The sequence below is a fragment of the Gorilla gorilla genome, chromosome 1 (genome assembly GCF_029281585.2).
Source record: "Gorilla gorilla gorilla isolate KB3781 chromosome 1, NHGRI_mGorGor1-v2.1_pri, whole genome shotgun sequence".
NCBI classification, from domain to species: domain Eukaryota; kingdom Metazoa; phylum Chordata; class Mammalia; order Primates; family Hominidae; genus Gorilla; species Gorilla gorilla.
In genome coordinates this window covers 207456540-207528300 of record NC_073224.2, presented here as the reverse complement: position 1 = coordinate 207528300, position 71761 = coordinate 207456540, and the positions used below count along the sequence as shown (strand labels likewise).

General features: G+C 45.8%; 1 protein-coding gene across 1 annotated transcript; it reads left to right on the top strand.

Annotated features, from left to right (window-relative positions):
* The first annotated feature begins 38157 nt into the window (after positions 1-38157).
* Positions 38158-67677, top strand: ZBTB8B (zinc finger and BTB domain containing 8B). Its single transcript, XM_004025381.5, has 4 exons — positions 38158-38252; positions 43723-44754; positions 53880-54058; positions 58087-67677. The coding sequence occupies exons 1-4, from the start codon at positions 38210-38212 to the stop codon at positions 58402-58404; spliced, it is 1572 nt and encodes a 523-aa protein (XP_004025430.4). The 5' UTR covers positions 38158-38209; the 3' UTR covers positions 58405-67677.
* The last annotated feature ends 4084 nt before the right edge of the window (positions 67678-71761 follow it).

Here is a 71761-nt window from a genome sequence, read left to right as displayed (position 1 = left end):
CTCAGCTCACTACAACCTCCGCCTCCCAGGTTCAAGTGATTCTTATGCCTCAGCCTCCTGAGTAGCTGGGACTACAGGTGTGTGCCACCACGCCCGGCTAATTTTTGTAATTTTAGTAGAGTCAGGGTTTCACCATGTTGGCCAGGCTGGTGTCGAACTCCTGACCTCAAGTGATCTGCTGGCCTCAGCCTCCCAAAGTGCTGGGATTACAGGTGTAAGCCACTGTGCCCGGCCCTTCAAATCATTTTCTAACAAAGAGCAGCCTGCAAGCTGGGAGCTTGCATGGGTGAATGCTGGCAGGAAGGAACTAAGGACTAGACATGTTTAAGATGGCAGCTCCATCTTCCCTTCTTTGCCAGCCACGTGTATTGTAAAGGAGCAGACATGATGGTGCCAATCAACTGGAAAGCCCATTTGCATAATAAGATTAAGATGAGGCAACCAGTCTTCCCTGTACACTATGTAAATGTCATAGCTGATTGAACCAATTAAGCACTACATAAATCAGACACCACCTCCTCAAACTGGACTATAAAACTCAGTGCATTCACCGACAGCCAGTCCTTTTCCACTCGGTCCTTTCCGCTTGGAGACCCCTTCCTCCATGGAGGAAGCTGTTTCTCTTTCTCTTCTCTTCTACCTATTAAACCTCCACTCCTAAACTTGTGTGTGTCCGTGTCCTAAATTTTCCTGGCACACAACAATGAACCCCAGCATATATACACCAGACGATGTAGCTGCTTCACTGTCACCACATGGCCTCTAACAACTCAGAATCCTCCCATCCTCCTTGAGGTCAGAACCATTTCAATGGTGAACCCATCCACAACTATTCTGGGCTTAGAGAGGATGGTCAGGAAAGTGCTTTTTAATGATTTTGGCACTTCCTTCATCAATTGTCCTCTAGCTTTGGTAATGAAGGTGAATTCTGGGCCTTTTCAAGGAATATAATTATTGAGTTGCTCAGCAAGATACATATATAGATTCAGTAAATCATTCTTGCCTCCTGAGGTCTTTAAATTTCTTCCTCTAATTTATGTCAAGAGACTTCCACTGTTGTACAAATTAATGATGGGCCAGAATCATATCCAGGTTTGCATAAACTAACACTTCGAATTTCTACAATAATGGTTGGCAGCTGTCAGTGGGAGAGCATCGGATGCAGAATCGCCAGTAAGTACACTCGAATCGATAAATTCATTTTGATCTAAAATTATATTCAGATTTGCCTTAGTTGAGAACCTTCCAAATCCACCTCCATAAATAGTCCCCTGCCCTCTCATTAAATAAAGTAGTAAATTCCTGTAATTTTTTTATTTGGGAAGACCTATTCTGCCCTATATTTGTCTACTTTTCAAACTCTAGGACATGCTAAGTGTGGACTTTAGTTCTGGCTAAGGGGCAAAAACAGACCTGTTTTCTCCAGCAATTAGGATAATTTTCCCAATTAGAGGAGGATCAAATTCTTCAGCAAATTCTTCAGGCAAAGGAGAAGGGAACACTTTCTTTCTTTCTTTCTTTTATTTTTTATTTTTGAGATGGAGTCTTTCTCTGTTGCACAGGCTGGAGTGCAGTGGCACCATCTCAGCTCACTGCAAGCTCTGCCTCCCAGGTTCATGCCATTCTCCTGCCTCAGCCTCCCAAGTAGCTGGGACTATAGGTGCCTGCCACCACACTCTACTAATTTTTTGTATTTTTAGTAGAGACGGGGTTTCACTGTGTTAGCCAGGATGGTCTCGATCTCCTGACCTCAGGTGATCCACCTGCCTCGGCCTCCCAAAGTGCTGGGATTACAGGCATGAACCACCACACCCGGCTGGGAACACTTTCTTAGGGCTCAGTAGACAACTCTCAGTAGACAATTTTCTCATTGCATCTCTACTCTCAGTAGACAATTCTCACTAAGAAATCTAACCTAGTCTTGGCTGGGCACAGTGGCTCACATCTGTAATCCCAGGACTTTGAGAGGCTGAGGTGGGTAGATTACTTGAGCTCAGGAGTACAAGACAAGCCTGGGCAACATGGCAAAACCTTGTCTCTACAAGAAATATAAAAATTAGCCAGATGTGGTGGTACACACCTGAAGCCCCAGCTACTGGGGAGGCTGAAGTAGGAGAATCGCTTGAGCCCAGGAGGTCCAGGCTGCACTGAGCCATGATTGGGCCACTGCACTCCAGCCTGGGCAACAGAGTAAGACCCTGTCTAAATAAATAAAAATAAAATAAAATAAATAAATAAACAAATTCCATGTGCCAGAACATTGTGGCTGAGGGCAATTTTCAGCATCTTGTAAAGCAGTATTGATGTCCACAACTCCTGCAGCAATGCCTTCCTCGGCCGTGGTGGTGGGTTACAGGTGAAGCCAAATCTTGAATGCACGCAAGCTTCTGCCTCTGCGTCACTACACAGCAGCAGAGAAAGAGTTTCCTATGCTTTTTTAAAAAATTGAAGTAAAAGTCATGCAACATACAATTAACTATTTTAAAGTGTACAATTCAGTGGCATTTAGTGTATTCACAATGTTGTACACCAGCAACTCTCGTTAGTTTCAACTTTTTTTTTTTTTGAGTCAGAGTCTTGCTCTGTCACCCAGGCTGGAGTGCAGTGGTGAAATCTCAGCTTACTCCAACATCCACTTCCCAGGTTCAAGCAGTTCTCCTGCCTTGGCCTCCCAGGTAATGGGGATTACAGGTGCCTGCCACCATGCCCAGCTAATTTTTTGTATTTTTAGTAGAGATGGGGTTTTACCATGTTATTCAGGCTGATCTCAAACTCTTGACCTCAGGTGATCTGCCCTCCTCAGTCCCCCTAAGGGCTGGCATTACAGGTGTGAGCCACTGTGCCTGGCCCATTTCAACATTTTTTACTACTCTAGAAAAACATCCCATCCCCATTAAGTAATTATTGCTCATTTCCCCCTCCCCCATGCCTTGTTAACTGCTAATCATCTTTCTGTCTCTATGGATTTGCCTATTCGGGATATATCATGTGTGACGTTAATTTTATGTGTCAACTTGACTGGATCAGGGGATTCCCAGACATCTGGTTAGACATTATTTCTGGGTGTGTCTTTAAGGGTATTTCCAGATGAGATTAGCATTTGAATCTCTGGACTCAGTCAAGCAGCTTGCCTTCCCCAGTGTGGGTAGGCATAATCTAATTTGTTGAGGGCCTAAATAGAACAAAACTCAGAGCATGGAAGAAGTCAGTGTCAGGCCTCTGAGCCCAAGCTAAGCCATCATATCCCCTGTGACCTGCACGTACATATCCAGATGGCTGGTTCCTTGCCTTAACTGGTGATATTCCACCACAAAAGAAGTGAAAATGGCCAGTCCTTGCCTTAAGTGATGACATTACCTTGTGAAAGTCCTTTTCCTGGCTCATCCTGGCTCAAAAAGCTCCCCCACTGAGCACCTTGCGACCCCTACTCCTGCCTGCCAGAGAACAAACCCCGTTTGACTGTAATTTTCCTTTATCTACCCAAATCCTATAAAACGGCCCCACCCTTATCTCCCTTCACTGACTCTTTTCGGACTCAGCCCACCTGCACCCAGGTGAAATAAACAGCCATGTTGCACACACAAAGCCTGTTTGGTGGTCTCTTCGCATGGACGCACATGAAATTTGGTGCCGTGACTCGGATCGGGGGACCTCCCTTGGGAGATCAATCCCCTGTCCTCCTGCTCTTTGCTCCATGAGAAAGGTCCACTTACGACCTCAAGTCCTCAGACCAACCAGCCCAAGAAATATCTCACCAATTTCAAATCTGGTAAGCAGCCTCTTTTTACTCTCTTCTCCAACCTCCCTCACTATCCCTCAACCTCTTTCTCCTTTCAAACTTGGAGCCACACTTCAATCTCTCCCTTCTCTTAATTTCAATTCCTTTCATTTTCTGGTAGAGACAAAGGAGACACGTTTTATCCATGGACCTAAAACTCCGGTGCCGGTCACGGACTAGGTAAGGCAGGCTTCCCTTGGTGTATAATCACTGCAGGGATGCTCTCTGATTATTCACCCAGGTTTCAGAGGTGTCAGACCACGGAGGGATGCCTGCCTTGGTCCTTCACCCTTAACTGCAAATCCCGCTTTTCTGGGGGAGGGGCAAGTACCCCAACCCCTTCTCTCCATGTCTCTACCCCTTCTCTGCCTTTCTGGGGGGCAAGAAACCCCCAACCCCTTCTCCTTCACCCTTAGCAGCAAGTCCCACTTTTCTAGGGGAGGGGCAAGTACCCCAGCCTCCTATCTCTGCGCCCTGATCCCTTATTTCCGCACTCCAACCTCTTACATCTCTGTGCCCTGATCCCTTATTTCCATGCCCCGACCTCCTATCTCTGCGCCCCAACCCCTTTCCCACTTTTCTGGAAGGTAAGAACCCCCAAACCACTTCCCTCCATGTCTCTACTCTCCCTTTTCTTTAAACTTGCCTCCTTCACTATAGGCAATCTTCTACCCTCCATTCCTCCTTCTTCTCCCTTAGAGCCTGTGTTCTTAAGAACATAAAACCTCTTCGACTCTCACCTGACCTAAAACCTAAATGCCTTATTTTCTTCTACAATGCTGCTTGACCCCAATACAAATTCGACAGTGGTTCCAAATAGCCAGAAAATGGCACTTTCAATTTTTCCACACTGCAAGATCTAAATAATTCTTGTCGTAAAATGGGCAAACGGTCTGAGGTGCCTGACGTCCAGGCATTCTTTTACACATCCGTTCCTCCCTAGTCTCTGTGTCCAGTGCAAGTCGTCCCAAATCTTCCTTCTTTCCCTCCCACCTGTCCCCTCAGTCCCAACCCCAAGCATCGCTGAGTCTTTCTAATCTTCCTTTTCTACAGACCCATCTGACCTCTCCCCTCCTCCCCAGGCTGCTTCTCGCCAGGCTGAGCTAGGTCCCAATTCTTCCTCAGCCTCCGCTCCTCCACCCTATAATCTTTTTATCACCTCCCCTCTTCACACCTGGTCCGGTTTACAGTTTCATTCCGTGAGTAGCCCTCCCCCACCTGCCCAGCAATTTCCTCTTAAAAAGGTGCCTGAAGCTAAAGGCATAGTCAAGGTTAATGCTCCTTTTTCTTTATCAGACCTCTCCCAAATCAGTGAGCATTTAGGCTCTTTCATCAAATATGAAAAACCCAGCCCAGCTCATGGCTCATTCAGCAGCAACCCTGAGACGCTTTACAGTCCTAGACCCTAAAAGGTCAAAAGGCCGTCTTATTCTCAATATACATTTTATTACCCAATCCGCTCCTGACATTAAATAAAACTCCAAAAATTAAATTTCAGCCCTCAAACCCCACAACAAGACTTAATTAACCTCGCCTTCAAGGTGTACAATAATAGAGTAGAGGCAGCCAAGTAGCAATGTATTTCTGAGTTGCAATTACTTGCCTCCACTGTGAGACAAACCCCAGCCACATCTCCAGCACACAAGAACTTCCAAACACCTGAACTGCAGCAGCCAGGCGTTCCTCCAGAACCTCCTCTCCCAGGAGCTTGCTACACGTGCTGGAAATCTGGCCTCTGGGCCAAGGAATGTCTGCAACCCGGGATTCCTCCTAAGCCATGTCCCATCTCTGTGGGACCCCATTGAAAATCGGACTGTTCAACTCACCTGGCAGCCACTCCCAGAGCCCCTGGAACTCTGGCCCAAGGCTCTCTGACTGACTCCTTCCCAGATCTTCTCGGCTTAGCAGCTGAAGACTGACACTGCCCGATCGCCTCAGAAGCCTACAGTACCATCACAGATGCTCTAGGTAACTCTCACAGTGGAAGGTAAGTCCGTCCCCTTCTTAATACGGAGGCAACTCACTCCACATTACCTTCTTTTCAAGGGCCTGTTTCCCTTGCTTCCATAACTGTTGTGCATATTGACGGCCAGGCTTCTAAACCTCTTAAAACTCCCCAACTCTGGTGCCAACTTAGACAATACTCTTTTAAGCACTCCTTTTTAGTTATCCCCACCTGCCCAGTTCCCTTATTAGGCCGAGACACTTTAACTAAATTATCTGCTTCCCTGACTGTTCCTAGGCTACAGCCACACCTCACTGCTGCCTTTTCCCCCAGTTCAAGCCTCCTTCACATCCTCCCCTTGTATCTCTCCACCTTAACCCACAAGTATAAGACACCTCTGCTCCCTCCTTAGCGACTGATCATGCACCCCTTACCATCCCATTAAAACCTAATCACTCTTACCCCGCTCAATGCCAATATCCCATCCCACAGCATGCTTTGAAAGGATTAAAGCCTGTTATCACTTGCCTGTTACAGCATGGCCTTTTAAACCCTATAAACTCTTCTTACCATTCCCCCATTTTACCTGTCCTAAAACCAGACAAGGCTTACAGGTGAGTTCAGAATCTGCCCCTTATCAACCAAATTGTTTTGCCTATCCACCCCTTGGTGCCAAACCCATATACTCTCCAATCCTCAATACCTCCCTCTACAACCCATTATTCTGTTCTGGATCTCAAACATGCTTTCTTTACTATTCCTTTGCACCTTCATCCCAGCCTCTCTTCACTTTCAGTTAGACTAACCCTGACACCCATTAGGCTCAGCAAATTACCTGGGCTGTACTGCAGCAAGGCTTCACAGATAGCCCCCATTACTTCAGTCAAGCCCAAATTTCATCCTCATCTGTTACCTATCTCAGCATAATTCTCATAAAAACACACATGCTCTCCCTGCTGATTGTGTCTGATTCATCTCCCGAATCTCAATCCCTTACAAAACAACAACTCCTTTCCTTCCTAGGCATGGTTAGTGGGGTCAGAATTCTTACACAAGAGCCAGGACCTCACCCTGTAGCCTTTCTGTCCAAACAACTTGACCTTACTGTTTTAGCCTAGCCCTCATGTCTGTGTGCAGCGGCTGCCACTGCTTTAATACTTTTAGAGGCCCTAAAAATCACAAACTATGCTCAACTCACTGTCTACATTTCTCATAACTTCCAAAATCTATTTTCTTCCTCATACCTGATGCATATATTTTCCGCTCCCCGGCTCCTTCAGCTGTACTCACTCTTTGTTAAGTCCCACAATTACCATTGTTCCTGGCCCAGACTTCAATTCGGCCTCCCACATTATTCTGGATACCACACCTGACCCTCATGACTGTATCTCTCCGATCCACCTGACATTCACCCCATTTCCCCATATTTCCTTCTTTCCTGTTCCTCACCCTGATCACGCTTGATTTATTGATGGCAGTTCCACCAGGCCTAATCGCCACACACCAGCAAAGGCAGGCTATGCTATAGTATAAGCCACTAGCCCGCCTCTTAGAACCTCTCATTTTCTTTCCATCATGGAAATCTATCCTCAAGAAAATAACTTCTCAGTGTTCCATCTGCTGTTCTACTACTCCTCAGGGATTATTCCGGCCCCCTCCCTTCCCTACACATCAAGCGCAAGGATTTGCCCCCACCCAGGACTGGCAAATTAGCTTTACTCAACATGCCCCGAGTCAGATAACTAAAATACCTCTTAGTCTAGGTAGACACTTTCACTGGATAGGTACAGGCCTTTCCTACAGGGTTTGAGAAGGCCACCGCAGTCATTTCTTCCCTTCTGTCAGACATAATTCCTCAGTTTAGCCTTCCCACCTCTATACAGTCTGACAACAGACCAGCCTTTATTACTCAAATCAGCCAAGCAGTTTTTCATGCTCTTAGTATTCAGTGAAAACTTTATATTCCTTACGGTCCTCCATCTTCAGGAAAAGTAGAACAGACTAAAGGTCTTTTAAAAACACACCTCACCAAGCTCAGCCACCAACTTAAAAAGGACTGGACAATGCTTTTACCACTTTCCCTTCTCAGAAGTCAGACCTGTCCTCAGAATGCTACAGGGTACAGCCCATTTGAGCTCCTGTATAGATGCTCCTTTTTATTAGGCTCCAGTCTCATTCCAGACACCAGACCAACTTAGACTGTGCCCCCCAAAAAAACTTGTCATCCCTACTATCTTCTGTCTAGTCATACTCCTATTCTCCATTCTCAACTACTTATAAATGCCCTACTCTTGTTTACACTGCTGGTTTACACTGTTTCTCCAAGCCATCACAGCTGATATCTCCTGTTGCTATCCTCAAACTGCCACTCTTAACTCTTGAAGTAAATAAATAATCTTTGCTGGCAGGACTATGCCGAATCTCCTTAGGCACTCTCTAATCAGACGTCCTGGGTTCTCCCAATTCTTAGACCTTTAATACCTGTTTTTCTCCTTCTCTTATTCCGTTTAGTTTTTCAATTCATACAAAACCGTATCCAGGCCATCACCAATAATTCTAAATGACAAGTGTTTCTTCTAACAGTCCCACAATATCACCCCTTACCACAAAATCTTCCTTCAGCTTAATCTCTCCCACTCTAGGTTCCCACGCCGCCCCTAATCCCGCTCGAAGCAGCCCTGAGAAACATTGCCCATTATCTCTCCATACTACCCCCGAAAATTTTCACCGTCCCAACACTTTACCACTATTTCATTTTATTTTTCTTATTAATATAAGAAGACAGGAATGTCAGGCCTCTGAGCCCAAGCAAAGCCATCATATCACCTGTGACCTGCATGTACACACCCAGATGGCTGGTTCGTGATATTCCACCACAAAAGAAGTGAAAATGGCCAGTCCTTGCCTTAAGTGATGACATTACCTTGTGAAAGTCCTTTTCCCGGCTCAAAAAGCTCCCCCACTGAGCACCTTGCGACCCCTACTCCTGCCTGCCAGAGAACAAACCCCCTTTGACTGTAATTTTCCTTTATCTACCCAAATCCTATAAAACGGCCCCACCCTTATCTCCCTTCACTGACTCTCTTTTCAGACTCAGCCCACCTGCACCCAGGTGAAATAAACAGCCGTGTTGCTCACACAAAGCTTGGTTGGTGGTCTCTTCACACAGACACGCATGAAAGTCAGGGCTTCTTTTCTTTCTTTTTTTCTTTTCTTTTGTTTTTTTTGAGACAGACAGGGTCTTGCTCTGTTACCCATGCTGGAGTGCAGCAGCACAATGATAGTGTAAACCAAAAATAAAATTCTAAACCCACAACCAACAGGTGAGCCCTCTTCTTGGCCAAGGGCATTCCAAAGTTAACCTGAAAAACTAGTTCAGGCCATGATGAGAAGTGGGTGTCCGACAAGCTTCAGTATATCCTCCTCCCTTTTGGAATTCAGGCACAGCTGGCCAGATTAACATCAATGCAGAGACCTTAAGACTGGCAGAACAGGCTAGTTAAATCTGATGAGAAACTCACAATCTATTCTCTCTGAAGCCTGCTACCTGGAGGCTTCATCTGCATGATAAAACTCTGGTCTTCACAACCCCTTATCTTGACCCAGACGTTCCTTTCCATTGATTCCAGGTCTTTAGGTAAACTCTTTCAACCAATTGCTAATTCGAATATTTTTGGAGCCTCAGGACCAACAGAATAGGATTAAAAAAAAAAAGAAAATTTTTGAATCCACCTATGACCTAGAAGTCCTTTTACCACCCCACCTCCAGTTGTCCCATCTTTCTGGACCAAACCAGAAAGTTTACATCTTACATGTATTGATTGGTGTCTTACGTCTTCCTAAGATGTATAAAACCAAGCTGTAGCCCAACCACATTGGGCACAGGTTTTCAGGATCTCCTGGGGGTGTCTCATGGGCACAGGCCATTAGTCACTCATATTTGGCTCAGAATAAATCTCTTCAAATATTTTACAGAGTTCAACTCTTTTCATTGACAAGAGTTCACTGCAACCTTGAACTCACTGCCTGAGCCTTCCAAGTAGCTGAGACTACAGGTGTGCACCACCTTGCTGAGCTAATTTTTAAATTTTTTGTAGAGAAGGGATCTTGCTATATTGCCCAGGCTAGTCTCCAACTCTTGGCCTCAAACAATCCTTCCACCTTGGCCCCCTGAAGTCCTGGTACTACAGGCATGAACCACTGTTCGCAGCCCACAGCTTCTTTTCTGTCTTACTGCTTGAGCTGGGACATCTTTTTTTTTTTTTTTTTTGAGACAGAGTTTCGCTCTTGTTGCCCAGGCTGGAGTGCAATGGCGCCATCTCGGCTCAACACAACCCTTGCCTCCTAGGTTCAAGCAATTCTCCTGCCTCAGCCTCCCAAGTAGCTGGGATTACAGGCATGCACCACCACACCTGGCTAATTTTGTATTTTTAGGAGAGATGGGATTTCTCCATGTTGGTCAGGCTGGTCTCGAACTCCCGACCTCAGGTGATCCACCTGCCTCAGCCTCCCAAAGTGCTGGGATTACAGGCGTGTGCCACCACACCCGGTGAGCTGGGACATCTTATTTTATGCTACACTTAAATTGGGATTTATACCTTCATCTCCTCTGGTTCTACTGCCTTTGACTTGAATTACACCACTGATTTTCTGTGTCTCCAGCTTACAGATGGTAGATCATGGATTTCTAAGCCTTTATTATTCCATTATAACAACCTGACGGGTTCTTCCTGCCTGCTGCACAAATGAAGACTACACCATTGCAGTAGAGAAAGAATTTAATTAATGCCAGGCTGGTCATGTCGTGCAAGAGATGGAGTTATTACTCAAATCAATATCATCTAAAATTGGGATTTTTCAAAGGCAGTTTGGGGGAAGGTGTAGGGGTGGCTAGGAAGTGGGTGCTTGCTGCTGATTGTTTGGGGGTGTAATTATAGGGGTGTGGGAAATCATTCTCCTGCATGCCAAATTGCTTCTGGGTAGGGCTACAGGAGCCATCAGCAGATGGGTCCAGGTGGAACTAGGTGTCAGACATGCAAAAAACCTGAAAAGATATCTCACAATGCCAATCTTGGGTTCTACAATAGTGATGTTATTTGTAGGAGTAACTGGGAAAGTTGTGTATCTTGTGACTCCTGAAATAATGGCTAGCAATCATTTATGTCTACACCTTAGCAGAATTCAGGCTCCTCTCTTCCTCCTAACCTGGTGGTCTCTCATTAGATTTACAAAGGTGGCTGAGTTTTGGGGAAAGGCTATTATCATTTACATTATAACCTAAATGTCTCCCAAAGCAAGGCTAAAGGTAAGAGGGGGATTGGCTAGGCTAAATCAGGTCTTCCCCACTATCATCATTTTCTCACTGACATAATTTTTGCAAAGGTGGTTTCACCATGAGGAATTTCTCATAATAAATCAATTTCTCTCTCTCCTTTTGGTTCTGTTTTTTGGAGAATCTCAACTAATAAATTACATAAAAGAAATCATACAAAATGTGAACTTTTGGCTGGGCATGGTGGCTTACACCTATAATACCAGCACTTTCAGAGGCTGAGGCAGGAGGCTCACTTGAGCTCAAGAGTTTGAGACCAGCCTGGGCAATACAGCGAGACCTCAACACTAATTAATTAATTAATTAATTAATTAATTATTTTTGAGACAAGGTCTCACTCTGTCACCCAGGCTTGAGTGCAGTGGTGTGACCATGGCTCACTGCAGTCTCGACCTCCCAGGCTCAAATGATCTTTCCACCTCTGTCTCCCAAGTAACTGGAACTACAGGTGCATGCTACTGCACCTGGCTACTTTTTGTATTTCTTATAGAGACAGGGTTTTACCATGTTGCCCATGCTGGTCTTGAACTCCTCAGCTCAAGCAATCCACCCACCTTGGCCTCCTAAAGTGGTGGGATTACAGGCATGAGCCACTGTGCCCAGCCTATTTTAATTTTTTCTTTGAAGACAAAAAATATGGGCTGGGCATGGTAGCTCACGCCTGTAATCCCAGCACTTTGGGAGGCTGAGGTGGGTGGATCACCTGAGGTCAAGAGTTCGAGACCAGCCTGGCCAACATGGTGAAACCCCGTCTCTACTAAAAATACAAAAATTAGCTGCACGTGGTGGTAGGTGCCTGTAATCTCAGTTACTCGGGAGGCTGAGACAGGAGAATCGCTTGAACCTGGGAGGCAGAGGTTGCAGTGAGTCAAGATGGCGCCACTGCACTCCAGCTGGGGCAACAGAGTGAAACTCCATCTCAAAAAAAAAAAAAAAGACATTTAATAGGGACTTACGAACAGAAGCCAAGTCTGTGTCTTGGGCAGCAGTGAGATGAGATAATGGTTACCTGTGCCATTACCCCCCAAACCCAGGGCTTATTTACCATAGGGAAAGGGCATATGTGATTCAGAAGGCATGTGTAGGACAATTGCTTATAGGCAGATCTCATGGAAAGTACAAGAACATGAAGGTTATTTTGACCTAAGGGCAGGATTTGTGGGAAGAATGTAATCTTACACAAGGAACGAGAAACTAAAAATCTTAGAGGCTTTCCTGGAACTGAGGTTAATCAGAAGTCAACATGGTAGACTAACATCCAGAATAGAATTGCTTTGTCCTCTTCCCTTGCCAATACTTGTTATTATCTGTTTGTTTTTGTTTTTGTTTTTGTTTGAGACAGACTCTCACTCTGTCACCCAGGATGGAGTGCACTGGAGCGATCTCGGTTCTCTGCAACCTCCGCCTCCTAGGCTCAAGTGATCCTCCCACCTCAGCCTCTTGAGTAGCTGGGATCACAGGCACGTGCCACCACACTCGGCTAATTTTTGTATTTTTTGTAGAGACAGGGTTTCGCCATGTTGCCCAGGCTGGTCTTGAACTGCGCTCAAGCAATCCGCCTGCCTCGGCCTCCCAAAGTGTTGGGATTACAGGCGTGAATCATCACGCCCGATCTGTTTTTCTGATGAAGGTCATCCTGTTGGGTGTGAAGGTGTGAAGTGATATCTCATTATAGTTTTGATTTACATTTTCTTTCTTTTTTTTTTTTTTGGAGACGGAGTCTTGCTCTGTTGCCAGGCTGGAGTGCAGTGGCACGATCTCGGCTCACTGCAACCTCTGCCTCCTGGATTCAAGCGATTTTCCCTCAGCTTCCTGAGTAGCTGGGACCACAGACATGCACCACCATGCCCAGCTAATGTTTGTATTTTTAGTGGAGGCAAGGTTTCACTATGTTGGTCAGTATGGTCTCGATCTCTTGACCTCGTGATCTGCCCGCCTTGTCCTCCCAAAGTGCTGGGATTACAGACATGAGCCACCAAGCCCAGCCTACATTTTCTCAGTTACCAATGATATTGAGCATTGTTTCATGTGTGTATTGGACGTTTATACTTCTTCTTTTGAGAAATGTCTATCAAGTCTTTTGCCCATTTTAAAACGAGATTTTTCATCTTTTTGTTTGTTATAAATAAAGTTTCGGTGCCACAAAATAAATAGCACTCGAGTATAAAATGTTCTTTTTAATTCTCAGCAAGGCAAGTTACTTCTATAGAAGGGTGCACCCTTACAGATAAAGCAATGGTGAGCACACACTTGGACAAGGAAGGGGAAGGAGTTTTTATCCCTGATGCACATGGCCCCTGCTGCTGTGTCGTTCCCCTATTGACTAGGGTTAGAGTGCACAGGCTAAATTAATTCCAATTGGCTAATTTAAAGCGAGTGACCGGTGAGTGGCTTGGCGGGAAAATGGTTTTGCAGGGTGGCTAATGAGTCAGGGTGGAGCAGGTAGCAGGTAATTGGAATGAGTCAGGCTGGAGCAGGTAATCGGAATGAGTCAGGGTGGAGCAGGTAATCGAAAAAGGTTGCTCTATGAGGAAATTAAGTTTAAAAGTAGAAGGTGGCTGGGTGCGGTGGCTCACACCTGTAATCCCAGCCTTTTGGGAGGCCCAGGCGGGCGGATCACGAGGTCAGGAGATCGAGACCATCCTGGCTAACATGGTGAAACCCTGTCTCTACTAAAAATACAAAAAAGTTAGTTGGGCATGGTGGCGGGCGCCTGCAGTCCCAGCTACTTGGGAGGCTCAGGCAGGAGAATCGCTTGATCCCGGGAGGCGGAGGTTGCAGTGAGCCAAGATCCGCCACTGCACTCCAGCCTGGGTGACAGAGCGAGACTCTGTCTCAAAAAAAAAAAAAAAAAAAAGTAGAAAGCAAAGAATTGAACATACTGACATATTGATTCTTTGAAAAGAAATTTAGAACTCATATCTAACAACCCCTTCTTTTGCATTTCCTTACAGCTCTTTCTTTTAGAACTCTTTTTACCATGTCTTGGTTTAGTTGCTTTGCTTGATTTTCCAAAAGAAGAAGCTTCTCTGGTTAAGGTGGAGGATAGCTAAGGGAGGTTTTAGTAAGTGCCATTTTTATGAACTCTGCACCAACCCATGCATGGTGTGACACAGCACCTGACAAGAATAAGTACACCCATTACGGCTGTGAGGGAAGTAAGAATTGAGGCTATTATTCTTTTCCATTTACTGAGCCACTTTTCTAGCCATCCTGTAAAGGGGTCATTTACCCCTGAGTTGTTGGCTAACTCATTGGATAGAGGAGTCAGACCTTGCAATGCCTTTGTTATGCTTCCATCAGGGGTGGTGTTGTTTGGGATGAAGGTACAACACTGAGTTTTAATCATGACACAAACTCCTCCTCTTTCTGTTAATATCATGTCTAAGTCTATCCTATTTTCCCAAGCCATCTGGCTAGTAGCCCCTAATTGCTCAGCTATTCCTTTAACAGCATCTCCAGTGTAGTTAATAAATCGCTATTGGTTGTAGTAGATGTAGTTTCTCCAATCTACATTTTTATTAATTGCCGCCCACCAAAATATTGACTCAAATCCTGCAGCTATTTGATTTCAGGCTTTAAACTGATTTGGTATTCCCTGTTGGACTCCAGTTGCATTTAAATAGATGTGAGAGTCGAAAGACCCATAAGGAGATTCTCTCGCTTTATGATGTCTTATTTTACCTTCCTCTGGTTGATGAAATGCCAGGGTGAAGGGATAGCCAATTGGACTAAAGCACTCCAGTTATTTGGCAGAGTGTCCAGTAAAGGTCCACCACAATACCACCACACATCTGCTTGGGGATGAACAAGGGCTGACTGATAAGCTCTTGAAAATTCTTAATTTCACTGCATCCCTTCAGGTCTCCAAGGAATGCTAAGTTTCCTTCCTGTTGTGAGAGACACGAAGTGAACTTAGTGTTGGGAGACGAAAGCTGGATGGCACTCAGGGGCTGACCTGCAAGGTGCTGGACTTTGGGATATAGCAGAGAGAGAGTGTGGCACAACTTATTACTTACTCCAAGCTGTAGAATCCTGGAAAAGAGCCACCATGAAGCCCACGCCCAGTCGACTGGAGGACCTAGTGGAAAGGGGACAATCTGGGCCTCTGGCCTGCCGCGTGCACAAGTATAACAATTGCTTTTCTTTAACATATGGACGGAATATTTGATCCATTCCAACCAGGCATTTGCATCTTGGTATCCTGTCTTAATTGCCAAAGTTTAAGTCTTTAACTTCTACAATAGCTATCTTGGTCTTGTCATTAGATGGAGGAGGAGGAATTGTTCCGTTTGTGAGAGGTTTTGGAAGAAGGCTTAGAGGAAGGTGCAGGTGACGGGGGATCAAAGAAATGCATTTCAAAGAATCCAATAGGGTCTGTCCCTGAAACCTTAGCCCCCATATACCGTAAAACCGGCTTAAAGAAGAGTACTGGCTTATAAAAGGGGAAGAACTTTGAGGGTTTGAAATAATAACCTGTATAGGATTGCACTGGTTTAGCTGACATTTGGGGGTGGGGGGTGGGGGCTGTCCCTCTAGTAAAATGAAGGTATGGTTTTAGGAAATTACAAAAACCAGTTGGAGCAGTCCATCCTTGCTCTTTAGTGGTCCACAGAATGTTTGACCAATTACGGCATAAAAGCTCTACATCAAGGAGCAAGACTCATGATTGACACTGGGGTCTTTATTGAAATCTCCCCAGATTAAATGGTCCCAATTCACTAATGCCCAGTCTGAGAAGAGTCAGGAGGGACAGAGGTACTTTTCTGAAGTAGAGAGCTTTCTTTGACTTGGCAAGTCCCCAAAGGGTATGACAAGGCAAGCATTAAATGCAATAGTTTGAGGCGAAATTGACTTGATTATGTTAATAACTAGATGGTCAGCAATAGAGCGAGGAAAGAAGAAAGAGTAATAGAATAGATGAAAGAGAGTTAAATTTTTCTTAGCTTTAGTTTGGTAGGGTTTTCCCTTGGGACTATGGCCCATGACTCTGGAGGGGGCGGCGCTTTCTTGACTTGGGTGTAATGAGTCCATCCCCTTTTCACTGAAGGAACAGCAGTCTGGGTGGTTAGCAGCCTAAGGTAGAGTCCTTCCCAGGCTGGCTTGAGTTTTCCTTCTTTTCACCCTTTGATGAGAACATGATTCTCAGGCTGGTGCTGGTTTACCAGAAATTTTAGGGGTGGTACCTGTGCTAAAAGACTTTTAGTTTTGAGGGAAAGGAAAATGGAAGATAAACCAAGTATATAATTTCTAAGAAATTGATCTTTTGTTTTAAATGTGGGGACATCAGCAGTGGACTTTATCATCCTTGGTGCCTTCTTACTGAGAAATTTCTTTTAGCACCTATTTTTATTAGTTTTTAGACCGAAGAAAGCCAAACACCATTTTATATTTGACAGTGCTTCCTGTATGATTTTTATACTAGATAAGCTAAATTTCACCTTTAGATTAGTGTGTTATTTATGTTAAACTCAATGTTAATAAAACGTTATAGACATATTTATTAAATTTTAATGTCTGACCATAAGGTAAGATTTTTATAGGCTCTTTTAAACCTTTTATAATTTTTGTTAAAGAACAGGTTAGTGCTTTAAGCAAAACCTGTTGTGCTTTTATTTTAATGTCCAGTTCACAGAAAAACTGGATGACACTCCCTTAACTTTAGCCAATATGTTTACACACAGAATTTCCTTTACAATTAACATTTTAAAACTTGCTTAAACCTGTAAAACAATTTTTTAACCTTTTAAAGTAGGTAAAAATTCACATTTTTATGCCTCCTTATAATCCTTTTACCAAAAGTATATTTTAGTTTACTTGTACACCTTGCACATAAACGGTTTCTTCAATAGTTTTACATTCAGGAGGCTTAATTACTTCTAAATTATACAACATTTCTTGCATAAATTCCCTTTTATAACTTTTTTCTTTTATGACTTTCACAATCTTCGACATGCCTCAACCTTCTGACTTGTTACAAACATTCCTTTTTTTAAAACAGCCAATTAATTTATTTTAGGATAAGAATTTACCATATAACATTCTTTTTATATAAATTCTTCCTTCCTTTTTTTTTTTTTTTTTAATTTTCTCCAAAGCAAACTTCCTTCATGTCTGTGGACTAGACTGCCTAAGGCCACAAGATTAGAAGTTAGGATAATACATGTTATACTGTTAACTTTTAGCAAATTTTACTTTTGTTGAAAACCTTGTAAGTTTGGGATTTCAATTATCCTTTGCTATTAATAAGACCTTATTTAGTCCAAATTAACTTAGAATTGGTATAGATGGTTCCTTCCTTGGTTCTGTAAATACTTTAAGGCTTGGCTGAGTGCAATCATTTCCCAGGTTTGAGCAGACCAATTATTAGGCAATTTTCCCAACTCTGCTTCTGCAAGAGTTTCCCTATCAATTACTGAATACCCATTGTGGTTTTTTTCCCTCAATCACCTGGGAGGAACCATCTATCATCCCGTCCTGACGGGAGTTCTCCTAGGTCTGGTAGGGCCTTTGTATGGTAATTAATTAAGATTTAGATCCCCGGTTAGGAAACCTGCTGGGTTAAGGGAATTATCAGTGGTTAATGTTAAATCATCTTTTTCTAACAGAATAGCCCCATACTTTAAGATTTTTGAGTTAGTAAGCTACCTTTTTGCTATTTTTTTTTTTTTTCACTTAGGATAGTTCTGAACTGGTGAGGTGTGCTCACAATGAGGTTTCCTCTAAAAGTTATTTTTGTACTTCTGCTAGCACAGCACTTGCCTCTACAGATTGAATGCACTGGGTTAAGGATTTTTATATTTATTTATTTATTATTAGTTTTTGAGACAGTCTTGCTCTGTTGCCCAGGCTGGAGTGCAGTGGCGCGATCTCGGCTCACTGCAAACTCCGCCTCCCGGGTTCATGCCATTCTCCTGCCTCAGCCTCCCAAGTAGCTGGGACTACAGGCGCCCGTCACCATGCCCAGCTAATTTTTGTATATATTTTTTGAGATGGAGTCTCGCTCTGTTGCCAGGCTGTGGTGCAGTGGCACGATCTTGGCTCACTGCAACTTCCGCCTCCCGGGTTCAAGCGATTCTCCTGCCTCAGCCTCCCAAGCAGCTGGGACTACAGGCGCCTGCCACCATGCCCAGATAATTTTAGTAGATATGGGGTTTCACCGTGTTAGCCAGGATCTAATGATCTCTTGACCTGGTGATCCGCCCGCCTCAGCCTCCCAAAGTGCTGGGATTACAGGCTTGAGCCACCAAGCCCAGCCAAGGATTTTTGATAGGAAGGCTAAAGGTTGTCAGTGGCCTTAGTGCTTTCCCGCTACACCTTTGTTATCACTGAAAACAAGGTTATATTGGAGTGTTACAAGGTCATGGAGAAGACCTTTGATTATCAATTATAGGTTTTAAACTTAGCCTGGCTTTTAAAGGAATAGGGTACACTGTTTTCTCTTTACTACTTTTATCTCTTTTTTTCTCTCTTTCTCTCTTTGGCTTTCTGTCTCTTTCTCTCTCTCTCTTTGACTCCCTCTTTGTCTCTTTATCTCTCCCTCTCTCTGCCCCTCTCTTTTTCTCTCTTTCCTCTCTGCTGGTCTTTCCCTGCCTCTGCCAGCCACTTATGCTGCTGTTCTCCCCCCTCCTTCCCCTTCCCCTAGGGGAGGGACCAGTGGGAGTGGAGCTACTTTTTCTTCCCCCGAGAAGAAAGAAAAGGGGTGGGGGTTGTGTGAGGTTCAACACCCCCCCGCCCCGCCATGGGGATTTCTCACCTCTTTTTTGAGGTTCAACCCCCTCCATGGGGATTTCTCACCTCTTTCTGGGGTTCAATCCCCACTCATGGGGATTTCTAACCTCTTTTTAACCTCCAAGACATCCTGACTAAGGCATACTTCACCGCCCCCCACGGCTTTCTTTCCCTAGTCCTGACTAAGGCATGCTTTACCGCCCCTGCAGTTTCTCTCTCCTTGGTATGTCCTAACCAAGGAATGCTTTACCGCCCCTCGGCTTTTTCCTTAGTCCCGACCACCAAGGAAATACTTTACTGGCTCCTGCGGCTTCTCCTTCCTTGGTCTGTGTGGGCGGCAAGTCACCCAGGTGCCAAGGCAAGAGACTGAAGGCACGAACTGTTCCAGTATAATAAAATAAATAATTAGAATAAGAATAGTTATATTAGAAATAGAATATAGACATGATTATATATGAATATTATTAATCATTAGTTTGTAACATTACTGTTTTATTAATAACTTCTGTTCTACAATTATAATTTAGGAAAACCAGGCCATACAGAGTTAGGAGCTGAAGGGACACCGTGAGAAGTGACCGGAAGGCAGGAGTGTGAGCCCTCTGTCATGCCTGGACACGGCCACTAGAGGGCTCCTTGGTCTAGTGGTAACGCCAGTGCCTGGGAAGGCACCCATTACTTAGCAGACTGGGAAAGGGAGTCTCCCTTTCTCTGGGGGAGTTAGAGAAGACTCTTTTCCACCACCTCTTGTGGAAAGCCTGACATCAGTTAGGCCCGCCCGCAGCCATTCGGAGGCCTAAACGTCTCCCTGTGATGCTGTGCTTCAGCGGTCACTCTCCTGGTCCACTTTCATGTTCCACTCTGTACACCTGGCTCGCCTTCTAGACAGCAGTAGCAGAATTAGTGAAAGTATTAAAGTCTTTGATCTTTCTGATAAATGCATAGAAGAAATGATGACGTAAGCTGTCCCCTCTCTCTGTCCGCCTCAGCTACCAAATAGGGAAGGGCCCCCTGTCCGGTGGACATGTGACTTGCATGACCTTACCTATCTTTGGAGATGACTCACACTCCTAACCCTGCCCCCTTGCCTTGTATACAATAAATAGCAGTGCGGCCAGGCATTCGAGGCCACTACCAGTCTCTGCGTCTTGGTGGTAGTGGCCCCCAGGCCCAGCTGTCTTTCTCTCTCTCTCTTTGTCTTGTGTCTTTATTTCTATGATCTCTTGTCTCTGCACACAAAGAGAAAACCCAAAGGCCCTCCAGGGCTGGACCCTACAGAGTCATCGCTGCAGTATTTGAGGCTCCTTTAAGCTAGATTGCTGGCCATTTTGTTTTTCCATGTTGCTGAGAGCTCGGGTTATTCCTTGCACTGGGTGGGTCTTGATTGCTCACCCCTGAGGCCACCACTAGGGGGCGGGGCATGCCTCCTCAGGAGAGAGAACCAGAGACCATCCCTGGAGGGGAATGTAATCCCGGAGGAGCCCCCAAATTGTTGTAAATAAAGTTTTGGTGCCACAAAAGATATAGCACTCAAATATAAAATTTTCTTTTTAATTCTCAGCAAGGCAAGGTACTTCTATAGAAGGGTGCACCCTTACAGATGGAGCAATGGTGAGTGCACACTTGGACAAGGGAGGGGAAAGGGTTTTTATCCCTGAAGCATGTGGCCCCTGCTGCTGTGTTGTTCCCCTATTGGCTAGGGTTAGACAGCACAGGCTAAACTAATTCCGATTGGCTAATTTAAAGAGAGTTACCGGGTGAGTGGTTTGGCGGGAAAAATGGTTATGCAGGGTGGCAAATGAGTCAGGAAGGAGCAGGTAGCAGGTAATCGGAATGAGTCAGGGTAGAGCAGGTAATTGGAATGAGTCAGGGTGGAGCAGGTAATCGAAAAACTTTCCTTTATGAGGAAGTTAAGTTTAAAAGTAGAAGGCAAAGAATTGAACATACTGACATATTGATTCTTCAAAAATAAATTTAGAACTCATATCTAACATGTTGTTGAGTTTAAGAGTCTTTTTGTTTGTTTTTTTGTTTGTTTGTTTTTGAGACAGGATCTTGCTCTGTCACCCAGGCTGGAGTGGAGTGGTGCAATCATAGCTCACTGCAGCCTCCAATTCCTGGGCTCAAGTGATTCTCCCCCCTCAGCCTCCCGAGTAGGTGGGACTATGGGGATGTGTCATCACGCTCAGCTAATTTTTAAATTTTTTGTAGAGATGGGGTCTTGCTATGTGTCCCAGGCTGGTCTTGAAATCTTCGCCTGGCCGGGCATGGTGGCTCACGTCTGTAATCCCAGCACTTTGGGAGGCCAAGGTGGGCAGATCATGAGGTCAGGAGTTTGAGACCAGCCTGGCTAACATGGTGAAACCCCACTACTAAAAATACAAAAATTAGCCAGGTGTGGTGGCGGGCACCTGTAATCCCAGCTACTCAGGAGGCTGAGGCAGGAGAATTGCTTGAACCTGGGAGGTGAAGGTTGCAGTGAGTGGAGATCATGCCATTGCACTCCAGCCTGGGCGACAAGAGCATGACTCTGCCTCAAAAAAAAAAAAAAAAAGAAAGAAAGAAAGAAAAGAAAAAAAGAAATCTTGGCCTTAAGCCATCCTCCTGCCTCAGCCTCCCAAAGTGTTGGGATTATAGGCATGAGCCACCATGCCTGGCCAGTTGTAAGAGTTCTTTATATATTCTGCAACCTTATCAGATATATGATTTGCAAATATTTTCTCCCTTTCTGTGGGTTATCTTTTCTCATTCTTGATAAAACAAAATTTTAAGTTGTTAAAGTACAATTACCAATTATCAATTGATAATTACCAATTTTTATTTTGTTGCTTGTGCTTTTGGTGTCAAATCTAAGAATTCATTGCTAAATCCAAAGTAATTAAGATTTACCCCTATGTTTTCTTCTTTTTCTTTTTTCTTCTTTCTTCCCCCCTTCCTCCTCCTCCTCCTCCTCTTCTTTCTCTGACTCCTTCTTCTCTTTCTTCTTCTTCTTTCAATTAGAGACATAGTCTCACCATGTTGCCCAGGCTGGTCTTGAACTCCTGGGCTCAAGTCATCCTCTCACCTAGGCCCCCCAAAATCCTGGGATTACATGAGTGGTGTTGTAAACTGCTATAAACATTCATGTGCCAGTTACTCTGTGGATATATAATTTGTTTTAATATATGGAGTCTTACTCTGTCACCCAGGCTGGAGTGCAGTGGAGCATTCTCGGCTCACTGCAACCTCCCTCCCCGGTTCAAGCAATTCTCCTGCCTCAGCCTCCCCAGTAGCTGGGATTACAGGCACACGCCACCCCACCTGGCTATTTTTTGTTTGTTTGTTTGTTTGTTTTTTGAGACAAGGTCTCACTCTGTAGCCCAGGCTGGAATGCAGTGGTGTGAACTTGATCACTGCAGCCTTGGACTCTTGGGTTCAAGTGATTCTCCTGCTTCAGCCTCTCAAGTACCTGGAATTACAGGTTCCCACCACTGTGCCCAAATAATTTTTGTTTTTTTACTAGAGATGGGGTTTCACCATGTTGGTCAGGCTGGTCTCAAACTCCTGACCTCAGGTGATCCACCCACCTCAGCCTCCCAAAGTGCTGGGATTACAGACATGAACCACCAAACCTGGCCATAGATTTTCATTTCTCTCGGGTATATACCTATAAGAGTGGAATTGCTGGCTGATATGCTAATCCTATGTTTAAGTTTTTGAGGGATCCACCAAACTTCAATAACGTGAAGGTTATTTTGACCTAAGGGAAGGATTTATGGGAAGAATGTAATTGTACACAAGGAACAATAAACTAAAAATGTTAGAGGCTTTCCTGGAATGGAGGTTTTTCACAGTGGCCACCTATGTTTTCTTCTAAGAGTTTATGGTTTTAGCTCTTATATTTAGGCTAGTGATCCATTCTGAGTAAATTTTTTGCATATGGAATGAGGTAGGGATCCAGCTTCATTCTTCTGCATGTGGTTGCCAGTTGTGCCAGGACCATTTGTTGAAGAAACTGTTCTTTCCCTGTTGGTCTTGACTCTTTTATTGGAATTCATTGGTCATAGATGTTTGGATTTGTTTCTGGACGCTAAATTCGATTCTATTAATCTCTATGTCTATCCTTATATCAGTTACACACTGTTTTGTTTGTCTCTAATTGGATAGGTATTTATTTATTTATTTATTTATTTATTTTGTGAGATGGAGTTTCACTCTTGTTGCCCAGGCTGGAGTGCAGTGGCGTGATCTCGGCTCACCACAACTTCCGCCTCCTGGGTTCAAGCGATTCTCCTGCCTCAGCCTCCTGTGTAGCATGTCCATGTCCTGCCACGCCCGGCTAATTTTTGTATGTTTAGTAGAGACAGGATTTCACCAAGTTGGCCAGACTTGTCTTGAACTTCTGACCTCAGATGATCTGTCCGCCTCAGCCTCCCAGAGTGTTGGGATTACAGGCGTGAGCCACTACACCCGCTGGATAGGTTGTTAGTGATGGCAGCAAAGGAGCACCCTTGAAGGAGTTAAAACTTGGCACCTATAAAGAAAGCACCCTTCACTTGGCAGCACTCGGGCATGAGCTCTCCTGTTGTTTCAAGGAGACTTAAGGAGGTGGCCATGGAGAGGGGTTGATGGGCAGAGCTTAGAGATCAGCAATACCGGCAACAATTCTCAGGCTTTAAAACTATGTCTAGGCCGGGCGCGGTGGCTCACGCCTGTAATCCCAGCACTTTGGGAGGCCGAGGCGGGCAGATCACGAGGTCAGGAGATCGAGACCATACTGGCTAACACAGTGAAACCCCGTCTCAACTAAAAATACAAAAAATTAGCTGAGCGAGGTGGCGGTTGCCTGTAGTCCCAGCTACTCGGGAGGCTGAGGCAAGAGAATGGCGTGAATCCCAGGGGGCGGAGCCTGCAGTGAGCCGAGATCGTGCCACTGCACTCCAGCCTGGGCGACAGCGAGACTCCATCTCAAAAAAAAAAAAAACTATGTCTAGAGGAGAGTTTGGGCTGTAGCTTCTTTGATATGGAAGCATCTTTATTAGAAGCAAAGAGGCTAGAAGCCTACTGAGTTTTTTTGTTTGTTTGTTTTTTAGAGAGGAATCTCACCATGTTGCTCAGGCTAGCCTCTAACTCCTGGCTTTAGGTGATCCTCTGGCCTCAGCCTCCCAAGTATCTGGGTCTACAGGTGCATGCCACTGTGCCCGACTTCAAAACCTACTAAACTTCTGAGCGAACATATTGCAACACAACACTGTGAGCCTGGCTGGTAAAAGTCTGTGAACTTTCAACCTTTAAGGTCATTCCTGTGTCCCCGGAATCCACATCAGCAAGAAGTGGGCTGTGATTGATGGTCTATCAGTTAGGATCCAATATGACTTCAATTATTTTAAGAAAGAATTTAATATACATTTTATTTTATTATTATTATTTTTGAGACAGAGTCTTGCCCTGTCGCCCAGGCTGGAGTGCAGTGGCGCAATCTCTGCTCACTGCAACCTCTGTCTCCTGGGTGCAAGTGAGTATCATGTCTCAGCCTCCCAAGTAGCTGGGATTACAGGTGTGGGCCACTATGCTTGGCTAATTTTTGTATGTTTAGTAAAGATGGGGTTTCACCATGCTGGCCAGGCTGGTCTCAAACTCCTGACCTCAGGTGATCCACCTGCCTCGGCTTCTGAAAGTGCTGGGATTACAGGCGTGAGCCACTGTGCCCGACTAACATAAATATATATATATATGTGTGTGTGTATTTTTTTTTTGAGACAGAGTCTCACTCTGTCGCCCAGGCTGGAGTGCAATGGCACAGTGGAGCGATCTCGGCTCACTGCAACCTCCGCCTCCCTGGTTCAAGTGATTCCCCTGCCTAAGCCTCCCGAGTAGCTGGGATTACAGGTGCCTGCCACCATGCCCGGCTAATTTTTTGTATTTTTAGTAGACACGGGGTTTCATCATATTAGCCAGGATGGTCTCAATCTCCTGACCTTGTGATCTGCCCACCTCAGCCTCTCAAAGTGCTGGGATTACAGGCATGAGCCACCGCGCCCGGCCCTATAAATATTTTTAAAGCACGTATTAGAGAACCAAAGGCAAAAAGGGAAATTAAAGTATCATAAAGAGAATCATAAAAAAGAAGTAGCTGCCACCCTTATATCTGGGAATCATAGGGAAGAGGGTGAAATTATTCCAATTTAGAAGTTAGAACTAAAATTGCCAGGTAAAATACAGGACACTCCTTTAAGTTAGAATTTCAGAAAAACTATGAATACTTTATTTTTATTTTTTATTTTTTTATTTTTTGAAATGGAGTTTTGCTCTTGTTGCTCAGGCTGGAATGCAATGGCACAATCTTGGCTTACTGCAACCTCCGCCTCCTGGGTTTAAGCGATTCTCCTGCCTCCCGAGTAGCTGTGATCACAGGCATGCGCCACCATGCCTGGCTAATTTTGTATTTTTAGTAGAGATGAGTTTCACCATGTTGGTCAGTCTAGTCTTAAACTCCTAACCTAAGGTGATCCACCTGCCTCAGCCTCCCAAAGTACTGGGATTACAGGCGTGAGCCACCGTGCCCAGCCAACTATGAATAATTTTAGTCTATACACCATGTGAGATTTGGAACATATTTATACTTTAAAATTATTTATTGTTTATCTACAAGCAAATTTAACTGATGCTCTGTGTTTTTCTTTGCTAAGTCTGGCAACCCTAGCTGAAACCCTGACATCTGAGGCGAGGAGGCTGCTTGGCAGTGGCAGGTGTCTTTGAGGGGACCACAGTGAAGCTGATGATTCTGTGAATGGTAGAAAAGTACAAACAAATCAACTGCTTATACTGGAATAAACTGCAGCTACCAGGTGAAAAATCATTGCTGAGGGGATGCTGACGGGTATAAGAAGTTGACAGGAGCTTCTAGCTTTGCAGTTTCCCTCTGGTGTACTCCACTTGCAGATGGAAAAAAAGAATGGAGGTTTTCAGTTTCAGTTCTGGCATTAGAAAGCAGAGCATAGACAGTGGGTTTAAAGCCAAGAGTCAACAGATTAGTAATCAGCACAGCTGGGCAGCTGCCAAGAACATTTTCTCCAATGCCCCCCCGAAAGGTGGACATAGAGAACAATGGACTAGGAAGATCCTTCCAGAGAATCCATCCAGGGGCTGGCTAATTGGTTGATCAAGAACTAACAACTGGCAGGGCATGATGGTTCATGCCTGTAATCACAACACTTTGGGAGGCCAAAGTGGGAGGACTGCTTTAGCCCAGGAGCTTGAGACCAGCCTAGGCAATATAGCAAGACCTCATCTCTACAAAAAATTTAAAAATTAGCTGAACCCAGTGATGCACACCTGTAGTCCCACCTACTTGGGAGGCTGAGGAGGGAGGATCCCTTTAGCCAGGCAGGTGGAGGCTGTGGTGAGCCTTGATGCTCACTGCACTCCAGCCTTGGTGACAGAGCAAGACCCTGTCTCAAACAAACAAACAAAAATATTATCTGCTTTTTGAATGATAGGTGTTTTTTTTTGAGACTGAGTCTCGCTCTGTTGCCCAGGCTGGAGTGCAGTGGCACTATCTCGGCTCACTGCAAGCTCTGCCTCCCGGGTTCACGCCATTCTCCTGCCTCAGCCTCCTGAGTAGCTGAGACTACAGGCACCCGCCACCACGCCCGGCTAATTTTTTGTGTTTTTAGTAGAGACAGGGTTTCACCATGTTAGCCAAGATGGTCTCGATCTCCTGACCTTGTGATCCACCTGCCTTGGCCTCCCAAAGTGCTGGGATTACAGTCGTGAGCCACCGTGCCCAGCCTTTGAATGATAGGTTTTTAAAAAGTTGTAGTCATCCTTTCTTCTCTCTCATTGTATATTGGGAGTGTTGAATGATAGATAACGTCTTTATACATGTGAATTTGATGGAGAAGACCACATGTCATAATGAGACTTTAAGTATGATGCAGTAACTTTGGATGGGACTTTAGATTACCTCTCAGGGAGAAGATCAATGTGTTTTATATTTTGCAAGAAGAACGAGTGTGGATGTTGAGTAGTCAAAAAGTGGACTGTGGCAGAGACTGAGCAATTACCATCCTATACAAATTCTTCCAGAGAAGAGAAAAAGTGAGAACTCTCCAGTGCATTGCATGAAGTTGGCATAACTGACGTAGGAGGCAGGACTGGACTCCAGAGCTGGGGCTCAGACTCTGGACCAAATTGAGGACTAACTAAAACAGGTCTGGGGTGGAAACAGCTTTCCATAAAACCTGCCTACCAGTATGCCATGTCAGTTTACCATTGCCATGGCAACACCCAGAATTTACCACCCCTTTCCATGGCAATGACTCTGATAACCAGGAAGTTGCCACCTTTTTCCTAGAAATTTCTGCACAAATTGCCCCTTATTATATTATATGCAAAGATCATATTTACATATAATTAAAAGTAAAAATATGAGTGCAGGCCTGCCTCTGAGCTGCAATTCTGGGCACACTGCCTATGGGGTAGCCCTGCTCTGCAAGGAGTGGTACCTCTGCTGCCGCTGTGTACTGCTGCTTCAATAAAAGTGCTCCAAGACTTTTTAAAAGCACCTTTTGGTTTCATGGTTATGATACAGGACAGGGCTCACCTGTGCTGCATCATAACCATGAAACCAAACCTGGTAAGAATATGACAAGAATAAAAATGAAGGGTCAATCTCAATCATGGATTTCAATACAAAAATCCTAAACAAAATATTATCAAATTGCATCTTCTATGAGAAAACACCAAATGGCGGATGACCCTGGTGCAGCGGGTGGGCCCAGAAGCCACAGGAGCCCTGGAATGGGAAACAGCAGCAACTTTCGGGAGAGGCTTCGCTAGTGACATCGAGGGTGGCCAGGGTGGGGCCCAGCTGTGGAGCATGCTGAAGCAAGGCCAAGGCCAAGGAATGGATGCCATTACTTATAGAAAGGGAAACATTTTGGTTATGGAACATCTCCATCTTATATCCAGTTAATTACACAGTTTATTATATGACTATCCTCCATTTTCTGGCTAGCCAAGTTCCTCATAAATCTGTAAATTCCAGGATTATGTATAGTAAGCAACCTAGGCAGGCCAGGTATATTCGGTTAAGAATGTTTCATAAATAAGGATTTTCTGTTATTTTTTGGCCAGTAAATTCTATTCATGTGTTTACCAAGGGTATGAGTTAGTAGCATGTTTATAAGATTTGACCAGGATCATTTCTTTTTCCCCAGACCCCAGGAAAGAGAGGGAATGGGTTGCAGCCCTGCTGTTAAGTCTTTCTGTCCCATAATGGAACTTTCTTTATCTCATAAAGGATATTTACAATAAATGTACTTTGTATATGAAAAGTTTTCTGTAACAAAAAGTACTATCAAACAACAACAACCAAATTGAGGCAATCACACCAGAGGACCATTCCTGTGCCTGCCATCCTGTCCAAACGTCCATCTATAACATTTTCTATAAAGTCAGGGCTTCAATTGGGAGTAAAATACAGATTGAGAGGGTGTTTGGAATTGACTCAAGAGGCAGTGGCCACTGTACCTAATCCAGGGGAAAATGCATACACCTAAGAATAAATGTGAGTGCCCTACATTGGCAGGGACAACCCAGAGTTGCCCTTGGGTTAAATGGAATTTTTTCTTTGAGACAGGCCTCACTCTGTCACCCAGGCTGGAGTTCAGTGGCACAATCAGAGCTCACCGCAGTCTCAACCCCCCATGCTCAAGCAATCCTCCCACCTCAGCCTCCTAAGTAGCTGGGACAACAGGCATGTGCCACCATGCCTGGCTAATTTTTTATTTTTTGTAGAGACAGGGTCTCACTATGTTGCCCAGGCTAGTGTTGAATTCCTGGGTTAAAGTGATCCTCCCACCTCAGCCTCCTGAGTAGCTGGGACTACAGACACATGCCACCATGCCCAGCCTAAACTAATATTAATAAGAAACCCTGTCTGGGTGCGGTGGCACATGCCTTATAGTCCCGGATACTCAAGAGGCTGAGACAGGAGGATCACTTGAGCCCAGGAGTTCTGGGCTGTAATGTACTATGCTGATTGGGTGTCTGCATTAAGTTCAGTATCAATATGGTGATCTTCTGGGAGCAGGGGGCCACCAGGTTGCCTAAGGAGCGGTGAATTGGCCCAGGTTGGAAACAGAGCAGGTCAGAACTCCTGTGCTGATCGGTAGTGGGATCACACCTGTGAATAGCTACTGTGCTCTCACCTGGGCAACATAGTGAGACCTCTATCTCCAAAAGCAAACAAACAAACAAACACTGACTTCCATTGAGGTGCAACATATTTTGTGGTGACCACTTCATGATTCCTCCCAGGAGAGGAGAGATGGTGGCCCAGAACCTGGAGATGCAGAGGGGATGGTTTTGCCTTTGGTATCAGTTACAGGCAAGGACATTATAGCACCTTGTTGGATGAAGGCAGGTGGAGCCCACATCTGTTGCAACACAAGTTATCCACACTCTACTATATTGCTCCTGACAAACCAGATGCCTCCTGACCAGGTGGGCAGCTTCTATTCTTGCATCTTTTTGGGAAGTGCCCAGCTGCTCCTGACTCTGTTATTCAAGTATCACACACATCCACTCTCAGTGGAAACTTAGGGAACCCCTGAGAAGAGGTGAATTGTGTGTAGTTCCTCAAGTGGCTCTCTATTGTTCTGAGTACTCCTCACTAGGAGTAAATTGTGAAGATCTCATGGACATTTATCACTTCCCTAGTAGTACTCTTATAATTTCTTATGCCTGTCTTTACTTTAATCTCTTAATCCCGTTATCTTCATAAGCTGAGAATGTATGTCACCTCAGGACCACTATTGTACAATTTGATTGTAAAACGTGTGTTTGAACAATATGAAATCAGTGCACCATGAAAAAGAACAGAATAACAGCAATTTTCAGGGAACAAGGGAAGATAACCATAAGGTCTGACTGCCTGTGGCGTTGGGCAGAATAAAGCCATATTTTTCTTCTTGCAGAGAGCCTATAAATGGACATGCAAGTAGGAGAGGTATCGCTGAATTCTTTTCCCAGCAAGGAATACCCTGGGGAAGGAACGCATTCCTGGGGGGAGGTCTATAAATGGCCGCTCTGGGAGTGTCTGTCTTATGTGGTTGAGGTAAGGACTGAAATGCGCCCTGGTCTCCTGAGTACCCTGAGGCTTACTAGGACTAGGAAATTCCAGCATGGTAAATTTTGCTCAGACTGGTTCTCTGCTCTCGAACCCTGTTTTCTGTTAAGATGTTTATCAAGACAATACATGCACAGTGGGACATAGACCCTTATCAGTAATTCTAATTTTGCCTTTGCCTTGTGATCTTTATTGCCCTTTGAAGCATGTGATCTTTGTGACCTACTCCCTGTTCTTACACCCCCCTCCCTTTTTAAATCCCTAATAAAAACTTGCTGGTTTTGTGGCTCAGGGAACATCACAGACCTACTGATAGGTGATGTTACCCCCGGAGGCCCAGCTGTAAAATTCCTCTCTTTGTACTCTTTCTCTTTATTTCTCAGACCGGCCAACACTTAGGGAAAATAGAAAGAACCTACGTTGAAATATTGGGGGCGGGTTCCCCCAATACTCATTTCTCTCTGTATTAGTCTGTTCTCACGCTGCTAATAAAGACATACCCAAGACTGGGTAATTTTAAAGAAGAAGAGGTTTAATGAACTTACAGTTCCACATGACTGGGGAGGCCTCATAATCATGGTGGAAGGTGAAGGATGAGCAAAGGCATGTCTTACATGGTGGGAGACAAGAGGGTCTGTGCAGGGGAACTGCCCTTTATAAAATCATCAGATCTCTTGAGACTTATTCACTATCATGAGAACAGCACCCTGCTCCCATGATTCAATTACCTCCCACTGGGTTCCTCTCACAACACATGGGGGTTATGGGAGCTACAATTCAACACGAAATTTGGGTGAGGACACACAGCCAAATCATATCACTCTCCTGCTATGTTTTCATACAAAGCATTGCCATGAACGAGAGCATGCTCCCCATCCTACTCAAGCACAGCTCTTGGCTCTGTGCATATATTAGTGGGAGGACTGTTGTGGTTTGGTGAGAAATAAGTCAATAGTATCCTATCCTGGGTCAAGTACTTGCACCATTAGGAACTTGGAGCCTGCTGGCATCATAACACTGCCCCTTTACCTAGTTAGAGCAAGTGCTTCTACAGGGCACTGTCAGGCCAGAACATGTCCTGGAGTTAGGGGTAGGGAGCTTGGTTTTTGCTTTTTAATTTTTATTTATTTATTTATTTTTGAGACAGAATCTCACTCTGTCACCAAGGCTGGAGTGCAGTGGCATGATCCCGGCTTACTGCAACCTCCGTCTCCCAGGTTCAAGCAATTCTCCTGCCTCAGCCTCCTGAGTAGCTGGGATTACAGACACGCACCACCACATCTGGCTTTTTTTTTTTTTTTGTATTTTTAGTAGAGATGGGGTTTCACTCTTGGCCAGGGTGGCCTCGAACTCCCAACCTCAAGTGAACTGCCCGCCTCAGCCTCTCAAAGTACTAGAATTACAGGTGTGAGCCATTGCACCCAGCCTGTTTTTTGCTTTCTTATAGTGCAAAAGTCACCCCGTGGGTATTCACAATTTGTCCCTAACCACTAGAGGTTTTCATGAACGTATCCTTTGTAGCACTCCAGAAGGTCAACTTCTTGACAGAAGCTGTCTCCCAACGTCAGTCAGTACTCAAAAATGTGTCAGTTACCAGAGAAGGGGTTATACCCTGATACTTCAATCAATTACTCTGGCATTGTAGAAACTAATAAACAGCTCCAAATATTCTATGATATCTTAAATCAAAACAATTAAGGAAGAGGCAAGGGAAACAAATAGTGCCTGCTGCAATGCTTTCTCATTTCCCTTTGGGAAGATAGGGTTGCTTGTTTTCCAGGAAGTCATCCCTTAGGAATTTTTTTTTTTTTTTTTTTGACAGAGTCTTGCTTTGTCACCCAGGCTGGAGTGCAGTGGTGCCATCTCAGCTCACTGTAACCTCCACCTCCCAGGCTCAAGTGACTCTCATGCTTCAGCCTCCCAAGTAGCTGGGATTACAGTCGTATGCTACCACACCCAGCTAATTTTTGTATTTTTATTTTTATTATTATTTTGAGATGGAGTCTTGCTCTGTTGCCCAGGGTGGAGTGCAGTGGCACCATCTCTGCTCACTGTAACCTCTGTCTCCTGGGTTCAAGCGATTCTCGTGCCTCAGCCTCCCGAGTAGCTGGGACTACAAGTGTGTGCTACCATGCCTGGCTAATTTTTTTGTATTTTTATTAGAGAGGTGTTTCGTGTTGGCCAGACTGGTCTCAAACTCCTGACCTCAGGTGATCCGCTTTCCTTGGTCTCCCAAAGTGCTGGGATTGCAAGTGTGAGCCACTGCGCCTAGCCTAATTTTCGTATTTTTAGTGGGGGGTGGTTTTGCGATGTTGGTCAGGCTAGTCTCGAACTACTGACCTCAGGTGATCCACCTGCCTTGTTCTCCCAGTGTTGGGATTATAGGCATAAGTCACTGCACCCAGCCAGCAATTTTTAATTCTCTATTTTTTGCTCTGGAGGTCCCAAGTTTTAGATTCAGTGACATGTTGCTGTGCCATTCATGCTGCTGGGTACTGTCGATTAGCAGTCAGCATCCATTCCATCTCCTTCTAGTGTCCCTTCCTGTGCTGCAGAATCTGGAGAGTTAAAATGTCATGGCCAGGATTTGGAAATGAAGTGGAGGCCACCCGCCTGCTGCTTGCTGCTGAAGTGTGGCAGCAGAGGTATGAGGTGTGTCTGCAGTAGGGTTGCAGGGTCCAGTCACTAGCCATGTAGGGGTCGAGAGGCTGTTTCAGGGGCAGCAATGGTGATGGTGACTTCCAATCCCTTAATCACAGCCACAGCAGTGTGTTGTTGAGCTTAACAGGTACAGTGGTGATGTCCTGATTTCTTACCTTCCTCATTGCAGCAAAAATGGGTAGCTACCCTGGTGGGACAGTTTGGAGTCATCCCTGCAGAGTCATTCTCTAGCCTCCCTGATAATTTGTATTACTTAATTCCTTATATGAATTATTTTCTGTTTAAACTAGCCAGGTTGCTTTTTGCTTAAACTAGCCAGGTTGGTTTTAACTGAACCTTGAAAAATATACTGAAGCTCTCCCTCTCCCTCTCCCTCTCCCTCTCCCTCTCCCTCTCCCTCTCCCTCTCCCTCTCCCTCTCCCTCTCCCTCTCCCCTCTTTCCACGGTCTCCCTCTGATGCCGAGCCGAAGCTGGACGGTACTGCTGCCATCTCAGCTCACTGCAACCTCCCTGCCTGATTCTCCTGCCTCAGCCTGCCGAGTGCCTGCGATTGCAGGCGCGCACCGCCCCGCCTGACTGGTTTTCGTATATTTTTGGTGGAGACGGGGTTTCGCTGTGTTGGCTGGGCTGGTCTCCAGCTCCTAACCGCGAGTGATCTGCCAGCCTCGGCCTCCCGAGGTGCCGGGATTGCAGACAGAGTCTGGTTAACTCAGTGCTCAATGGTGCCCAGGCTGGAGTGCAGTGGCGTGATCTCGGCCCGCTACAACCACCTCCCAGCCGCCTGCCTTGGCCTCCCAAAGTGCCGAGATTGCAGCCTCTGCCCGGCTGCCGCCCCGTCTGGGAAGTGAGGAGCGTCTCCGCCTGGCCGCCCATCGTCCGGGATGTGAGGAGCCCCTCTGCCTGGCTGCCCAGTCTGGAAAGTGAGGAGCGTCTCTGCCCGGCCGCCATCCCATCTAGGAAACAAGGAGCGCCTCTTCCCAGCCGCCATCACATCTGGGAAGTGAGGAGCCTCTCTGCCCAGCCGCCCATCGTCTGAGATGTGGGGAGCACCTCTGCCCTGCCGCCCAGTCCGGGATGTGAGGAGCGTCTCTGCCCAGCCGCCCCGTCTGAGAAGTGAGGAGACCCTCTGCCTGGCAACCGCCCCATCTGAGAAGTGAGGAGCCCCTCCGCCCAGCAGCCACCCCGTCTGGGAAGTGAGGAGCGTCTCCGCCCGGCAGCCACCTCGTCCGGGAGGGAGGTGGAGGGATCAGCCCCCCGCCCGGCCAGCCACCCTGTCCGGGAGGGAGGTGGGGGTTCGGCCCCCCGCCTGGCCGGCCACCCGGTCCGAGAGGTGAGGGGCGCCTCTGCCCGGCCGCCCCTACTGGGAAGTGAGGAGCCCCTCTGCCCGGCCAGCCGCTCTGTCCGGGAGGGAGGTGGGGGGGTCAGCCCCCCGCCCGGCCAGCCACCCCGTCCGGAAGGGAGGTGGGGGGGTCAACCCCCCGCCTGGCCAGCCGCCCCGTCCGGGAGGTGAGGGGCACCTCTGCCCGGCCGCCCCTACTGGGAAGTGAGGAGCCCCCCCGCCCGGCCAGCCGCCCCGTCCCGGAGGGAGGTGGGGGGGTCAGCCCCCCGCCAAGCAAGCCGCCCCGTCCGGGAGGTGAGGGGCGCCTCTGCCCGGCCGCCCCTACTGGGAAGTGAGGAGCCCCTCAGCCCGGCCAGCCGCCCTGTCCGGGAGGGAGGTGGGGGGGTCAGCCCACCGCCCAGCCTGCCACCCTGTCCGGGAGGGAGGTGGGGGGTCAGCCCCCCGCCTGGCCAGCCGCCCCGTCCGGGAGGGAGGTGGGGGGGTCAGCCCACTGCCCAGCCTGCTGCCCTGTCCGGGAGGGAGGTGGGGGTTTGGCCCCCCGCCTGGCCAGCCGCCCCATCCGGGAGGTGAGGGGCGCCTCTGCCCGGCCGCCCCTACTGGGAAGTGAGGAGCCCCTCTGCCCGGCCAGCCGCCCCGACCAGGAGGGAGGTGGGGGGGGTCAGCCCCCTGCCCGGCCAGCCGCCCCGTCCGGGAGGTGAGGGGCACCTCTGCCCGGCCGCCCCTACTGGGAGGTGGGGAGCCCCTCTGCCCGGCCACCACCCCGGCTTGGAGGTGTACCCAACAGCTCATTGAGAACGGGTCATGATGACAATGGCGGTTTCGTGGAATGGAAAGGGGGGAAAGGTGGGGAAAAGATTGAGAAATCGGATGGTTGCCGTGTCTGTGTAGAAAGAGGTAGACATGGGAGACTTTTCATTTTGTTCTGTACTAAGAAAAAATTCTTCTGCCTTGGGATCCTGTTGATCTGTGACCCTACCCCCAACCCTGTGCTCTCTGAAACATGTGCTGTATCCACTCAGGGTTGAATGGATTAAGGGCGGTGCAAGATGTGCTTTGTTAAACAGATGCTTGAAGGCAGCATGCTCGTTAAGAGCCATTACCACTCCCTAATCTCAAGTACCCAGGGACACAAACACTGCGGAAGGCCGCAGGGTCCTCTGCCTAGGGAAACCAGAGAACTTTGTTCACTTGCTTATCTGCTGACCTTCCCTCCACTATTGTCCTGTAACCCTACCAAATCCCCCTCTGCGAGAAACACCCAAGAATGATCAATAAAAAAAAGAAGAAAAATATACTGAAGTTCAGAGCATCTAACACTAAAGGTTGTGCTGGTCTTGATGGAGAGAGTAAGTCCCACAGCAGACCACATCAGATCTAGAGATCATAAGGCTTCTAAACATTTCCTATGCCTAGTTGTCAGGGGCATGTCCTATGCAGGCCACCCCAAAAAGCGCTTTTACGTTAGCAGTCTGGAATGTTACTAGGTCATCCAGTACAGGTTGCGTGTGCCATAGTCATAAAATTTGGGACCTGAAACTTGGAGCCTGGATGCAGGAGATGTGGAATGAATACTAGGGTGAGTTCCAGGTACAGTCATAATTAAGGTGAAGGCATCAATGACATGACTTCCCAGGTGAGAAGATACAAAAGGCTGAGCCCAGAGAAGCTTGGTGCTCCTCACTTCTGATGCTTTCTCTGCATGATGATCAAAAGTCCTCAGCACCCGAGCTGGCCTTCAGGAACCAGGTGGCAAGGACAGCCACACTAACAGGAAAGATGTAACTGCTGCTGTCCCTCTCTGGGTATCCAGCTTTACAAGAAATAGGTAAACTACTTTTCTTTGATAGATAGTACAGTGGTGTTTGGCTGACATTTTACCTTCTCAAATTATTAAGTTATCTTTAGAGTGAACTGCAATTACATTTTTGACAAGCTCTAAAATATATCCTAAACAAACCCCTCCATCTCTACCACCTCTACCCTATCCCCAGTTATCAGCATCTATCAGCAGGGGAGAGATCATATCTTATCTCTTCCCTGCTTAAGATCCTTCGAAGGTGTCCCTTCACATTCATAAGAAAAAATCCAAACTCCTTAAGGTGGCCTACAAATCCCTACATAATCTGGCCTTTGCTTCTCTATCCATTCATATTTCCTGTCGCTTGGACTGGCTACATAATTTGTGGGGCCCAATGCAAAATGAAAATGCAGAGCTCCTTGTTCAAAAACTACTAAGAATTTTAAGAGGGCAATGGCAGAGCATTAAACCAGGCATCAGCCCTTTCTTTTTTAATTTTTAAAATATTTATTTAGATTTTCTTTTTGTTAGTAATTAAATCATCATCATCTTCTTCTTCTTCTTCTTCTTCTTCTTCTTCTTCTTCTCCTTCTCCTTCCTCTCCTTCCTCTTCCTCTTCTTCTTCTTCTTCCCTCTTCCCTCTTCCCTCTTCCCTCTCTCCTCCTCCTCCTCCTCCTCCTTGAAACAGTGCAGTGGCACAGTCTCAGCTCACTGCAACCTCCACCTTCCAAGTTCAAGTGATTCTCATGCCTCAGCCTCCCTAGTAGCTGGGATTACAGGTATGTGTCACCATGCCCAGCTAATTTTTGTATTTTTAGTAGACACCGGGTTTTGCCATGTTGGCCAGGCTGGTCTCAAGTGATCCGCCTGCCTCAGCCTCCCAAAGTGCTGGGATTACAGGTGTAAGCCACTGCACCTGGCTCTTTTTTTGTTTTGTTTTGTTAAGTAAAAGACCTCACCTGGAAGCACCAGCCCTTTCTGAGTGTGCGGCCCTGTGCCACTGCATGGGTTGCATGCCCATTAAGCTGGTCTACCTGCCATCCACTTCCTCAACCCAATGGCATTCTCCTGTTTCTTAGATATGTACCAACCGGTTTTCTGTTTTATCTTAGCATGGCTCACTACTCCTCATTAGGGTCTCTCAGTGAAGGGGGTAGCCTTTTTTTTTTTTTTTTTTGAGACAGAGTCTTGCTCTGCTGCCCAGGCTGGAGTGCAGTGGCCAGATCTCCACTCACTGCAATCTCTTTGGTTCAAGCCATTCTCCTGCCTCAGCCTCCCAAGTAGCTGGGATTACTGGCCCATGCCCGGCTAATTTTTGTATTTTTAGTAGAGATGGGGTTTCACCATGTTGGCCAGGCTGGTCTCGAACTCCTGACCTCAGGTGATCCACCCGCCACCACTCCAGCCTGGGCAACAGAGTCTGAGACTCCGTCTCAAAAAAAAAAAAAGTCATACTGCATAGAGTGAACCCCTAATCCAATATGACTGGTATCCTTATAAAAATACTTTTTTTTTGGAGACGGAGTCTCTCTCTGTCGCCCCAGGCTGGAGTGCAGTGGCGCGATCTCGACTCACTGCAACCAAAAGGAGACATTTTGACATGGAGACATATACAGGGAATATGCCCTGTGAACATGAAGATGGCCATATGCAAGCCCAGGAGAGAAGCCTGGAAGAGACCGTTTCCTCACAGCGCTCAGAAGGAACGAACCCTGCCAACATCTTGCTTTCAGATGCCCCCAGGATTGTCAGACAATATCTGTTATTGACGCCACCGGGTTGGTGATACTTAGGTACAGCAGCCCTAGCAAACGAATACACCCCCATTAGAACTAAGCTCCCTGAGAGCGGTAAGCTGCCTTGTCTTGCTCACAGCTGACAAGAACACGCCTGTACGGTCACTTAGCACCTAGTACTGCCATTTAACCGTTTCACTAGTATGTAGAACCGGAGAGCCTGTCAAGGGAAGAGCTGAATCTTTTATCTTTTGTAACGACTACCCAGTGAAGGAAACCGCGGGTATGCACTAAAAACCTGTTGAATCGATTAAACCATTTCACTTATTTCCAGATTTTTGCGGACAGCGCCAGTAGGTGAAATATGTGCGGACTGATGAGTCACAGCTCTTATTCCCTGGGCTGCATTAATACCCACGACGTGCTTTTCGCTCTCCAGACAAAGAGACCGGTACTTGGCAGATCCCTCAAGTGGGACTCAAAAGACCGAACCGAGCTGCAGCCTTTCGCTAGCACTGGTCCTCGCCCCTTTTGGCATCTTGGTACTTGTAGTTTTGTCCACTCTATCTTTACCCGAAAAGCCAGCGCTGAGACCACAACTCCCATCACCCTGCGAGCACCGGCGCCTTCAGAGCGCATCCTCCGAGGGGCACCAGCGCCATTGACCACCCTGCTGGCCGAAGGGCCCGCCTTCCCGAGGCCAGGCGCTCCCGCGATTGGCCAGCCGCCCCGCCTCTCATCGGAGGGCGCCAGGTGAATGAAAGGGGGGCGTGTCGATGCGCGGAGCTCAGTGGCTGCGCTGCTGGAACCCGCTGGAAGGTGAGCGCGAAGAAGCGGGTTGGCGCTGCCGCTTTCGTTGGTTTGGGGAGGATTCCTAGCACCCGGGAGGCTGGCCGGAGATTGGGGTTAGCGGGCAGGGTTGCCCCCACTCAGTCATCCTCCTTCGGACCGCTTGGCCCTGGCAACTCCTGGGACCTCCGCCCCGCGAGCCCTTCCAGCGTGGGGAGGGGCAGGCGCGGCCGTGGGCCCCCAGCTTCCCTGTCATTGGGTGTCCTCCGCGTCGTCCAGCCGGGGGTCGCGGCGTGGGGTGCCCAGGCGTGGGGGGCTCGGCAACACTGGAGAAGTGCCAGCGGCAGCGATGGCCACTTTGTGCGCGGGAGGCCATGGGAGGGGCTAGGCCTTGGGGCCCCACCCTCGGGGGCCGTGCCCTGTAGCTGGTTCTGGTGGCCTCTGCAGGTCGTCTGATGCTGGACGGGGGAGGGTCTGTCTTGCGAGCAGTTTAGATGCAGTTGACCCTGAAATTCTTCTTATGGAAATGGAAACTTCTCCAGTGTCCTTCTCCTCCGATCCATGCCTAAAAGAAAGGAGTGACTTCCCCAACCTGTCGCATCGTGTCCTGGAGGGTTTGAGGAGGCCGGTTAGCATAGTGGTTAAGGATGTCAACCCGGGAGTCAGTCGGATCTCTGTTCTATTACTAACTTGGTGATGTTATCTGTATCTTTGAATCTCAGTTCCTCCTCTGAAAAAGAGGATGTAGTTAGAGTATCTGTCGCACTGGGTTATTGTGAGGTGAAAACTAATGTGCTTGTAAAAGCCAGGCATGGTGGCGCGCACCTGTAGTCCCTGCTACTCGGGAAGCTAAGGTTGGGAGGATCTCTTGAGCCCAGGAGTTCCAGGCTGCATTGAGGTAGGATCGTGCACTCCAGCCTGGGCAACCGAGCAAGACCGTGCCTTTTAAAAATTTTAATTTAAAAAGTAAAATGAATATGCTTGTACTTTGTACAGTGTTTTATAAGGAAGAGTGCTCAATATTTACTAAAATTGAGGAGCAGGTTTTTGTTATTCTCAGGTTGGTGGGACTGGAGGAGTCTTGTCAGAAAGGGTCGGGGGTGGAATTCAAGGCTGCTTTTGGCCTCTGAACAGAGACAGTTGCGTGATCTGGCTAGGACTCCCTCAAGGGTATATGAGAGTTTGTATTGCAGGTAGTTGTGTTGGCATCTGCTGTCTCCTGGAGGACAGGCACTATACTTGGTTCATTTTTCTATTCCTGGCATCTTCCTTGTGTCAGGCATTGTATGTAGCCCGTGACCGTTGAATTGAGTTGGAACCGTGGGATGGTTGGGAGGTTCCCTGCCAGACTGCAGATAAATGTGCTTCTGAGAGCAGTCTGCCCTAAGAGCTGCTCTTCTGGGATAAGTGGTGATCCTCAGCACTTCCCAGGGCAGCAGAGCACTTCAGGCAAATGGGGGTGATATAAATAAATATTTACACAATATATACCAAGTACAGGATTGGGGAAAATTTTGAAGAAAATACTATACGGATAGACTTTTGCAACGTCAGGAAGTAGAATAAAAATAATTGCAATAGAATAAAAAATAATTTCAGTAAGAAAGCCAAAAGAAATTGGTTTTAGGTGCTATTTCTGGAAAGGAGGCTTTTCCAGTGAAAGACGGAAGTGCCCTGGGAAGAGCCCCTATAGATCAGACCATACTACAAGTTAAGAAGTGTTGTGCGTACTTACATATTTATCTACCTGGCTTACCAACTCCTTACCCCTCTGCCCTGCCTCCTTTTTTTCTTAGTTAACAAAGAAAAAAGCCAAGGCAGAAGGATCACTTGAGTCCAGGAGTTCGAGACCATTGAGACCAGCCAGGGCAACATAGTGAGACCCCATCTCTACAAAAACATGTTTTCAGAATTAGCTGAGTGTGGTGCTGCATGCCTGTAGTCACAGCTACTCGGGAGGCTGAGGTAGGAGGGTTGCTTGAGCCTGGGAGGTCGAGGCGGCAGTGAACTGTGATCATGCCACTGCACTCCAGCCTGGGTAACAAAGTGAGACCCCGTCTCAAAAGAAAAGAAAAGCAATACATGCACATAGTAAAACATTCTATCAGAAAGGTTTAAAATGAAAGGCGAAAGTCCCTCCACACACTTCTTGTTTTTTTTTTTTTTTTTTTGAGATGGAGTCTCGCACTATCGCCCAGGCTGGAGTGCAGTGGCACAATCTCTGTTCACTGCAACCTCCGCCTCCACCGCCTCCTGGGTTCAAGTGATTCTCCTGCCTCAGCCTCCCGAATAGCTGGGATTACAGGTGCCCGCCACCATGCCCAGCTAATTTTTTTGTATTTTTAGTAGAGACGGGGTTTCACTACGTTGGCCAGGCTGGTCTCGAACTCCTGACCCCAGGTGATCTACCCACCTTGGCCTCCCAAAGTGCTGGGATTACAAGTGTGAGCCACCACACCCGGCCCCAAGTGGATTTTAAACTTGGTTTATAGTTTATCTACTAAGCAGTTAAGAAATGAATATTCCTTTTTTGCTTAACAAATCTATTTTGTCCAAAGCACTCTGCCAGATACTGTAGGGGATATAAAATTGAATAAGACATGGCTCATGCTTTCAAAGGGCTTGTAGTTCATTGACAGAGAAGGGCCAGGACATAAATGATAAGCAGGAGTTAACCAAGGGTAGTGGAATAAGTCAGTTAGGAGTCTCCCAGTTGCATGAAATAGAAAACCCAACTCAGAGGCCAGGTGTGGTGTCTCACACCTGTAACCCCAGCACTTTAGGAGGCCGAGGGGGGCAGATCACTTGAGGCCAGGAGTTCGAGGCCAGGAGTTCGAGACCAGCCTGGGCAACATGGCAAAACCCTGTCTCTACCAAAAGTACAAAAAAAACTATCCTGGCGTGGGGGTGGGTACCTGTAGTCCCAGCTACTCGGGAGGCTAAGGTAGGATGATTACTTTAGCCAGGGAGGCGGCGGTCAGAGTGGGCCGAGATCACACCATTGCACTCCAGCCTGGGTGACAGAGACCCCATCCCCCATCTCAAAAAAAAAAAATAATATTTAAAAAAGAAAACCCAACTCAGACCAGCTAAACCGAAAAGGAACTTAATTGGCTTCTGGCACTGCTTGAGTTTGGGCTCCAATGTTGTCCCCAGGCTCCATCAGCCTGAGCTGGGCTGTCATCTTTGTTAGGCTGACTTCCCTGGTGGTATGGCAGCAACATCCCTCACATCCTGCATCCCACAGAGCAAAGAGTGCTCTTTTTTGAAATTCCAGCAAATGTTTCATTGCTTTTCATTGGCTCTGAAAACTACATGGCCATCTCCGAGCCAATCACTGTGGTCACAGGGTGGGATGCCTTAATTTTATTAGCCTACATTATAGCTTACACACCTGGTGCTTGAGGATGGCACCAGCTTTATGCAAAGCATGTTGGCCAAGAATGGGGGAAGGATGCTTCCATCAAAGCTGAAAAAAGGCACTAGAACCAAAAGAATGGGGAATGCATGCTGGCTAGCCCAAGAATCCACCAAATACTTCAGTATAATGATGATAAAAGGAGACCAGTCTCGTTCGTGACCAGCCTGGGTAACACAGTGAAACCCCATCTCTACTAAAATACAAAAAATTAGCTGGGTGTGGTGGCATACACCTGTAATCCCAGCTACTTGGGAGGCTGAGGCAGGAGAATCACTTGAATCTGGAAGGTGGAGGTTGCAGTGAGCCGAGATCGCGCCATTGCACTCCAGCCTGGGCGAGAGAGTGAGAATCTGTCTCAAAAAAAAAAAAAGACCAGTCTCAAAGTTTTGAATTGGGACGCTGGAGGCTGAGTGTGGTTTACGCTTGTAATCTCAGGACTTTGAGGGGTGGAGGCAGGAGGATCGCTTGAGGCAAAGAGCTTGAGACCAGCCTAGGAAACATAGCAAGACTGCCATCTCTACAAAAAAAAAATTTTTTTTAATTGGCCAGGCGCAGTGGTACGCACCTGTAGTCCTAGATCTTGGGAGGCTGAAGCAGGAGGGTTGCTTGAGCCCAGGAGTTTGAGGGTGTAGTGAGCTATGATCACACCATTTGCACTCTGGCTTGGGCGACAGACCCAAGACCCTTTCTCTAAAAAAGAAAACCAGTTTCAGATTGATACACTAAACACTCAAGTATAATTTTTTTTTTTTTTGAGACAGAATCTCACTCTGTCGCCCAGGCTGGAGTGTAGTGGCGCAGTCTCAGCTCACTGCAACCTCTGCCTCCTGGGTTCAAGCAATTCTCCTGCCTCAGCCTCCCGAGTAGCTAGGACTCAGGTACCCGCCACCACCCCTGGCTAATTTTTAGTAGAGACGGTAGTTTTAGTAGAGATGGGGTTTTGCCATGTTGGCCAGGCTGGTCTCAAACTCCAGACCTCAGCTGATCTGCCCGCCTCAGCCTCCCAAAGTGCTAGGATTACAGGTGTGAGCCACCGTGCCTGGCCTCAAGTATAATTCTTAGATGTGGATATTTTCTATAGTTTGAGCCTTGAAGAAAGTAGAATGTAGTGCATTAGAGCATTGGCTCTGGAGGCCAATAGACCTGATTTTGAGTCCCAGATCTGTTACAACTGGGTCATCTCCTACCCTCAATTTCCTTATCAGAACAAGGGAGACAATATTAATATTTACTTACAAGGTTTTTATAAAAATTCATTGAAAGAATTCATGTAAAACAGTAAGCACTGTGCTCGCATGCAATTAGCTATAGTTATTTTTTTCATAAATTAACCCAGTTGGATAACTTCTTATTTTTATTAGATCCAAAGCAGACCATATCATTATTATTATTATTTTGAGACAGAATCTTGCTCTGTCACCCAGGTTGGAGTGCAGTGGCACAATCTTGTTTCACTGCAGCTTACACCTCCTGGGTTCAAGCGATTCTCCCACCTCAGCGTCCCTAGTAGCTGGGATTACAGGCCCGGCTAAGTTTTGTATTTTTAGCAGAGAAGGGGTTTCACCATGTTGGGCAGGCTGGTCTCAAACTCCTGATTTCAAGTAATCTGCCTGCCTTGTCCTCCCAAAGTGCTGGGAAGCCCATATCCTAAAGACACTACTGCACCACTGGTTTTGGAAAAGTTGTTTAAAATTTTTAAAAGAAATCTTATTGGCCGGGCGTGGTGGCTCACGCCTATAATCCCAGCGCTTTGGGAGGCCGAGGCGGGCGGATCACGAGGTCAGAAGATCCAGACCATCCTGGCTAACACGGTGAAACCCCGCCTCTACTAAATATACAAAAAATTTGCCGGGCGTGCTGGCGGGCACCTGTAGTCCCAGCTGCTCGGGAGGCTGAGGCAGGAGGATGGCGTGAACCCAGGAGGCGGAGCTTTCAGTGAGCAGAGATTGCGCCACTTCACTCCAGCCTGGGCAACAGAGCGAGACGCTGACTCAAAAAAAAAGAAAGAAAGAAAAGAAAAAAGAAATCTTGTTTGTAAAGGTTGGGATTTGTGAATTAACTTAAGAAAAATCTTGGCAGAGATACAGGTTTACTCTGGAGCAGCAGCAGCTGGCGGAGCAATGGAGATGCAATCCTATTATGCCAAGCTTTTGGGGGAGCTGAATGAACAGAGAAAGAGGGACTTTTTCTGTGACTGCAGCATCATTGTGGAAGGGCGGATCTTCAAGGCCCACAGGAACATTTTGTTTGCTAACAGCGGCTACTTCCGAGCCCTGCTCATTCACTATATCCAGGACAGCGGGCGGCATAGCACCGCCTCCTTGGACATTGTCACCTCTGATGCCTTCTCCATCATCTTAGATTTCCTCTATTCTGGGAAGTTGGATTTGTGTGGGGAGAATGTGATTGAAGTGATGTCGGCTGCCAGCTACCTGCAGATGAATGACGTGGTGAACTTCTGCAAGACATACATTAGGTCATCCCTCGACATTTGCCGAAAGATGGAGAAGGAGGCTGCTGTGGCTGCAGCAGTGGCGGCGGCAGCGGCGGCGGCTGCAGCGGCGGCAGCGGCGGCGGCTCATCAGGTTGACAGTGAAAGCCCCAGTTCAGGCCGGGAGGGGACCTCCTGTGGTACCAAGAGCTTGGTCTCCTCTCCAGCCGAGGGAGAAAAGAGCGTGGACTGCCTGAGAGAGTCCCCTTGCGGTGACTGCGGAGACTGCCACCCCTTGGAACTGGTGGTGAGAGAGAGCCTTGGCGGTGGCTCGGCTGACAGCGACCTCTCTACTCCACCCAAACGGATAGAGCCCAAGGTGGAATTTGATGCTGATGAAGTGGAGGTGGACGTTGGTGAACAGCTGCAGCAGTATGCTGCCCCGCTGAACCTGGCCCACGTGGAGGAGGCCTTGCCAAGCGGCCAGGTGGTTGACTTGGCTTACAGCAACTACCACGTGAAGCAATTCCTGGAGGCGCTCTTGCGCAACAGCGCTGCCCCGAGCAAGGATGATGCAGACCATCACTTTCCTCGGAGTTTGGAGGGAAGACCAGAAGGTGCAGGAGTAGCCATGAGTTCCATGATGGATGTCCAGGCTGACTGGTATGGAGAGGACTCAGGTGAGCTCCCTTAGCATTCATCAGCCCTGCCAGTGATTTAGTACACACTGTCTGTGCCTTGTGTTCTCCCATCATCATGATCATTATCACCATCATCATTGTCACTACCAACATTATCAGTACCATCATCACCAGTACCATCATCATTACCATCATCACCAGTATCGTCATCATTACCATCATCACTACCATCATCACCAGTACCATCATTACCATCATCACCAGTACCATCATCATCATTACCATCATCTCCAGTATCACCATCATCATTACCATCATCACCAGTACCATCATCATTACCATCATCACCAGTACCATCATCATCACTACCATCATCACCAGTATCACCATCTCATTATGATCATCATCAGTCACCATTATTGCCACCACCACCACCACCAACATGCATTAATTGAGCACCTGCTATATGCAGAGCATTATTTCTTCATGTATGTTTGTGTTTTACCTCTACAACTGGAATGTAAGTGTGTTGGGGGCAGTTTGGAGACATGGGAGGAACCCACTCTCTTCCACTAACCGGCAATGGGACCTTGGTTAAATCATTGAATCTCTTTGAGTCTGTTTTGTCATCTGTAAAACGGGAATAATCATCCCTGCCCTGCCTCTCTCACAGGTTTGTTGTGGGGACCAAATGAGAGAGTTTTCAGAACTTTTTCTCGCATATCATCTTAGATTTCCTCTATGCTGGGAGGTCAGTTTTGTGTGGGGAGAATGAGATTGAAGTGATGTCCAGAGATATATGCTCCAGAGATTTATACTTCTCTGTGTCAGCCAAGGTGCTTGTCAGAGACTAGGCACCCAGCCTGGCATGCTTGATGATGCCATCTACTTGAGACTATTTGATTGATTGATTGATTGATTGAGACAGGGTCTCGCTCTGTCACCCAGGCTGGAGTGCAACGGTGTGATCTCGGCTCACTGCAACCTCTGCCTCCCAGGTTCAAGTGATTCTTCTGCCTCAGCCTCCCGAGTAGCTGGGATTACCGTAGGCGCATACCACCACGCCCAGCTAGTTTTTGTATTTTCAGTAGAGACAGGGTTTCACCATGTTGGCCACGCTAGTCTCAAACTCCTGACCTCAAGTGATCCTCCTGCCTTGGCCTCCCAAAGTGCTGGGATTATAGGCGTGAGCCACTGCGCCCGGCTGACTTGAGACTATTTTAGAGCCAGTATTTGACATCATGTGAGCTAATTTTTTACATCCTTTGGTGGGCTTTTGCGTTTTAAGAGAACCTGGTTGTTTCTTTGAACAGTTATGAGAGTTGAGTTAATATGGTTAACTCCTCTTAACAGGTGAGGTAATTGTGTTGTAAGGTGTCTTGTAGGAGACAAAAATAAACTTGGCTGCCAACTTACTGATGAAACGTGGCTTCCAGAACCTTAAGCCAAGGCTGGGCGCGGCGGCACGCGCCTGTAATCCCAGTTACTCAGGAGGCTGAGGCAGGAGAATAGCTTGAACCTAGGAGGCGGAGCTTGCAGTGAGCCAAGATCGTGCCACCACACTCCAGCCTGGGTGACAGAGCGAGACTACTTCTCAAAAAAAAAAAAAAAAAAAGAAAGAAAGAAAGAAAAGAAAAGAAAAGGAAAAAAACACCAGAACCTCAAGCCAAGAAATTCATGAATTGCAGTCTAGTAGTGAAATATTGAGTAGTGAAAGTCTTTTCCTTTTTTTAGCTTCTGATTCTCTGAAGTGAAAGTCTTTTAAATAAAGGGAGATCAGCTATTTTTATTCATTACTAAATGGCTGTCTTGAGACTTTTTTTTTTTTTTTTTGAGACAGGGTCTTACTCTGTTGCCCAGACTAGAGTGCAGTGGCATAATCACAGCTCACTGCAGCCTCGACCTCCCGAGCTCAAGTGATCCTCCCACTTCAGCATCCCAAGTAGCTGTGATTATGGGCATACACCACCACACCCAGCTAATTTTTTGTATGTTTGATTTATAATAGAGACGAGGTCTCCCTATGTTGCTCAGTTTGGTCTCAAAACTCCTGGGATCAAGCAATCCTCTCACCTCAGCCTCTCAAAGTGCCAGGATTACAGGTGTGAGCCATTGTGCCTGGCCTGTCTTGAAACTTTCTAATTTCTGGGTTTATTTTATTTTTATTTTTTTGAGGCAGAGTCTCACTCTGTTGCCCAGGCTGGAGTGCAGTGGTGCGATCTCAGCTCACTGCAACCTCTGCCACCTGGGTTCAAGCGAGTCTCCTGCCTCAGCCTCCCGAGTAGCTGGGATTACAGGCACATGCCACCATGCCTGGCTAGTTTTTGTAGTTTTAGTAGAGATGAGGTTTCACCATGTTGGCCAGGCTGGACTCGAACTGCTGACCTCAGGTGATCCCCCTGCCTCGGCCTCTCAAAGTGCTAGGATTACAAGGATGAGCCACTATGCCCGGCTTCAAATTTCATTTTTTTAAAAAGCAGGAGCACTCAGTATGTCTGATTAAAACAAGACTTGAAAAACTTGAAAATGGCCAGGTGCAGTGGCTCACACCTATAATCCCAGCATTTTAAGAGGCCAAGGTGGGAGGATTGCTTGAGCCCAGGAGTTTGAGACCAGCCTGGGCAAGATGGCAAAACCCCATCTCTACAAAAAAAAAAAAAAAAAAAAAATTGAAAAATTAGCCAGGCGTCATTGCATGTACCCATAGTCCCAGCTACTCAGGAGGCTGAGGTGGGAGGATCACCTGAGCCTGGGAGGTCGAGGCTGCGGTGAGCTGTGATCGTGCTTCCAGCCTCGATGACAGAGTGAGACCTTGTCTCAAAAAAAGAAAAAGAAAAAAAAAGAAACACTTGAAAATGCTGTTTCTGGTTCTCAGAGACACTGGCTTCACCAGCATTGGGAAGATAGTGGCTGCTTCCATGAACACACCATGGGAACTTGTTGAAATTCTCATTGCTGTGTGTATAATGGCATTTCACAGACTGATCACCCTTTCACATCCACAAGTCTCTCATGGTGTCCCATACCTTTGGCAGAGGAAATATGGAGAAACTGTGACCTAGAAGGGTTTAGTGAGTTTCGTAAGAATGCAAGTAGTAGGTGGCCCAGCTAAAACCAGAAACCTGGAGTGGCTTCTTTCATTCATTAAACAAACAGTGAAAGCAACACAAGTAGGTAGCGGATTTCAGTGCAATGATTTTTTTCTTTGAACCCCTCTGCATGTAAGCACAAGAAGTATCAGGAAATAGGCATTTGGCTCTGTGCCACTTATAATATATTCAGGTCCTGTCCTTATTGGTCTGAAAAGTCAGAGTTCTTGCTATAAGGTGTTGTGGTGTGGCAAGGCAGCTGCCCTGGCCCCTGGCTGTGCCCTGTTGTCTACCATGTTTTTATTTCATTCATACGGCTCCAGGGTATAGTTTTTCCAAGTGCTAAGGCACAGAGTAGGATTGATTTGTTTGGTTATTCATTTATTTGTTCAAATATTTGAGTACCTTTTGTGTGAAGACATAAAGATAAGTCAGACATGGATGCAGCCCTCAAAGAACTGATGGTGTTGTATAGGAGATAAGACACAAATGTGGGCCGGGCTCAGTCGCTCATGCCTATAATCACAGCACTTTGGGAGGCCGAGGCAGGTGGATCACTTGAGGTCAGGAGTTCAAGACCAGCCTGGCCAACATGGTGAAACCCCGTCTCTACTAAAAATACAGAAACAAATTAGCCAGGCGTGGTGGCGAGTGCCTGTGATCCCAGCTACTCGGGAGGCTGAGGCAGGAGAATTGCTTGAACCCGGAAGGCGGAGGTTGCAGTGAGCCAAGATCACACCACTGCACTCCAGCCTGGGCAACAAAGCGAGACTGTCTCAAAAAACAAAACAAAACAAAAGACACAAATGTAAATGACGTCACATGCTAGAAAGGTACTAGGGTTGAAAGACACTCAGAGGTATGAGTTCATGGTAGTCCAGAAGGAGAACTGGCTTCCTACTGGGAGATCAGGGAGGCATCCTGAAAGTGCCATCTGAAGGTAAGAAGAGGGGACAGGGAAAAATTGACTGGAGTCAGATCATGGAAAACCTTAAATGCAAAGAGGGGAGTTTTTTTTTTTTTTTTTTTTTAAGACAGAGTCTCACTCTGTTTCCCAGGCTGGAGTATGGTGGTGCCATCTCGGCTGACTGCAACCTCCACCTCCCAGGTTCAAGTGATTTTCCTGCCTCAGCCTCCCAAGTAGCTGGGATTACCAGCGGGCATCACCATGCCCAGCTAATTTTTGTATTTTTCGTAGCAACAGGGTTTCACTATGTTGGTCAGGCTGGTCTCAAACTCCTGACCTTAGGTGATCCACCTGCCTCAGCCTCCTAAAGTGCTGGGATTACAGGTGTGAGCTGCTGTGCCTGGCCAGGTTTGTTTTGTTTTGTTTTGTTTTGTTTTGAGACAGGGTCTCACGCTGTCACCCAGGCTAGAGTGCAGTGGCACGATCACAGCTCACTGCAGCCTCGACCTCCTGGGCTCAAGTGGTCCTCCTGCCTCAGCCTCTCAAAGTGTTGGGATTATAGGCATAAGCCACCATGCCTGGTCATAGGGGGGTTTTTGGTAGTTTCTGTTAAATTTTTATTCCCACCTGGATGCTCTGCACAAGCCTCAATCCCTGTAAAATCCGAACTGAACTCCCCTTTCCTCATGTACCTGCTTTTCCTTCTGTTAATTTCACTCCTCCTCAGTGTGTCTCCTCTCCACCTCCACAACTACTGCCTTAGCTCCTGTCATCTCTCATCCAGATTCATGGTCCCCTCCCACCTGGACTTCCTGCCTTTAATATTGACTCTCTTAAGTCTTTTCCCTGAATTGTGCCCAGAGGGATCTTTTAAATCTGGCCATGAAAGTTTGACCACGTACCTTCCTTGCTTAAAATCCTAGCTGGCTGGGAGTGGTGGCTCAGGCCTGTAGTCCCAGCTACTTGGGAGACTGAGGCAGAAGAATCACTTGAACCCTGGAGTTGGAGGTTGCAGTGAGCCGAGGTCACACCACTGCACTCCAGCCTGGGCAACAGAGCGAGACTCCATCTCAAAAAAAAAAAAAAAAAAATCCAAGCTGCTTACAGGTAAAGTCCAAGTTTCTCAGCATGTTAGCTCCATCAGGGGCAGGGACTTTGGTCTATTCTGTTCACTGTTGTATCCCCAGGACCCTAGAACAGAGCCTGACACATAGTGAGTGCTCAGTATAAATTTGCTGAATGAATGAATGAATGTGACCATCACAATCTAGTTCTTGTCCCTTCCTTGCCCTCATTCCTAACCCCCACTTCATACTTCATATTCTCATTTACCTCTATGCCTAAGCACGTGTTCTTCCTCTGCCCAAGATACCTTTCTCTGTCTTGAACTCCTGGTGAACTCCTGTTCATCTTTTAAAACCTTGCTCAAAGTTAACCTCTTCTGTGAAATCTTCTCTGAACTCCTAGGGAAAATCATCACTTTTTATTTATATTTCTTCATCACTTTGAACTTTGCATGTGGGCATCATATTGTATGAATATGTTTACATATCTTTCCTGCTAGACTTAACTTCTTGAGGGAGGAAACAGGTGTCTTACAATGGCCTGTCATGTAATAGGATTCAGGTGAACTGTTGTATTGGGGGAGTGAGATCAGGAAAGGGGAAGAAAGTGTTGAGACAATCCATACTTTTCTGATGGAGAAACAGTTAACAGTTATTTTTCCCAAGGACTTATGCTGGGCCTATTTTATTTTATGTTTTTGTAGATAATCAGGAAGAAGGGTGTGGTACAAAGCTAAAGTGATGGAGATAAATAACAAGGAAGTTCCACAGTGCCAGAGGAGTGAGCAGGGTGATGAGTTATGAGCTGCTACTTTGATCCTAGGAAACAGGTCGTCATTCCTGGCTGGGTGCTGTGGCTCACACCTGTAATCCTGGCACTTTGGGACCGTGAGGCATGGAGGATCCCTTAAGCCTAGGAGTTCAATACCAGCCTGGACAACATAGTGAGACTCTGTCTCTACAAAAAAAAAAAAAATTGTTAAATTAGCTGCCCATGGCCGGGCATGGTGGCTCACACCTGTGATCCCAGCACTGTGGGAGGCCAAGGTGGGTGGATCACGTGGGGTCAGGAGTTTGAGATCAGCCTGACCAGCATGGTGAAACCTCGGTCTCTACTAAAAATATAAAATTAGCCAGGCATGGTGGTACTCGCCTGTAATCCCAGCTACTTGGGAGGCTGAGACAGGAGATTCACTTGAACCTGGGAGATAGAGGTTGCAGTGAGCCGAGACTGTGCCATTGCACTCCAGCCTGCACAACAAAAGCAAAACTCCGTCTCAAAAAAAAAAAAAAATAGCTGCACATGGTGGCACACGCCTGTAGTCCCAGCTACTTGGGGAGCTGAGGTGGGAGGATCACCTGAGCCTGGGAGGTAGAGGCTGCAGTGAGCCATGATCATGCCACTGCACTCCTGCCTGGGTGACAGAGACCCTGTGTCAAAAACAAAAAACAGGCCAGGCACAGTGGCTCACGCCTATAATCCCAGCACTTTGGGAGGCTGAAGCGGGTGGATCACTTGAGGTCAGGAGTTCAAGATCATCCTGGCCAACATGGTGAAATCCTGTCTCTACTAAAAATACAAAAATTAGCCAGGCATGGTGGTGTGCACCTGTAATCCCAGCTGCTCTGGAAGCTAAGGCAGGAGAATCACCTGAACCCAGGAGGCGGAGGTTGCAGTGAGCCAAGATCGTGCCACTGTACTCCAGCCTGGGTGACAGAGTGAGACTCCATCTCAGGAAAAAAAAATAATAATAATAATAATTCCTATTTTACTTGTATCAGTACCAGTGTGAGCAGTCAGAGATTTAATAATCTCACATATGTGAGCAGTGATGAGCTTTTGAGCTGCTGCTTTTATCCTGGGAAACAGATATCGGAGTCACTATAGATTATGCAAAATGTTAGGCATTATTAGGATGGGAACTTGATACCAAAGAGAGTTTCCACCCTTACATAAAGGATGTTGGACTTTTCACATTCAGTTTAGTGTGCCATACTTTTCATAGCACCTCAGGAAAGACAGAGCCAGTTAGGTATCCCAAGCCAGCCCCAGAGAAAAGAGTTACTCCAGTGTTGACAGAGACCACAAGAGCCTGGACTGCTTACCTGGTAAAAAAAAATTCTGAAGAGATTACGATGATGACAAACATGGCTGACATTTGCAAGTTCTTACTATGTGCCACATGCTATGCTTTATGTGTTACTTTATTTCATTCTTACCACAATCCTGTGAGGTGGGAACTGTTATCATACCTGTTTTACAGATGAGGAAAGTGAGGCACAGAGAAGCTAAGTGAGATGTCCAGGGCCACACGGCTGGTCAGTGCTACAGCCAGGACTTGAACCAGGTTTCTGTACCTAGAAAGCTTGAGTCACTAGTGCCTTCATAGGTGATATGATATGATATGATATGATATGACCAAAGTCTATAAATATTGAAGGGCATGGATAGAGAGAACAAATCTCGGGCCGGGCATGGTGGCTCATGCCTGTAATCCCAGCACTTTGGGAGGCTGAGGCAGGCGGATCACCTGAGGTCAGGAGTTGAGACCTGCCTGGCCAACATGGTGAAACCCCGCCTTTACTAAAATACAAAAATTAACTGGGCATGGTGGTGGGTGCCTGTAATCCCAGCTACTCCGAAGGCTGAGGCAGGAGAATCACTTGCACCCAGGAGGTGGAGGTTGCAGTGAGCCAAGATCGTGTCACTGCACTCCAGCCTGGGTTATAGAGTGAGACTCCATCTCAAAAAATAAAAAAATAAAAATGAAGAAATCTCGGAATATAGTTGACCCTCTGTGTCCATAGCTTCTGCATCCGTGGTTCCGTGGATTCAACCAACCACATATGGAAAATACAGTATTCACAGGATCCGCAGGGCTGACTTTGGGACTTGAGCATCCTTGGATTTTGGTATCCAAGGAGTATCCTGGAACCAATTCCCAGTGGGTACTAAGGGATGACTATAGCAGTAAGTGTAACTCACAGAACTTGAATGGAACAGTTTCTATACATGTGAGCGATAATCACATTTTCACCTTAATGGTTATATGAGCAAGGTGAGGGAATAAATTGGAAAAAGATTTAAGTGAATTCCTGGATATTTGATGATTTCAGATATATAGAGTTAATATAAATTCCAAACAATTTAGGGTCTTCATCAAAGCAAGCCTCTTCTATGTATACTTAGAAAATATTCTTAGGAACTACTGTCCAAGAAAGCATGAATTCTGGTCTAGAAATCTGATCCATCATAACAGCGTTTTCCAAGTTCTGAAGGTAGTGAGATCAATTCAGAGGGTTGTATTAGTCAGCTCAGGCTGCCACAACAGAGTGCCCCAGACTGGGAAGCTTAAACAACAGAAATGTATCCTCATAGTTCTAGAGGCTCCAGCAGAGTTGGGTTCTGGTGAGGCCTCTTCCTGATTTGCAGATGGCAGCCTTCCCACTGTGTCCTCACATAGCCTTTCCTCTGTGTGTGCTGGGGGTGGGGGTGAGAGGAATGGTGGGGGGTATGCAGGGAGAAGGAGAGAGAGATCAGTCGATCTCTGGTGTCTCTTCCTCTTCTTATAAGGAAACCAGTCCTATCATTAGGGCCCCACCTTATAAACTCATTTAACCTTAATTACCTTCTTAAGGGCTTTATCTCCAAATACAGACTTCAAGGTATGAATTTTAGGGGGACACAATTAAGTCCATAACAGAGTCTCACCCAGCAGTCTTAAAATGAAACCAAACAGAATAAACACTATCAGGGTGAGTATTGTTTTGGGAAACTTTTCCAGTTATCCACATAAGGCACGTGTGTTCTGAGGTTGCAATGCAAGCTGAGTTTCTGTCAGTCACACAGAAGTGTGGAAGCTGGTGCCTTATAGCATTCCCGACATTATAAGAAGTCCACTTTACTTTATCCTGGGGCTGACTGGGAGCCAGACTGAGTTGGAATTGCAGACGATGTCTTGCTGTTGGCTGGTGGCGGAGTTGGTGTCCTCCTCCTCTATCTGGGCTGGTGGAATTCCCCGGCTCTGGATCCCATCCACCGGCGGGTAGCCAGGGTTGGTCACTGCATACAGCACAGCTAAATGAAAGCATTTGGTTCCCCAGGTGATGTGCTGGTGGTCCCCATCAAGCTCCACAAGTGTCCTTTCTGCCCTTACACTGCCAAACAGAAGGGCATCCTCAAGCGGCACATCCGTTCACACACAGGCGAGCGGCCCTACCCCTGTGAGACCTGCGGCAAGAGGTTCACTCGACAAGAGCACCTGCGGAGCCACGCACTGAGTGTAAGTGTTCGAGCTGGCCATGCCCTTGTGTCAAGAGCTATTCATGATATCATCTAATGGAAGGGTGAAGCCAGCCTGTCTTTCATTTCTCTGTCTACTGGGGTATTTTCAGATAATTTCCACGTATGTTTTTACTACTAAATTAAAGCTCAGGTGGTGGCACTTCCAGAAAGTTAAAACTTTATATGTTAGAGTTAAGTTTTAACTTCAAGTTAGACTAGTTTTCTAAGGGGAAGAGCCAAGAAAGTTTAGATCCTGATAAGAGGTGATTATTGTAATGTAGAGAACAACAGGGCTCAGACAGGATTGTGGATCTCTTCCTACCAGTGTGATACCAAAGGTAAGCTGCATCCTCAGTTTCCCACCGAGCCCCAGCACCTGGGGGTAAGGGAAGGGTATACTGCCATGTATAGAGCTACCTGTGGGCAGCAGACAAAAAGGGCTCCAGCCCAAGGAGACCCTCCCCTCTAACAAGCTGCCCCCTAGCATTGTCTCCATGTGAGCTGGTGATTCCAACCCGCTGAAAACCATTCAGGCCACTTAGAAAGATGTTATGTTTATTTATTTATTTAAACTTTTAGGTTCAGGGGTAAACGAGAAAGTTTGTTACATGGGTAAACTCATGTCACAGGGGTTTGTTGTACAGATTATTTCATCACCCAGGAATTAGTTCTCTTTGCTCCTCTCCCACCTCCAACCCTCCGGTAGACCCCAGTGTCTGCCGTTTCCTTCTTTGTGTTCATAAGTTCTCATCATTTAGCTCCCACTTATAAGTGAGAACATGTTGTATTTGGTTTTCTGTTCCTATGTTAGTTTGCTGAGGATAATAGCCTCCAGCTCTATCCATGTTCCCACAAAACACATGATCTCATTCTTTTTAATGGCTGCAGATGTTGCATTTCATGATCATCTTTTTTTGTTTTGTTTTGTTTGAGACAGAGTCTCACTCTGTCACCCAGGCTGCAGAGATCACAGCTCACTGCAGCCTTGACCTCCCAAGGCACAGGTGATTCTCTCACCTTAGCCCCTACGCAGGTAGCTGGAACTACAGGCACACACCACCATGCCCAGCTAACGTGTTTTTTTTGTTGTTGTTGTTTTGTTTTGTTTTTTTGTAGAGACAGGGTTTTTCCAGGTTGCCCAGGCTGGTCTTGAACTCCTGGGCTCAAGCGATCTGCCCGCCTCAGCCTCCCAAAGTGCTGGGATTAGAGGCATGAGCCACCATGTGCAGTTATGATCGTCTTTGAGCAAGACAATCAGTGTTTGGGAAATCTAACATACAAATAGTTTGACCTTCAATGGACGCTCTTAAGAATACGAAAACTGGCCGGGCGCAGTGGCTCACACCTGTAATCCCAGCACTTTGGGAGGCTGAGGTGGGCAGATCACAAAATCAAGAGATGGAGACCATCCTGGCCAACATGGTGAAACCCTGTCTCTACTAAAAATACAAAAATTAGCCAGCTGTGGTGGTGTGCATCTGTAGTCCCAGCTACTCAGTAGTCTGAGGCAGGAGAACTGCTTGAATCCGGGAGGTGGAGGTTGCCTTGAGCCAAGATCACACCACTGCACTGCAGCCTGGTGACAGAGTGAGACTCCGTGTCAAAAAAAAAAAAAAAAAAAAAAAAAAAAGAATACGAAAACCCTCAGAATGAGAGAAAATATTTGCAAGGGATATATCTGATAAGTGTCTAGTATGCAGAATAAAGAACTTTTATAATGCAATAGTAAAAGGATGAATAAATTAAACCTGGGCAAAGGATTTGAATAGATATTTCTCGGGAAAAGATAGACAAATGGCCAATAAGCACATGAAAAGATGCTCAACATCATTACTCATAGGGTAAATGCAAATCAAAGTGAGATGCCACTTCCCACCCACTAGGACTGCGCTAATTGTGGGTGGCTCTCCTGCATCAGCCTCTCCCCGTCTCTGCCTCTTGCTTGCACCCAGAGCTCTCTAGAAGAGAGGCTGTGATTGGTTCACCGAGCCCCTATCGGCTGGCGTTCCTGAAAAGTGTACACATTAAAAAGATAGTTCCTAGGCCCAGCACGGTGGCTCACACCTGTAATCCCAGCACTTTGGGAGGCTGGGGTGGATGGATCATCGGATCATCCGAGGTCAGGAGTTTGAGGTCAGCCTGGCAAACGTGGCGAAACCCCTTATCTACTAAAAATACAAAAAAAAAAAAAAAAAAATTAGCCAGGCTTGGTGGCACGCGCCTGTAGTCCCAGCTCCTCAGGAGACTGAGGCAGGAGAATTGCTTGAACCTGGGAGGCGGAGGTTGCAGTGAGCCGAGATCGGGCCACTGCTCTCCAGCTTGGGCGACAGAGCAAGACGGCGTCTCAAAAAAAAAAAACAAAAACAACAGCAAAAAAAACATAGTTCCCAAAGCAGCTGCTGGCACATCTGAGGAATATAGCTGTCTACCCTAGCAAATCTGCCTTCCTAATAATTAAACAATCCAAGGGGTGGGGGGATGGGGGAAGGACAGCATTAGGAGAAATACCTAATGTAAATGACGAGTTAATGGGTGCAGCACACCAACATGGCATGTGTATACATATGTAACAAACCTGCATGTTGTGCACATGTACCCTAGAACTTAAAGTATACTTAAAGTATAATAAAAATAAAAATAAATAAAATGTCAATTACCAAAGGTGTCCAATGAGAAGGAAAAAAAAAACCATGTCAAAAATCCTAATGAGAGTCAGATGCAGTGGCACACACCTATGTTCCCAGCTACTTGGGAGACTGAGGCAGGGGGATCACTCGAGCCCAGGAGTTCAAGTCCAGCCTGGGCAACATAGCAAGATAGCAAGACCCCATCTCTAAAAAAAAAAAATCCTGGCCAACTATGGTGGCTCACGCTTGAAATCTCAACACCTTACGAGGCCAAGGTGGAAGGACCACTTTAGGCCAGGAGTTCAAGACCAGTCTGGGCAACATAGTGAGACTCCACCTCTACAAGAAATAAAAAATTAGCCAGGCATGATGATACATGGGCGCCTGTGGTCCCAGCTGCTTGGGAGGCTGGAGGGGGAGGATCGCTTGAGCCCAGGAGTTCAGGGCTTTAGTGAGCTATTATCATGTCACTGCACTCCAGCCTGGGTGACAGAGCAAGACCCTGTCTCTGGAAAAAAAAAAAAATCCCAATCAGTTCACTTTCATTTGAGTGCTTTTTGTATGCCAAGCACTAGGGATATAGTAAGGAATGGGACAGACTCTGTCCCTGCCCTCTTAGAGCTTCCACTCTAGTGAATTTTATGAACAATTTGTGAGAAGTACAACAAAGGAAGAAGTATGGGTGAGAATTGCTAGGTGGGGGCCCTAACTGGCCTAGAGCATCAGGAAAGACCTCCTTCCAAGGTGTTCATAAGGGGTGAAGGGTTGATGATGGGCAGAAGAGAATGTCCCACATGTGTCCGGTGGCTCCGGGGTAGAAAGAACCTTGGTAAGATGAAGACTCATATGATTTGGATCTCTGTCCCCACTCAAATCTCATGTTGAAATGTAATCCCTAATGCTGGAAGTGGGGCCTGGTGGGAGGTGGTTGGATCATGGGGTCAGTTTCTCATGGTTTAACGCCATCCCTCCTTGGTGCTGTCATCGTGATAGTGAGTTTTCATGAGATCTGGTTGTTTGAAAATATGTGGTACCTCCCCCTTCTTTCTCTTCCCCCTGCTCTGGCCATGTGAAGTGCCAGCTCCCCCTTTGTCTTCTGCCACGATTGTAAGTCTCCTGAGGCCTCCCCAAAAGCCAAGCAGATGCCAGCATCATGCTTCCTGTACAGCCTGTGGAACTGTGAGCCAATTAAACCTCTTTTCTTTATAAATTACCCAGTCTCAGGTATTTCTTTATAGCAGTGCAAGAACAGACTAATACAAAGACTGTGGCAGAGAATGCAGGTGGAGTGCTGAAAAATGAATCGGGAGGATCAGGCAGGGGTCAGATCACATGGGGCCTTGTGGAAAACACTCATCTCCTTTTCTGTGACATCTACTGTGTCTGCTTGTGATTACAGGTCCACAGATCCAACCGTCCAATCATCTGCAAGGGCTGCAGGAGAACATTCACAAGTCACCTGTCCCAGGGGCTGCGGCGCTTCGGGCTGTGTGACAGCTGCACCTGCGTTACAGACACACCCGATGATGATGATGATTTGATGCCCATCAACCTTAGCTTGGTGGAGGCTTCATCTGAAAGCCAAGAAAAAAGTGACACAGACAATGACTGGCCAATCTATGTGGAGTCGGGTGAGGAAAATGACCCTGCTGGAGATGATTCTGATGACAAACCACAAATTCAGCCTAACTTATCAGACCGAGAGACACTTACGTAGCAATAAATTGGTGGGGAAGAGGAGGTTTTAAAACTTGTTAGTGCTCGTTCTGTTGTTGAAAGATACCATTTGTCCAATTTTGTGGAACCCTGAGAGGAACATTTTTTCACTGTTATTATATGTGCATTTTTATTAGGCTATCTGATAGAGGTTGGATTTTGTGACTCAAAGGACAGATAACCTTTTTGTGTGGTGCCCTTGGTTTCTGAGGGCTTTGCTGGCCACTCCTTAATTCTGAGTGAGTCAAGGCAGGCCCTGAGGTCTCCTGTTTTTCTTGCTGTGTGTCCAAACTCTGGTTAGGAGAAAGATAAGAAAATCTCCAGGCTTGTTTTTATATTGATTCAGTCCTCTGCATTCCTTTGTTATCATCCTCTTTCTCTAAAAACCATTAAGTTTTGGGATCAAGTTTACCTTTGCCAAGCCTTTCCTAATGAATTCCACATTAAATTTTCTGGCAAAGTATTAAAGAGAAACCTTCATTGATATAAAGCAGGCAGGGCGGTCTGGCTACATGATCATAAAAGGTACTCCCTAAATCTAGAACAATTTTAAAGGCTTGGAATACTTATGGGCAGACGAACATGGGAATGATCTCAAAGGCTCATTATGGCATCCTGACTTGCCCAGTTGAATTAAATTTTAAGTTAGCCCTGAGAAGGGAGGCTATGACCCCAGGTCTGGATGGTTTCCCTGCCTGGTTTGGCATTTGACGATTCTACACATACAACCTGTTCTGTTATCATAAAACAACTCATTTGGGCAAAACTCAAAATGCTCCCCTACTTTTTCCAGCAATTTCCAAAAGCTGGAGCCGTGTAACTTGGAAATGTAGCTGCCTCTGGCATTCTTTTACTTAGTTTATGCTGATGCAGGGCAGGTGAGCCCAAAAATTGGGGCTTAGCCCAGAGGAGTTCTTGGCTTCACCCAGGAAAGAATTCAAGGGCAAGCCAGTGGTGTTAGACAGCAGCTTGTATTGAAGCAGCAGTGCCCAACAGCAGCTAAGGGGCTGCTCCTCGTGGAGCAGGGCTACACCATAGGCAGTGTGCCCAGAGTAGCAGCTCAGAGGCAGGTCGGCACTTATATTTATACCCACTTTTAGTTACATGCAAATTAAGGGGCAGATTATGCAGCAATATTTAGGAAAATGGTGGTAACTTCCAAGCCGCTGGGTGGTTGCCATGATAAGGGGCAGTGACTTCCAGGTGTTGCCATGGCAATGGTAATTGACATGGCACAGTGATAAGTGTTTCTTATGGAAATCTGCTTCCTGCACCACCCTCCCACCACCGCCCTGTTTTAGCTAGTCCTCAATTTGGTCCGTGTCCGAGTCCGGCCTTTGGAGTTGAGTCCTGCCTTCTACCTCCTTGCCTAGAACTTTAATTGGCGGGAAAGTATAAGCCCATAATGCCAAGTAACATTTCTAAAATGTTCATCTTTTAAAAGATCTTCATGAGGGAAAGGGAAAGTTAGTAGAAGAACAGGTTTTTAAAAGCAGTCTACCTTTCACCCACTTTCCAGCCACACAATTATTGTAACAAAAGAGGCTGAACTCTTTAAAGGGCTAAAGGGCAGGCAGTGTTAGGAATTCGGAATGTAATTGAAGGCAATTTCCATAATTTTGTCTTATGTTAAAATATCCAAAATGGATTTTAAAAGAAATCTTCTTGTCTTCCTTTAAATGTAGTTGTCTTTCAAAAGGTGGTAAAAGTCACTTTTATTTCTACCTCTTGAACAACAAAAAAAGTCAAAAACATTATAAATTGGCTTGTAAATGTTAGCCAAAGCATTAGACAGGTGTTTAAGTCGTACTTCTCAATAGTAGTTAAAACTGGAACAGTGCAACTCAAACTCTGGCCCACAGAGAGGCCCTGTTCTGTAAACTGTTTTCTACCAGTCTGCTACAAGGAAAGTCAGAAATTAAGAATACGCATATAGAAATGTTGATAACACTTTGACATTGCTGTGACTCATGGCTTTGTCTTCTTGAGTGAGGTATGGACCAGTTCAGTTCTGGTCAGCTAGAGGGCCACATGGTGCAGAGGTTGGATACCAGCCTGTACAGCAGGACCACGTATTGGTCTGCAGTAGAATGGAAAATTTAAAACTTCTCTTATCACAGGTAGTTCGATAAATATCATTCTTGGCTGGGTGCGGTGGCTCACGCCTATAATCCCAGCACTTTGGGAGGCCAAGGCAGATGGAACACTTGAGGTCAGGAGTTCGATACCAGCCTGACCAACATGGCGAAACCCCGTCTCTAGCAAAAATACAAAAATTAGTCAGGAGTGGTGGCATGTGCCTGTAATCCCAGCTACTCAGGAGGCTGTGGCGAGAGGAACACTTGAGCCTGGAAAAGGTTGCAGTGAGCTGGAATCGTGCCACTCCACTCCAGCCTGGGCAACAGTGTGAGACCTTGTCTCAAAAAAATAATAATAAAAGAAATAAATAAAAGAAAAATATTCTAGATCAAGAGTTACTCATTGAAAATTATCAGGGACCAGAGATACTTGTCTTATCTGAAATAAAAATACTAGCTGTGGCCAGGCGCAGTGGCTCACGCCTGTAATCCCAACACTTTGGGAGGCCAAGGCAGGTGGATCACCTGAGGTCGGGAGTTCAAGACCAGCCTGGCCAACATGGAGAAACCCCGTCTCTACTAAAAATACAAAATTAGCCAGGCATGGTGGCGCATGCCTGTAATTCCAGCTACTCGGGAGGCTGAGGCAGGAGAATCGCTTGAACCCAGGAGGCGGAGGTTGTGGTGAGCCAACATCACACCACTGCACTCCAGCCTGGGCAACAAGAGCGAAACTGTCTCCAAAAATGTATACATATATTTGCTGTTATTTTAAAAGAGGGATCTCAGCAAAAAGGAAACTTAAATGGATGTGTAGAAGATTTACTTGGCCAGGAACAGTGTTTGATATTTTTGCTTTCTCTGTTTAAATTATCTCTGATGTTTTAATGACTTTTCTACCTCATAGTTCAGCCTCTTTGCCTGCTTTCTCCGGTGGAGCTATGATCCTCTTCAGTGATTCCATGACCTCTTCATATCCCTGGGTAAAACATTTTACATTAGAGATTTCACTGTAGGACAGTGATTCTCAGTTGGGGGTGATTTCGTGCCTTGCAGGTGGCTACTGGCATCTAGTGGGTAGAGGCCAGGGAAGCTGCCAAACATCCTGAAATGCACAGGACAGTCCCCACAACAATGAATTCTCCAATTCAAAATGTCAGTAATACCAATGTTGAGAAACTCTGCTATAAGATAAATAGGATTTTTTAAAGGATCTTTAATGAGTGGACTTAATTTTGTGTTCTATTTTAAGCTACCTTTTACCTGCATAATATTTATTTATAGTTAATTTTATTTTATGTATTTATTTATTTATTTTGAGATGGAGTTTCGTCCTTGTCACCCAGGCTGGAGTGCAATGGTGTGATCTCGGCTCACTGCAACCTCCACCTCCCAGGTTCAAGAGATTCTTCTGTCTCAGCCTCTTGAGTAGTTGGGATTATAGGCACGCGCCACCACGCCTGGCTAATTTTTGTATTTTTAGTAGAAATGGGGTTTCACCATGTTGGCCAGGCTGGTCTTGAACTCCTGACCTCAAGTGATCCGCCTGCCTCAGCCTCCCAAAGTGCTGGGATTACAGGCGTGAGCCACCGTGCCTGGCTGACCTTCATAATATTTAGTAGCCCCTTATACTCTCGCAAATTTTAGAAAATAGTGGATTAGTAAAATGAAGCGCTGAGGCCAGATGGTTCATAGCTTGCCCAAGATCTGATTTAGGTTTATAATGTGGAAACTTAGAAAATTCTGGCTCATTCATACACCCAGAATCATTACTAGGTTCTGATCATTTTGTTAATTTTTAAAGTAGCAGAATCACTGGGAAGAAAACAGAATATGACACCTAATGTTTAAATGATTCTCTTTCTTTCGTAATATCTCAGATTGTTGCATTTCTGGTGGACTATTTGGAGTTTGTGTATAGGCACTGGCAATAACTGGATCACTAAGTTCTATCACTTTTAAAGGAGATACTTCCTCTGTCTAGACTATCAGATCATAAATTGGCCCTCTTTTAAATTTATATTCACATTAGGTGGTCAGTATTTATAATCACAGTGTCTTTGAGGTTTAATTTGTGGGGTTGGTGATATTTTTATACTAAGTAAATTTATAGTTGAGCCCAACACAGACCGTTAGTGGTTTAGTTTCTATTCTGGCACATTCCACCCAAGTTCACAAAGGGATATTTTTGTCTCATATTAGATGTATTGCATGAATGGGAACAGGACTCTTACTTGTAATGGAATTCCAAAATGGCATTCTTGGGAAGTTATTTCTCTTGGGGGATGAGGACCCCCTTCTCAAAAGTTGAGAAGGAATGTAAATAGGGCCTTACCTATAATAATTAAGAAATGACATAGTGCATCATGATTCTGATCATTTGGCAGAAAGATGCCATTCTGATGTAAATATTTTGGTGGCCACCAGACTTTGAATATTCCTTAAGGAAGCTGCTGACCTAGTGGTCTGCAACATGTTATGGAATTGAGTATTCTGGTGGTTTGGAATACTGAGATGGGTTTTTTTGTTATTGTTCATTGATGTCGTGACAAACCCCAGGGAGAGAAAGGCAACAGGTAGGGCTGCATGCACGGATTCTGGGAGCCGTAGGAAAGAGTGGAGTGGCCTTTGGTTAACTGAACTCAGACTGTTTTATTTGGAACTCTAGATTTTTCATGTGTATGTCCCTTGTGCATTAAGAGAATGATCTCTGTGAAGTCTAGTGTAATGGGGTAGGGAGGGGCAAAGGGTTGGGATGGGTGAGAAGTTCCTATTATGCTCTGTTTTGAGCATTCCCACTGTGCTTCCTGTTGTTGCTGGTCTCTTGTAGCTTGCCTTGTGTTTTGATGTGATCACACTATCTTCTAACCTGATAAGGGGACACTTTATTCAGGTGCATATAATGGGCACTGTTTTCATTGATTTCTGTTGCTTTTGTAGTTCTCTCCACTCAACAGTACTGTGTTCCACAAACCTTTCATTGTAGTGCTGGAAATTTGAATTCTTTTCTTCAAATGATGCTTCTGTAGAGAAAAACGAAAAGTGTTTTGGGGTCAGAGTAGTTTGGTTGGTTTCTAAACATGTCCTAGTTTTTGTTGTTGTTGTTGTTTTTCTTTTTTTTTTTTGAGACGGAGTCTCGCTCTGTTGCCCAGGCTGGAGTGCAGTGGCACAATCTCGGCTTACTGCAAGCTCCGCCTCCTGGGTTCATGCCATTCTCCTGCCTCAGCCTCCTGAGTAGCTGGGACTACAGGCACCCGCCACCATGCCCAGCTAATTTTTTGTATTTTTAGTAGAGACGGGGTTTCACCGTGATAGCCAGGATAGTCTCAATATCCTGACCTTGTGATCCACCCGCCTCGGCCTCCCAAAGTGCTAGGATTACAGGCGTGAGCCACCGCGCCTGGCCTAAATATATCCTAGTTTTAAAAGGTGACAGTAACTCACACGACTGCATGATCGGATGACATGGAAACTTCATAACCAAAGGAGAACATTTAGCATCTGTCTTGACCCTCCAGGTAGATTATTTTACTACTGCCAATTCTTCATTGACAATTGTGGTTTTAGGGGGGGCAATTTTTATATCCATCATTTGATTTCTGGATCTTTGTCAGTTAATCAGTGGAGGTTAGGGCAGGGATTATGTGCTTTGATGAGGAAGGTTTAGTAGTAACAAGCTTGGGGATTTTGAAGGAAGGCATCAATTTCATATACAGGTCTTGGTGACATGTAATGGATATGGATTATCTGTCATGCATACAGTGAAGGGTATGGTCAGGATTTTTTTTGGAAGTAGAAAAACATACCAAACAGTTTCACATCTTTTACCATCCATAGCCCCTGAGGAGCATCTACTGCCATCAGAAAAACATGCAAATAGTACTGCAGTGCCCTCCAAGGGTCTTAGGCCCAACTGAAGGTTTAGAAACATTCAAATTTATAAACTGCCACACTTGGCATCAGATTCACTTAAAAGGATATAGAATGGGAAGCACTGCTTACTAGCAAGGCAGAACCAGTTGCTCTTCTCTGGAAGTCTCTGCAGCTGTCTGTGTGGCATAGTGCAGGTGCAAGGAGACAGATCTACATGGGGCAAGTATGGAAGCTTCCCCAGCTTAAGAGCCCCTTGTCCCACAGGAACAAGTATCTCTTATAACAGCTTCATAGACATGGCCTCCAGTGTCCCTATAAAAGACATGCCTGTTCCAAGCGTCACTGTACTTAGGGAAGCCCAGAGCTGAGGCTTCCTATCAGGCATTTATAGTTCTCCCAGTCCAGATGCAGTTTACCAATTGGGCATCATGTCTACCATATGTAACATTGCCTAGCAGTTGACATATGAATTTTTATTAGGTTGCCAGGGGAACAGAGCTAGAAAGTTAACAAAGGTAAAATTCTCATGCAGAAGGGAAAGAGGCTTTGTTAATACTTTACCAAACACTATGCTAAGCAATTGCATAACAGATATTACACCTAATTCCTATAGAATATAGCCAGAGGAATTTCCTAGTAAAATATAACCCACCCTAACTCATTTTTCCTTTCTTGAATAGTGTTGTTGGTGCTTAGTTGCTTGTGATTAATAGACAGTTTGCAAATTTTGGTAAGGTGTGTGTAAGAGTTGGCTTAACAGTCAAAATGATCCTAGCCAAAATATCATGTATCCTTTGGTGTCACTCATAATAGGTGAGTATAGTATGTCATACTGTAGGGACATTATTGAATGGACATGTCTGAGTATTCCATCAGTCATATTTTGATGGGAACCTTTGGCCATCTGGCAAACACCAAACACAGGCTCTTGGTAACCGTGCCTCTTTTTTTTTAAAAAAGATGGAGTTTCGCTCTTGTTGCCAGGCTGGAGTGCAGTGGTGCAATCTCGGCTCACCACAACCTCCGCCTCCTAGATTGAAGCAATTCTCCTGTCTCAGCCTCCTGAGTAGCTGGGATTACAGGCGCCCGCCACCACGCCCGGCTAATTTTTGTATTTTTAGTAGAGATAGGGTTTCACCATGTTGGTCAGGCTGATCTCAGCCTGACCTCAGGCAATCCGCCTCTGCCTCCCAAAGTGCTGGGATTACAGGCGTGAGTCACTGCGTCCGGCCTGCTCTTGGAAACCGTGCCTCTTATTCCTGTGTCATGTGGTGCTACTCTTGCCTGCTTCTGTTGCTCCCAGCAGATCAATGAGTGAAGATGGCTGGTTACTCATTCAGTAGTTATCAAACAATTATTTATGGAGTCTTTACTGTATGTCAAGCACGAAGGGTACTTCAGTGAACCAGCACCATCCCTGCCCTCAAGGAGCCTGCAGTGTGTAATCACAGAGACTGGCAGTTATAACACGGCATGTTGGGTGTGACAATAGGGACAAGCACAGGGTACTCTGAGAACGCATGGGTCGGGTACCTAGCCAGTCATAGAGCCTCAGAGACGCTTTCTGTCTAAGCTACTCTTCCTATCCAGTAAACTTCCAGCTTTGGCATACTATATTTATAAGCAGTTTAAACAGTTGCTGAAATTTCTTGCCTTTTCTCAAACATGGTGGCTTTGGTCACTAACAGTGTTTAAATTACCTGTTTTATTCAGTTATGCAAAAATATATACTATACATAGAATATCAGAATGTTGTAGTCTTTAGGAAATATGCATCAGGTTTGTTTTTTTTGTTTTTTTGACGGACTCTCACTCTGTCACCAGGCTGGAGTGCAGTGGCGTGATCTTGGCTCACTGCAACCTCCGTATCCCAGGTTCAAGTGATTCCCCTGCCTCAGCCTCCCGAGTAACTGGCACTACAGGCGTGTGCCACCACGCCCAGCTAATTTTTTGTATTTTATTAGAGATGGCGTGTCGCCATGTTGACCAGGATGGTCTTGATCTCCTGACCTCGTGATCTGCCTGCCTCAGCCTCCCAAAGTGCTGGGATTACAGGCGTGAGCCACTGTGCCTGACTGGGTGGTTTTCTTTTTTAAAAAATAATATGGTTTTCTGGCCGGGAGCAGTGGCTCACGCCTGTAATCCCAGCACTTTGGGAGGTCAACGGGGGTGGATCACCTGAGGTCAGGAGTTCAAGACCAGCCTGGCCAACATGGTGAAACTCCATCTCTACTAAAAATACAAAACAGGAGAATCGCTTGAACTCAGGAGGTAGAGGTTGCAGTGAGCTGAGATAGTGCCACTGCACTCCAGCCTGGGCGACAGAGTGAGACTCCATCTCAAAAAAATAAAAAATAATAATAATATGGTTTTCTTATTTAAAAAATAATATAGTATGTAAATTATTTTTCAAGTAAAAATGAAATGACAACAACAGATAACTTCCCATTATGTTGATCCAGTGTACTGTGATAGATGGGGAGGAGCCCCACTGCATCTGGAGTGGGTCTTGGCTGGCCATGTGAACTAATTAATACCCCAGAAATCAGGATACATGCCAGGCATGGGGGCTTACGCCTGTAATCCCAGCACTTTGGGAGGCTAAGGCGGGTGGATCCCTTGAGGTCAGGAGTTTGAGACCAGCCTGACCAACATGGTGAAACCGCATCTCTACTAAAAATATACAAAATTAGCCTGTAATTCCAGCTACTTGGGAGGCTGAGGAAGGAGAATTGCTTGAGCCCGGGAGGCGGAGGTTGCAGTGAGCTGAGATCACACCACTGCACTTCAGCCTGGGCAACGAGAGCAAAACTCCATCTCAAAAAAAAAAAAAAAAAAAAAAAGAAATCAGGATACGTATAGGACAGAACCATTAAATCAAGAGATTTGAAAGTTAGAAGGGACAGGAGAGATAGTCTAGTCCAACTCCATGTGACAGATGAAATGACGTTTCTAGTTCTCACACAGCTGGTTAAGATCAGAAACCAGGTCCTGCCAGGCCAGTCCTGATAATAGACAGACATGTTTGGGCAGGCAGAAAAGACCATTCATAGATAACATTTGTTTCCCTGGGTATCCATCAGACCAGAGGCACAGGAGAGGAAAATGCTGTTTTGGCCTCATATGATAAAGTATGCATTGTGTGATTATGGTCTGCATTCTTGCAATGCTTAGACAGGGAGGGGGAAATCACATTTTGAGCATGGGGGAGTTAATTTCTTTGTCCTGTAATACCACACATATCTGAAACATAAACCACCATGGAACACACTCACACTCACATACACACAAAAGGCAAATTAAAATATTTATTGTCCACTTAATATGTGTTCTGTGTTTGATTGTAATGTATTCATTTTACTTGTAAAAAGCTTCAAAAGTAAAAATATATATATTATTAACTTGAAGTGATTTTTTCCAACCTCGCTGATTTTTTTTCCTTCTTTTTTTTTGAGACAGAGTTCCACTCTGTCACCCAGGCTGGAGTGCAGTGGTGCAATCTCGGCCCACTGCAATCTCCGCCTCCAGAGTTCAAAGAGTTCTCATGCCTCAGCCTCCTGAGTAGCTGGGATTACAGAGGTATGCCACCATGCCCGGCTAATTTTTGTATTTTTAGAAGAGACGGGGTTTCATTTTGGTCAGGCTGGTCTTGAACTCCTAACCTCAGGTGATACACCCGCCTCAGCCTTCCAAAGTGCTGAGATTACAGGTGTGAGCCACCATGTCCGGCCTTTAACTGATTTTTGAAATATAAATTGGGTGTGATTCAGGGAATGTAACAAGAACAATCTTATTTGAAACAGAAAACCACATATTTTTAAGTCAGCAGCCCACATGATAAGATGGTATTGAGTAAAAATGTATTCTTAGGTATTTCTTGACTCAGTGGATTTTAATCAGTCTACTGCAAAAGCTAGTTTTATTTAAAGGGCTGCAATTATATATAAGAATTATTAGCAAAACAGATTAGCCACTTAATCTAAAAATACCTAGATGCAGTATTCCTGGTTTTTAATGAAATATTTATCTAGTTTGGGATTAAAATTAACTTAGGGCCATCAAAAATGCAAATTATCTTTAATTTGGTTAAATCAACCTGGGAGTAAATGGAAATAATCTGAAGCTAAATTTTTGTTTTGATTTATATACAGTCAGATTGAAACACCCTAGTTACAAGTTTAGAATAGGAGTGGCCTCAGCTAGGTTCAAGAAAAAGTCCTTTGTTCCTCTGTTGCTCATTTTGTCCTCAGAAACAAATACAATTTAACTATTTTCTGTACCGTCCCAAATTTGAAGCTGACCTGAATTTGGTACCTGTAAATTTAAAATGGCTAAGGTTAAAATAGTTAAAACAGTTTCTTTAGAATGAGTGTGTTAGCTGGGTGTGGTAGTGTACACCTGTAGTCCCAGCTACTCCAAAGGCTGAGGCAGGAGGATTGCTTGAGCCCAGAAGTTCAAAGCTGCAGTGAACTAGGATCATGTCACCACACTCCAGCGTGGGCAACAGAATGAGACCCTGTCTCAAAAAAAAAGTTGTTTTTTAATTGAATGAATGCAATAAGGAATTGAGGATCATCTCACATTAATGAGTTAATAACCCTTCATAATTTTAGTTAACAGTTTTTCTCAGGGCAATTATTTTATATAAAATTCTAATGGAGAATTTTATGGACAAGATTTTAGTTAAGGAAAAAAAGAACCCCACAAAATAAAGAGAACTATTAGAGCTCTAAACAGAAGAAGCTTCCATCAAACCGTTTTTCCCACTTTTTTGTCCCATGGTGTTAGGACCAACAATTTAGTAATACGAGACAATTTCTGGCAGACTATCCCAAGCTGGGACATTTTAGATTCTGTGAAGGAAGACTGACTACTGTCTGATGAATGGGTAATTGATGATGCAATGTATGAAAAAAGTAAGGCAGACAACTCAAAAATCACAGGAAGTGCAGCCATTCTACGTGCCGAGCTCTACAGTTACACACTGTCCAACAACTCTCGGAAGAAAAACAGAAACTGACTTTATCTTTGCCTGCCAAGTTTGCAAATGGATTAGTTCATTACAAAGGCACTTGTCAAAAACATATTTATTAAAAAGAGGAGCCAGAGTTGGAAATCATCTTGACCATTAAAAAAATAGCAACTGATACCTTGTTTAACAAGTAAGACAGTTTCTGCTTTTTGGAATTGAATTGGTTTTTAAGTGGTAATGTACCAGGTCTGTTTATATAGGTCAGTGTTGCCCAGGTTGTATTGTTTTGCTGTTTTTACTTTTTTATATATAAAGAACTAAAATTACGAGAGAATAAATTCGTGGATATAAGCTAAATCTGATTTATCCTTTCAGTTGTTTGGCATTCCATTTTTTATATAAATCTTTAAGACATATGTGCATATTTTTATTTTAAAAATTATTTCTGCTTAAACAACAGTTTCAAATATTTCTCTTTTGAAGACAGAAAATTGGTTTAGTTTCAGCAATGTATTGATATAATTTTACATTTTTTTAAATGTTGAGGCTGGGTTTATTTAAGATTAGCTGGGCTCGCTGCCTGCTCTTAAGAAAAACATGTATAGCCTATAAATTTTTAAAGGATTCCCATAATAATATAGAACTGCTAACACTAAATATGTTTCCATCTGTTTAAAGACTCATTAACTTCATTTAGTAATAGGAAAAAAAGCTACTAGGTAGAACAGGCGTTAGGCTAAATCCTGCTTACTGCCTGTTTTTTTGGTAAATAAAGTTATATTGGAAGACAGGCACATCCATTCCTTTTTGTCATTGTTTATGCCATCAATGACAAAGTTGAGTGGTTGCTACAGACACCTTTATCCACAAAGCCTAACATATTTACTATCTGGCCCTTCACAGAGAATTGCCTACCTATGATGTTGGGTGGGACAGGAGATCTTTTATTCCTTATGTAGGGATGATGGAGGTAGAATAAGGCCCGACTTTGGACCAATCTGTGAGCATCACTAGGATTTAAACATGCCTGGTATGTATGAAGGTCAGTGGAGCGGGCACCGCTGATCTGTATGAAGTTTTTTTAGAGAAGTCACTAGAAGGATCTGGCCAGGAGAAAGATGGTCACTTGGCTCAGCTCCAAGGAAGTATGCCTAAGCCTTCCATTTGAGAGCTACATGCAGAAACTGAGCATGATCTATAATCTTGGTAAGATGCTAGGAGTTCAAACTGTACTGCTTTTTTTTTTTTATTTAAATACTGCTGCACTGCTTTAAACACCTGATGCCAGGTAGGAGGGCAGGGGCATTGCCCTGCATTTCCGCAACACTGCATGTCCTCAGGGTGTTCTCAGTACAGGTGTGGCCCAGGCAGGAGCAAGAGAGGTTGAGTCCCTGCTGGATGGGCTCTAAGGGTTAACACTAGAGGCAGCTGGGATTTCAGTTTTCCTGACACCTACAATTCAGCACCAAACCTCACAGAGGGAATCCAGATAACCTGTCTTGGTTAGGGCACATTTGGCTTCAAGGAACAGACACTCAAACAAGCTTAAAGCAATGATTCGTAAAGTGTGGTCTCGAAACCAGCAGGATCGGCATCATCTAGGGAGATTCTGATGCAAACTAAAATTTGAGAATAGGCTGGACACAGTGGCTCATGCCTGAATCCCAGCACTTTGGGAAGGCTGAGGCAGGCTGATCACATGAGCTCACCAGTTCAAGACCAGCCTGGACAACATGGTGAAACCCCGCCTCTACAAAAAATACAAAAATTAGCTGGGTGTGGTGGCACGTGCCTGTAGTCACAGCTACTCTGGAGGCTGAGGTGGGAGGCTCACTTGAGCCCAAGAAATTGAGGCTGCAGTGAGCCATGATTGCACCACCACACTCTAGCCTGGACAACAAAGTGAGACCCTGTCTCAAAAACTAAAAATAAGGCCGGGCATGGTGGCTCACGCCTGTAATCCCAGCACTTTGGGAGGCCGAGGCAGGTGGATCACCTGAGATCAGGAGTTCCAGACCAGCCTGGCTAACCTGGTGAAACCTCGTCTCTATTAAAAATACAAAAAAATTAGCTGAGTGTGGTGGCGGGAGCCTGTAATCCCAGGTACTTGGGAGGCTGAGGCCGGAGAATCACTTGAACCCAGGAGGCAGAGGTTGCAGTGAGCTGGGATTGTGCCATTGTACTCCAGCCTGGACAACAGAGTGAGACTCAGTCTCACAAAAAAGAAATAAAAATAAAATAAAAAAGTTTTGAGAATAGTTTTTTATTTTATTTTTTTGAGACAGGATCTCGCTCTGTCACCCAGGCTGGAGTGCAGTGGCGTGATCTTGGTTCACTGCAACCTCTGCCTCCTGGGTTCAAGTGATTCTCCTGCCTCAGCCTCCTGCATAGCTGGGATTACAGGCGCCTGCCACCTGCCCGGCCGATTTTTGTAT

What these genes read in the sequence shown, in the direction of transcription:
- ZBTB8B (XM_004025381.5), top strand. Translation starts at nt 38,210, where the DNA reads ATGCGCGGAGCTCAGTGGCTGCGCTGCTGGAACCCGCTGGAAG. An exon ending in CTGCTGGAACCCGCTGGAAG is followed by an intron (nt 38,253 to 43,722) that starts GTGAGCGCGAAG and finishes AAATCTTGGCAG; the next exon opens with AGATACAGGTTTACTCTGGA. An exon ending in TGCGGAGCCACGCACTGAGT is followed by an intron (nt 54,059 to 58,086) that starts GTAAGTGTTCGA and finishes TTGTGATTACAG; the next exon opens with GTCCACAGATCCAACCGTCC.